This window comes from Lolium perenne, chromosome 7, assembly GCF_019359855.2.
Source record: "Lolium perenne isolate Kyuss_39 chromosome 7, Kyuss_2.0, whole genome shotgun sequence".
Lineage (NCBI taxonomy): Eukaryota > Viridiplantae > Streptophyta > Magnoliopsida > Poales > Poaceae > Lolium > Lolium perenne.
Window position 1 is genome coordinate 114298728 of NC_067250.2, and position 71295 is coordinate 114370022.

At 43.0% G+C, this 71295-nt stretch overlaps 3 protein-coding genes, 2 long non-coding RNA genes and 1 other non-coding gene across 12 annotated transcripts; 3 read left to right on the plus strand and 3 right to left on the minus strand.

Moving 5' to 3' along the window:
• Nucleotides 1-1370: 1370 nt before the first annotated feature.
• Nucleotides 1371-17392, minus strand: LOC127323885 (mediator of RNA polymerase II transcription subunit 15a). Its single transcript, XM_051351985.2, has 10 exons — nt 17062-17392; nt 16263-16374; nt 15162-15270; nt 6951-8177; nt 5493-5563; nt 3483-4925; nt 2470-2811; nt 2084-2278; nt 1917-2005; nt 1371-1820 (listed from the first exon to the last, which is right to left on the minus strand). Exons 1-10 carry the CDS (start codon nt 17211-17213, stop codon nt 1619-1621), a joined length of 3942 nt encoding a protein of 1313 aa, XP_051207945.1. The 5' UTR covers nt 17214-17392; the 3' UTR covers nt 1371-1618.
• Nucleotides 17393-32383: 14991 nt separating this feature from the next.
• Nucleotides 32384-36296, minus strand: LOC127323826 (uncharacterized). 3 transcript variants are annotated; one of them, XR_011749077.1, is made up of 4 exons: nt 36244-36296; nt 35937-36111; nt 33624-34799; nt 32384-32799 (listed from the first exon to the last, which is right to left on the minus strand). It is a non-coding gene; the product is annotated as an uncharacterized lncRNA (long non-coding RNA). The 3 variants fall into 3 exon arrangements; XR_007865986.2 differs by having other exon boundaries at nt 36227-36296; XR_007865985.2 differs by having other exon boundaries at nt 35930-36111; nt 36227-36296.
• Nucleotides 36297-39912: 3616 nt separating this feature from the next.
• LOC139833675 (uncharacterized) lies at nt 39913-42484 on the plus strand. Its single transcript, XM_071824015.1, has one exon. The coding sequence runs from the start codon at nt 39913-39915 to the stop codon at nt 42343-42345; it is 2433 nt and encodes an 810-aa protein (XP_071680116.1). The 3' UTR covers nt 42346-42484.
• Nucleotides 42485-42881: 397 nt separating this feature from the next.
• Nucleotides 42882-52258, plus strand: LOC127323955 (uncharacterized). 2 transcript variants are annotated; one of them, XM_051352071.2, is made up of 11 exons: nt 42882-43036; nt 43149-43500; nt 43909-44067; nt 44573-44620; nt 44750-44812; nt 44975-45067; nt 45163-45306; nt 51151-51258; nt 51792-51843; nt 51924-51963; nt 52048-52258. In XM_051352071.2, exons 2-10 carry the CDS (start codon nt 43162-43164, stop codon nt 51959-51961), a joined length of 1044 nt encoding a protein of 347 aa, XP_051208031.1. In that variant the 5' UTR covers nt 42882-43036; nt 43149-43161; the 3' UTR covers nt 51962-51963; nt 52048-52258. The 2 variants fall into 2 exon arrangements, with proteins under 2 accessions (XP_051208031.1, XP_051208030.1); XM_051352070.2 differs by lacking the exons at nt 51151-51258; nt 51792-51843; nt 51924-51963; nt 52048-52258 and adding an exon at nt 50822-51141.
• Nucleotides 52259-52752: 494 nt separating this feature from the next.
• TRNAL-AAG (transfer RNA leucine (anticodon AAG)) lies at nt 52753-52833 on the minus strand. Its single transcript has one exon. It is a non-coding gene; the product is annotated as a tRNA-Leu (tRNA).
• A 10519-nt stretch (nt 52834-63352) lies between these two features.
• On the plus strand, nt 63353-68193 carry LOC127323936 (uncharacterized). Of its 4 annotated transcripts, none has more exons than XR_007866032.2 (7): nt 63353-63969; nt 64054-64109; nt 64190-64255; nt 64500-64558; nt 65236-65312; nt 66628-67388; nt 67500-68193. It is a non-coding gene; the product is annotated as an uncharacterized lncRNA (long non-coding RNA). The 4 variants fall into 4 exon arrangements; XR_007866031.2 differs by having other exon boundaries at nt 63357-63960; nt 67500-67514; XR_007866033.2 differs by lacking the exons at nt 66628-67388; nt 67500-68193 and adding an exon at nt 66074-66458 and having other exon boundaries at nt 63404-63960.
• The last annotated feature ends 3102 nt before the right edge of the window (nt 68194-71295 follow it).

Below are 71295 nucleotides of genomic sequence, written 5' to 3' on the forward strand. Positions count from 1 at the left end.
CCGTGTGCCGGATGGGGAGTGGCAGTCGGAACCGTGCGCCGGAGGGTGGGTATGCCAATGGTGAGTGGCTCGGCGCCGAGGACGGGACGTACGTGAGAGAGCTGGCTGAGGACATGTGCTTGTGGCATGAGTGACCCAGGCGGCGTGTGTGGCCGCATGCGGCATGAGTGACTCATGCGGTGGTATCGGGAGAATGTGAAATTGGGAAAAGTTGAGTGATGAAGAAAGCAGGACAGTCCGACTTTTCTCAAATTTTTTTCCTAGCCACGGAAATACCGTCACACTATTCCAATACCAACAAGCATCCACGTGTGATTTTCTATGGTTATCATTACAAGAAACTTATTTCATTGTCGTCTTAATGACTAAGATAATAATATTTTCCATTCATGATTTCATGGGATGGTAAAAGATTTGTTTATCCAATTTACACCGTGAGTACCATATGTTCACATTTTTATATTTTTATGAAAAAAAAACTTCATGCTAACTTGATATATTTTTTTGCAGGATGACTACAAGTTGATAAAGAAGTTTTTGATACACATACTAATAAGTACATAATAAGGGTGAAGACAACATTCGTAATGTTGTGCGAGCATATTTTAGTCATACTTTAGTCACGTCAAGGGAGGATGGCTTTAAAAAATAATATAAGAAATAATATATCGGTCATTGCATTTTATAATCTAAATCATGTGATGTGATCGTAATATAATTTTAATAATTTGTACTTAAATATTTTCGCGCATTATCTACACGTGTAATATTTGTGACACTACGCATAAAGTAGGAAGCCATATAATATTGTGACATTGGACATACGGAGACGTTTTAATAATTTGTACTTAAATATTTTCGTGCATTATCTACACGTGTAATATTTGTGACACTACGCATAAAGTAGGGAGCCGGACTTTTGGCTCTCGGGTGCAGGCGCACCCTATATACTCCAAAAAATGTAGTAATTTCAAATAAAGTCAAAAAATATCGAATCCTTTTGGGAATCAAAGATAATCAAGTATTGTACTCAGTTTGGCCAAGAAATGTTTCACATTGACTTCAGGCAAAAAAAAACAAATCTATGACGAATATAGTGTGAATAGTACTTTAATATAGGACCTTCAAATCTGTTTTTTTCATCCAGGAAACAAGAGAAGTTATTCCATGGTGAATCTTTCGTATACGAGTACAATACATGATCATCTTTGATTTCCAAAAAGATTTGAATTTTTTTGACCTTTTTCTGAATTACTAAATTATTTTTTAATATAGGATGCGCTTGCTCCCAGGTTCACCCATGCAATTTCGGAGATGGAAGACACTATTTAGTAGCCAGCCAAACAACCAGTTAGACCTTCTAAGAGCCCTTTCAGAAACTGCTCATGCTCATTATGATAAACAATAATATTTACTCACAACCACTTACAATATGCATGGTATTGCACAAAAATGCCCTAACATATCAAGCTAACAGTGAGCACTTCCACAAATATAATCACAGATACAGCACAAGTAGCCACTGTACCGTTGCTCGACCTTTAAATTAATGTGTGTATATGTAGAAAATATAACCAATGGCAACTGCACTTGGCGGTCATGCAACATAAGACACGGCTTATGCACCTACACAACTCTCCCAGCAGCCATAGCTCGAACTGAAACTTCCTCCACCAGTTTTCTGAGCATACTCCTCAATGACTTTCCGGGCACAAGCGTCCCAGGTCCTCGCAATTTCTTGTAGTGACATGGGCTCAGCTAGACCCCGCAGCAATGTCCCAAACTTCGACTTGGCTTTGCTAGACAGGTCATCGGAGTTTCTGATGCAGGTCCATTGCCGCACAGTTAGTTCAATCTTCAGCTAAAGAACAGGGATAGAAATGACACATGAATTAATCAACAGTGAGGCTACTGACCTTTGTTCATCGGGGAATTTGTCAAGGAGCACCGGGGAGCATTTAGGGTAGCCCGCAGGAACAAGCAACCTCAATGGCATAATTGGACTCTGGAACATTCCAAAATAGAGGAAATGAGCAGATGATAGAGGTCCTCAACACAATCGAGCGTGGATTCAAAAGCTCACCATCTGGGCAGATGCAAACATGGACTTCAAGCTCGGACTAACAGCAACAGCGGTATATGTGCATTTGATAACTGTCCCTTCCGCCCATTCAGATGTAGCAGCGGATGAGTCAGCATCGTCCTCACATACACGGAGTTCTGTATCTATGAGCTGTTGGTTTATCTCCTGGATCTCCTCCATGAGAGCATAATTTACCTGCACAAAGATGAACCAGATGCCAGATAAAATGCAAGGTAGGCTAACAACTACAAACATCTCCCATCAAATTACTCCATTTCCCTTCTCTCGCAAGACTTATAATATATAGATGACCATTGCTTTCAGTATAACTACTGGATAATGCCATGTTCTCGTAGCTTATCAACAGAAAATCTTAAACAACATACCTCAATTTTTTGCCACTTCACACGCGAGGTTGCAGTTGATTGTAGATCTGGGGTGTCAACACCAAATATTTGCTTGAAGCTATCATTCACACTTCCAGCTGATGACACATTAAGAGGCATGGCACTTGTATCACGCTTCATTTTCTTCGATGCACCACTTCCATCATTTGTTATAAAATTCCTGGCTTGTAACCGGCACTTCGTCATAGCAACTAAATCTTCACCAACAGCAGCTCTCGAACCATTACCGGGTGCTGACCCAGCAATCCTGTCGATCATGCTGACAACAGACCGTATGTCGCTAACCGCAGCATTAAGAGATGGGCGCTGTGTTGTTCGCAACTGCATGTAACACAATGTTGAATTAAAATAGGCAAAATATAATAACTCGAAGACTATTATTTCATATCATCAACAGAATTAATTTCACAATTAAATGGATTGAATTAAATGGAGCAAATGACTTCGTACATACTACACAACAGCAGAGACTACTGGACAACAAAACTGAATTAGGTACAGTAATAATGAAGGGCGGTAACAACCAGGTCAATTCTATTATTACATGTTAAATGTGCTTTCAAATATTAAGGTGGTGGCATGTTGAACGTGTGTAAGCACTATCACTATTATCTGAAAAAACTGTTGATTGAAGTGGGGCATTATATTTTCATGTTATACCAGACTATTATTTCAGATTTCCACGGTAAGAACGAAAATTATTAAGCACCATTCTTATGATTTGCATGACTAATTAATTGACGTTTAAGATAAAAAAAAATATAAACTTAGCAACGTAGAAACATAAAGATTTTGCCAGAAAAATGCATGATATATCTACCTCCTATTAGCCAAATCCCCATTCTTGGCCCTCATATTTTTTAAGCCAGTATGCTTAAGAACAGTATGCACATGTTTGAAAATAATGAAGTTTTACAATGCATTCGGAACAGTACTAATTAAGCACAACAAAACCAAAGAAGACAGTAAATGTAAGTTGGCAAGATACTAACTGCTTTAAGTAAGCGATCTAGAGGCCTTTCTGCTGCACTTGATTTAATTGGAGCTTGAGTCGGCATGTTAGCCAGACTTCCATCTGCACTTGTAAATTCTGCTAGCAAAGGCGATGCTGATATCCCTGGTGTGTTCACGGCAATTGTTTGTGTATGTGGCGCTAGGGATGTTTGCTGATGTCCAGCCTGCCCAATATTAGTAAGTGAAGATATACCGGAGAGTGGTTTGTCTGAATCCACCGGTATAGGAGACGGGGCAACAGATGGGGATGGCGATGGAACGAATGGTGAGTTAGCTGAATGCAATGGTGTCCCAGTCTTAACCTGAGATTGCAACGAATTGTGATGATCAACCTGAGGAGAATGGTGCGAAATTTGTGGGGATGATGCTTGGAGGCTTTGTGGTGACGAAATAGGGAAAGCACCCTGTTTCAACTGCTGATGATAATAGTTACTGCGTTGGCCGAGGTGTTGTTGATACATTCCAGGTTTCATTGCAGTTCCTTGTCTAACCTTTAACTCGTTTACATCATTTCCAGCATGAAGCTGTGGAATCTGCATCTGTACTGGATGCTGTTTCTGTAACTGTTGCTGTACTGGGAGCTGCTGTTGAAGCATTTGCTTTTGATGGTATTGTTGAAACATCTGACGCTTCATTTGCTGATTCTGCATCATTTGATGATCCTGCTGTTGCTGCTTCATCTGCTGTAATGAACTTGCATTTGCTTGCATGGAATTAGCATTAGGTTGCATCGTACTCATTGAGTTGTGAGATAACATGCTACTAGTCTGCAGTTGTGTATTCATTGTACCCTGCATCTGCCCAGTGCTTCCCTGTTGTAATGTGCCACTCATCGAACCATGCTGCAAAGAACTAAAATTGCTTCCTTGAGCAGCCTCCAAGTTAGAGCCAGCCAGCTGCTGCTGCTGCTGTACGTTTGCACCATTTTGCTGTGTTGGGACACTGAAGTTTGTTGCTGGAGGCGCAGGTACATGCTGGATACCGGCTGCACTAGAGGACTGTAATCCGGTGCTCATACTTGACAAGCTTGCTTGAGGATTAGTATGACTATCATGCTGCTGCAAACTTTGGGAAGGCTGTTGTTGCTGCGAAATGTTAGAATTAGGAGCTTGTCCTGCAGGTGACTGGAACTGTTGCTGTACTTGTGGCTGCAGAGGCTTCCTTCTTTGCGAATTCAAGATATTAATAATCTGTTTCTCATATTGAGGAACTTTGTCACTCAGACCCGGTTGGACACCATTCTTGCTCACATTCAGCACTTGTAATATACGCTCCAACATTACTTTAAAGCTCTTCATTCTATCATATTGTTCAGATGGCTTTAGAGGTGGTATGGTGTTGTCAACTTGCTGCAGCTTCTGAGAGATCTTATTGAACAACTCACTGAGTTCTGCAGCGTATTTGTCCTTCAAGTTCTTAATCTGTCGACGACAAAGATCACATACACATAAATTTCTTGCAGAAGCTATATAGAGGTGAAAATAGAACTAATAGACCAGGGTTTCATTAAGTCACTGCCAAGATAATTTAAGTAGCTATGAGAAGCACACAAATCTAAAACAAAAGAAACTATGATGCCTATTAAATAAACCATCAGGTTAATAAAGAATTAAAGATTGCTTACTGCCTTGCGGTTTTACTATATCCAATAGTCATACTATATGGCTGTCTAGGGCGTAGCTAGGTAGAGCTATGGTAGTGCACATGCACCCGGGACCGAGATCTTTTCTCTTGCAATCAGCCCATGAAATTCTGGTTCCAATTCCAGAAAGGGAGTTTGTTGGAAACAGATCAAAAGAAGAGATAACAGGCAACAGGACATGCAAAAATAAGAGGCCCCAGCATCCAACATGGCATGCTATTTCATCTTCTAAGAATCTAGATCAGGGAAATCTCAACCTCTTTCTTCTGGGGTCCCTTTCTATGGATTTTAGTAAGTTCCAAGAAAATGGGGTGCCAAAAGGGATGATATCAATATCATGCCTTACCATTTGATAAGTTTCCTCTTGCCAATCACCTGCACCTGCATGGCCTGTTTGAGCAGTCGAGTCAGCAGATGCTGCATAAAAAACACAAGGTTGTCAGAGAGTACCATGATATGGTGAATAAGCCAACAAATAACTAGCTGCAAGTACATCATAGGCAGGAACGCAGGGGTAAGTCAAGAACTTGTGCACCAGCTGTTAAGAAAGTACGGAGGCAGCAACGAACCAGATCTCAAATTGCAACATTTATGCATAGTAGCGCTTTTCAGCAAAAGCGTTCACAAATCAGAGAACCAAATATGGTCATAGAAGATCAATAGGGCCACCTTAGTCAATTAGAATAGCATTTTCGAGCAAAATTTCCCACAAATAACAAAATCCAACATGATAAACAGAAACGGAAGAAGCTCAATAGTCAGCTTAGTGAACATGGTAACAAATTTACTTGATCACTACACAGTTATGCATCAACATATAATTCCATTTTGAGGCTGGCCTCCGATCAACTGTACATATAGTTGCATCTGAATTATGAATATAAGGTTATCATCTCCAAAAGGCTGTCAATTTTTTTGGAGGTAGTTTGCACAAATATTAATTCCATAAATCGTTGAAGAATCGTACTTAGGGCGAAGTGTCAAACCCAATGCAATGATATCAAACATGCCACCTAGACAAAATACTATTGTGAACGCCTTTTTAATGAGGAGAATGAGATATCGTATCTTAATCCAGATACAGCTATCACAAAACCCAAGATAAGTATGTTTTTCTCTCATAAAAACATTAAATGGCAGTTCAAGGCCAGTGTCCCAGTGGAACATGCAATCTTCTTGAATCATTACTCCCTTGTAGGATCTCTGCGGAATTTGCTAGCTGAGACAGGGCAGCCGCCCAGGCTTGCTGGGCTATGGCTCCGCCACTGATTTTGCCATGTCCCTTAGATACTCGCCATCCCAATGGGTCATATATTTATTAAGATCATGTGAGTATAAGTGGAAGATGAGTACAAGACTTAATGATCAATGTGTAGGATTCTGTGAAGAGACGATATTTAGGAAAGAGACAGTTTCATCACATTAACTCCGTGCATCCAATGTGGGTGCTTAAGAGAAGGTGGCACTTTTGAGCACTAGAAAGGCCAAGATACAAGACACTGTAAAAGTCAAAATACATATTTAATGGATATGATGCAGCCTAAGATGCATGCACTTGCGGTGCCCTTAGTATCCAAAGTTCAGGTTGTGGTCTAATAAGAATCTGTACTAGTCAGATGTAACCGTTAGCACTATTCCTGATGGACAACACACTATTTTCCCCTAGACTTTTCTAGGAAAGCAAGGCCAGATACATCAGCTAGTTTAAACTGCACGATCAACCTAAGAACAAGGAGAAAAAGAAGAGGGTGTAACAATAAGGGCATATGGTGCGTCTAGAAGGAAAGTATATGCGAAAACTTACTACTAGATGAAACTTCTTGAAGGCCCCTTTGTGCCTGAATAAATTGCTTTGGCTGATCCATGTTATTTTGTTGCAAGAGCATGCCACCTGACGTTTGAAGTCTTTGCTGCATTGAGATCCCCAATTGTTGTGGCAGTTGGTTAGGCTGAGACTGGAACTGCGCCATAAGATGCTGCTGTGACTGTTGAAGTTGGTTGTGTTGAGACTGAGGTTGCATCAAACCCATTGATGGCTGCTGAGCATGCTGTTGCTGCTGTGGTTGCTGAGCCTTTGTTTGTAGCATATGCATCCGCTGCATATTTGAAACATTATTCACAGTTCCAAGAAGCTGCTGCTGTTGATTCTGTTGCTGCTGCTGTAGACTTGACATGTTTGTCTGAGAGCCCAATTGTTGTGGCTGATGCAAAGGCATAGACTGCTGGTTCAACATCTGTTGTGTTTGCTGCACATTCAAAAGATTATTTGACTGAACTGGTAGCCTCTGCTGCTGCTGCTGCTGCTGCATCTCCACAGCCGCATTCTGTTGACCAATTAGCTGATTTTGTTGTAAATTTGACTGCTGTCCTATCAACTGCTGTTGCTGCTGTTGTAATGGAATATTGGGCTGCTGACTCTGAATAGAAGACTGCTGATGCATGGAGGGTTGTCCTTGTTGCTGCTGCCTCCCAACAGATTGCTGAGGTTGCTGGAGTAATGATTGCACAGATTGTACGGAATTCAGTTGATTCTGTTGAATACCACTTTGCGTAGCTGACTGCATGGCCATTGGCTGCGTCTGAGGAACGGTGGACTGGTGAAGGCCAGACGGCATTTGCATGATGGGCTGCTGTGATGATTGCTGTGTTGGCTGCAACAAAGATTGCTGCTGCTGAATATGTGGTTGCATAAGTGAATTCTGCTGCAACTTCTGCTTCATTAACATTTGCTGCTGCTGCTGATACATTAATTGCTGTGATTGTTGTTGCTGCCTTCCGGCCATTTGCCTTTGCGCAGCATAAATATCTTGAGAACTGCCTTGCATCAAGCCATTATTCATTGTGTTCTGCGGCATGACAGACACATTCTGCATCGTTGATGTTTGGTTAACACCTGGCATGTTCTGTCCGATACTAGTGAGTGAAGAAGCTTGTACAGATGAAGAAGTATTTGGCTGTCGGCCCTGTTGCTGAGACATCAAGGGAATTGCTGATGTCTGTGTTTGATTACTGCCTTGTGGAAGCCCAGGAGCTGTTTGAGAAAAGATATACCACGTGTGTTAAATATCTTGTGAGCAAATACTTCCAACGAAACTGTAACAGGCACACAAAACACTAAAAGCAGCATCTTACAGATCAAACTGAGACAGTAACTTTCGGTATTTTCAATGAGAAAGAGAACATCTACTGGAGCAGTTAAGGGGCTGGCCAAACTGATCCTTTTAGAGACCATGCAAACGAACTTTTGCATATATCTTTTCATTAAGAGAGAAGCAACGTATGGTAGAATCATTACATGAGGGTAACACTTGAGCATTAATTCTTTGTGCATAAATGTTATAATGGATGGTGAATTTAGCAACAACAAAACACATCCTTAGAAAAATCACAATGAGGATGCAGTGTGATGAGGCAAATGCAACTAACTTAATTAAAGACTACATGTTAGCGCTTCAAGATATGCGCCTTGCCGGCCCGATGGGTATTTTGGGTCGACCCAAATTTTAATAATGTTTGGTTGGAAGTAAAGCAATACAATTTTTTGTGTACCGAGTCAAGCAATTCTGGACGTTGTGCATGCGTCATACATACATGATGTTAGAAATGACAATACGACCCCTGTAAGCAACTCTAGGTGTTACGTGAGTTCAGCTGGCCAGCTAGAATCGATCAAAGGTGTGTGTGCGTATTCGCTAGTCTTGCCGGCAGAGCAGTCGTGCGATTGACGCATTCGTTGCAAGATCAACCTAAATGAACACATGTGAACAACCATCTGATGCGGCTAGTACTCAGCTCGTACACAGTCAGGCGACAAGCTGAACAGAGAAGGATTGTGAGCGCCTGAGCTAGAGGCAGTTCCGCGCCACGAAAGAGATCAGCAGAGCGAGAGCTAAGAAGCAACTGCTGTGAGATGAGATTTCGAGGTGGGTCGGCCCTGCAGACCCAACGGGTTACTTAGGGCCGGCTTCGCTGACCCAAATCTCGTTCAAGGCCGACCCACGCGACCCATCGGCCCCAAAATTTTGGGTCAGGTCAGCGACGCAGCGGGTTGACCCGGCCCATTCCCATCCTGAGCCCTCGGGCCTGATTTAGTTGTCCGTGGACCTATGTGGAATGACATGCCTTCATAGCAGATACACCACATGAACAGGGAGAAAAGATACTGCAGACATTGATATAATTCTTGTTCATTCAAAATCATAACAGACCTCATATAGAAGTTGCAGAACCTAAAGGGAACAAACCCAAAATATAGCAACTAATTCGAAGGGAAAAGGAAATGGGCTGCCTGATCCCTATTTAACACTTACTGCCAAATATAATACAGCAACGTTGTTGGGTATTGTCCACGGCACATTGTTGTGTTAAACAGTACCTATGCACTACTGCTGACACATGCATAGTTATTAAAACAGAAAAACTGCCAGTCTGATCGGAGGCAGTCCGGATCTTAAAAAGTAGAATCAAACCCTATTCCAATCTGGTGTGCCATTCGTCCAATCAACCTGCTATGAACCGGTTAAAACGCCGGTTGAACCAGCAGTCAGTTGGACCAACCGGGGTGTCCTAAAGACCACAGGTCACCGAACCAGTGGTTGGGATCACTAAACCCTAAACCAATCATTTACTGTGTCTAGTAATATAAAAAGAACCAGAGTGGCAGATCCAACAGATCCTGGCAACGAATTCAGAGGTTCAGATTTACGTTAAAACAGTGTTCCCCAATCACACGTCTAATCATCGTCATCAAACTGCTGAAGACACTTTTCCCCAAACCACCTTACACCACACCATGCCCAACACCCACCCACCCACCCAACCCCTGGCAATCTTCCCTGCTGGACACAATTTGGGCACCGCCGCCGGCGCACTGCAAGTCCTGCCCGACAAGGTTTCGGCTCCCTCAGCACCCAGCTCAACCACAGAACATCGGCACCTCCTCTCACCCCTAATCACGGTCGCAATTGTCGCTGTCCTCCCACGCCTCCATCCTCGCTCATCGTCCTCTCTCACCATCTGCCGGAGCAGAAGCCATGGCGATCAGGCGCAGCTCAGCCGTGTGGTCCAGCGCCAAGCACTCCACCTCCAGCATGCTCTGCCCCTCTGCTTCCGCTTGTCAGCGATGGCGTCATCATCAAACAGATCACGGCGGCAGACAGCAGCTGGTGCAGAACTAGATGAGGGAGACAGTGGCGCTGCTCGCCCACAAGAGCAGAGAAGCGGCAGCGCTGAGGAGGGGCATCCACGCCCGGAACGCATCTCTGGAACATTTCGGATACAGAGAAAACTCCTATCGAGCGCTTGCTGCAAGCCCACAACCCAGGAGGACCACCACAGTCCAGGCGCTGACAGCCATGCCATTGAATCAGCCACCGCCTACGGGTGTCACGACATGCATCTCTGCTAGAATTGACGAAGCATCAAGATTTATTTTTGAGGTGCGGTTCGTCGAAGCATCAAACGACTCACATGCCCCATATGCAGTCTCTTTTCACGTTAATTGTTTTATAGCTGTAGAGTATGCAACCTTCTATAATCCAACCTTCTCTTTACTGATCGTGTAGCAACTAGAAAGAAGTCTATTTATCCTAGAGCCTTCTTCGAATCAGACAATTGGAGTGTTGTCATGTGCACGATGTAATTTCTAGCTAGGTGTTGCCTGGTCATGCAGGGAAGAAGGACACTGAGCATTTAACTCCTCTTATGATGCAAATTTTAGGTGCATGAACATCTTTTCCTTATTTTAGCAATGAATAACATTTTTATTGTAGGATCATATATGTTAGTATGTTACACTTACACTGGTGGTTAATGGAGAAAATTTCCATCATTTTCTCTCACTAATACGAAAGCTTAAATATTAGCCAATGTATGGCTGAACCAAATCCGAACTGCTCCTCCTTCTGTCAGAGTGAGTTGTGCATGTAGAGTAGTATGATTCTTTCTCAATTATTCCCAAATCTATCCATGTAAGGGAATCCCCTCCCTGGCGCTTGACCGCGCCCGCGGTCAACTTTTCCGCGCGAGGCGTGGGTGCGGCTCGCTCCCGCTAATCCCTCCGAGCTAACCCCGTTTTCCTTTTTTGTCACGAGGTGAGTTGCATGATGGTTGTTTTTCACGCAAGTGCGCTGCACCGGAACGTGGGCTGGTCGCACACGTAATTTCTTTTCTTCACGCAATGTTGAGGATAGCCCATCCCATCCTTTGTCACGATTGGCTGTAGGATTTGCTCCAGACGTTACTTTTTTTATCCAAAATAGGAAGCGAGCAATAATTGCATTGATGGACAGAGATTAGTACCATAGTTTTAAAAACCGGACCGGACCGGCGGTCCAACCGGAAAAAACCGGAACCAGTCCCTCTGTCAGTTTTTTAAGCGCACTGGACCGCATACGCTGGTGGGCCCGAATAAACCGGCTAAACCGCGGTCAAACCGCCGAGTTCATGCACTAAACCGGGAATCTGGTTTGACTGGTTCAATTGGCTGAGTGCTGTAAAAATTTAATAGCACGCAACATGACTCGAACCCAGCACCTCACGTCCAAATACAGAGGGGAGTGATGCCGCTAACCAGCTGGGCTGGAATTACTTGATGTTATAATTAGAGATATACTTCTTTTCTATACGATCGATAAGACATCAATCAAAGTTCAACATTACGGTATATGTATGGGCTTTCTGCCGGCTTGCATTGCATGCAAACTTCATATATGTATGTAGGCAGTGTGGGAAAGTTGGAAAAATGCATATAATTTGCGGTTGTAGCTTTTAGTTGGACACCTGGTAGGATATTAGTCTTGGACACGGCAAAAGTTAACAAGTTGTTGGTCAGCAGCTGACTAATCTTTTATATTATTATGTGGATTATTATGCCAAATTGCAAGTCTAAATTGTTTTAAACAAATAATTATTTAATTAATGCATCATTTGTAAGTAAAAGTATAATACTTTCTATTAAAAAACCAGACATTGAACCGGTGAACCAGTTGTCCAACCGGTGAAAACCTGAACCGACGACCTCACCGGTTCGATCACCGGTCCGGTTTTTAAAACTATGATTAGTACATTCCCCCTAATCCTGCCTTTTCCATTTCCGTTTGGCTCAATTCTCCTTTTGCTTTTATAGTTTAAGTCATAGTTTACTTTAGTTGCAACTGGATTCTACTGCTCCCTTCCCTTTAATCAATTCCCTTTTTATTCTTATTTGCTACGCTAAGTTATGATTCTTTGAACAAAGTTTTATAATTTCCTTTTTTTGGGGCTGGTGGTTTTTTATTGGGGAAATAATGGGTGGGGGAATCACTTGCAACTTAAATGAACTACCACTTGCAACTTAAATTAAGTACCATCTTTTATCAAGATTTCTCATGTTCTTGAGAAAATAATGGGCAGACGATCGACAACTTCTGAGCTAAAAAAAATTGCAAAATATTCTAAATGAAATTAGCTTTTCGGGTTGATTATTTTTATAGTTTACCGTTGATAAATAACGGGAAGAGGGGTTGATAAATTTTAAGCTTAAAAAGTCGCTAAAATAATCTAAATGAAATTATCTTTTTTGGGTCGATAACTTTTCACATTTACCGTTGATAAATAATGTGCATAGGGGTTGATAAATTTGAGACCTAAAATTTTCCCAAAAATATTCTAAAGAAAATTAGTTTTCCGGGTCGATAACTTTTCATATTTACCGTAGACAAATAATTACTAGATAAATTGTTTTAATTGTGAGCTAAAAATTATCGGTTGATAAATTGTGAGCTAAAAATGTCCCCAAAATATTCTAGATAAAATTATTTTTCGCCCGATAACTTTTCACATTTACCGTTGATAAATAACGGATGAATGGGCTGATAAATTGTGAGGTAAAATATTCTAATTGAAATTAACTTTTCGGGTTGATAAGTCTTCACATTTACCGTTGATAAATAGCTAGCAGAAGTGTTGATAAGTTGTGAGCTGAAAAAATCGCCAAAATATTTTAATTGAAATTAGCTTTTCGGGTCGATCAGTTTTCGCATTTACGGTTGATAAATAACAAGTAGAGGTGTTGATAAATTGTGAGCTAAAAAATTTACAAAATATTTTAATAAAATTAGCTTTTTGGGGTCACTTTTTGGCATTTACCGTTGATAAAATAGCGGGAGAGAGTTAATAACTTGTAAGCTGAAAAAAATGATAAATAATTTAAATAAAATTTACCTTTCTAGATCGGTAGTTTTTCATATTAACCCTTAATAAAATACGGGTAAAGGATTGATAACTTATGAGCTAAAAAATCGTCAAAATATTTTAAACAAAATTAACATTTTGGGTTGGTAATTTTTCATATTTTCCATTGATAAATCACGTTTTTGAGGATTGATGACGTTTAGCCTGATTTTTTTATCAAAATATATTAACATAGATGCTAGTTTTAAAGATCTCGTCGAGATAGCTTCATTGACAAAAACACATTTTAAATAACACTTGTCGTTCGAGAGTTTTTTTAATTTTTAGCACAAAAAAAGTTCATATTTTTTTACGTGCATTAAATTTATCGGAAGCACTGGTGCTTTGTTTTCAGCTTACCACAAGTTCACTTGGTGATTCCAGAAAACAAGATACGCCTTTTTACGTTTACCATGTATACTCTATGGTACAAAATATCTGCGAGTCTATTTCTACCACGAAGCGGTAATGGCCCAGGTGGTAAGCACTCCCTCGGTCCAGCCCCGTCCGTGTGAGGTCGGCGGTTCGAATCGCGGGAGGCTCAAAATTAATTTTTGCCAGCACGCGATGGTTGAGAGGGAAATAGTGAGACCAAAATGGAATAGCGGGCCGTACGAAAAGAGGAAGTCATCGGTCGGAAATTGACCGCTCATTTGGTTGGGCGCGGTTGACCACCCAATAGGGTTGCCCCCATGTAAGTATGCTGCTGCAGCCTTCAGGGAACATGACCTTTTTGCAAATAACAGGCATGGCATTGTTCACACATGGGATATGCAATCATTGCCTTCTATAGAAGCATTAGGTCGATCAATTCTCATACTGCCAAGGTCAGTAAAGAGAACCTCTCCCCCGAGTGTCTTTTTTTTTTGGCTTTGCCATCCTTTCCATGCTCCAATTTGTAGGATTGGAAATCTTTGTCTGGTCCATGTCAGGTATGTTCAATTCTTTTTTTGAGAGAGTATGTTCCAATTCTAAAGATAGACTATGTAGTTGGACAGGTAAACAGAACAGGTATGCTTAACTCATTTGAGAAAGACATACGATGAAAATGTGGTTTTGACTATGCTTGTAGTACTATTGGGATTCATGACATGGTGTAAAAGATCACAAAAACTAAATACACTTTGTTGCAAAATAAAGTATGTAAAAGTATTTTCCTTAAAATGGTATGAAATATGAAGCTGTAGTTGTCCTTGATGAATTATTAGCGGAATTGCTCTTTGGGTACAAGGAAAGTGACAGATTGTTACTGCACTATAAAGGCCTACCAATATAGGAAGTTCTCCTCAATCAGAAGGCAAAAAATGTATCCAGATTCTGATGTTGTGGTTGATCTTTTCATGAGTCAAGCAATCAGAAAGTTATGCTTTAAAACCTCAAGTCTGTCGTGCAAATTTGGGTCTTTAACCTTGCAGCTTGTCACAAAAGTTCGGTCGATTTTGTTTAGTGTTGTTCTTTGTGCTACTGTATGCACCAAAATTGCCCATGATTTTAGCTTGTTTTGGGTGATGCTAGATTTGTGGTATGCACTAATGCAGTGGATGGATCTTTTTGATGGAACTGCTGCTATTCCATCTCAGAAGAAAGAACACATTGGTTATTTATGTATATCTATATGATGGTAGGTTCAATTACATGCAATTATATGTAACGTGCATATGTGTCTGTTCACTCATTTCAGTCTGTCTATAGTCCATATTAAAATATCCAAAACATCTTATAATTCAGAACGGAGGGAGTAGTAATTATAACCAAAAGCAAAGATGATAAAAACGTGCAACACTCAGTTTACTGTATCTGGTACCTTGGCCAGGGTTGTTTTGATTTGGAATCACTTGAGCATTTCCAGGACCCTGTTGTGTCTTCGTCTCCATAGAGAGCATTTTCAGAGAAATCTTCCGCAAATAATCAGACTGAATATAATACAAAAGAAAAATATGTAAATCTTTTATAGCAAATGTACTAGCAATGGCTTGCAACAAAAAGTTCTTGTGGGATTAGCAGTTAGCAAGGTTGAGACAGTGCTTCAACTGCTAACATTTGAATTATATAATCATATGAACACTCATCTAGACAACAAAGCACACTGCCTCAATAAGCGATATGAGAAGAGTGACAAACAAAAATTCTAAATGGAAAGAGTGACACGGTATGCTGTGACCAAATAGCTAAATTTGAAGAAGAAAGTGCTGGAATAGATACAAGTAAGATGAAGCTTGTTCAAACACATAGGGAAGGAAGGAATAATGCCTTTGCTTGATTATTGGTCAGAGATAAATGACTGTATAGAACCATGTATCACCTGGACTTGAGTAATAATATCCTTTTAACAGAAGAGAGTTTTTTCCTATATAGAAGTTCTGAATGAATGGACACATGGCATACATACATTAACTGGTAGAGTAACTGACTGAAGCAACTCAAGATGCGACACCACTAGATTCGACATGTCACCGATAATAACATAGATCATGATCACCGTTTCGGTCTATACTTTTGTTACCATAGCCAAAAAAAAATATTATTTATTAACTAACTGTTTGTAAGTATAATTAGGGGAAAATGCTAAGATAACTGAGCTGTGCTCCAAATGGTCAAGTGTGGGTGTCAACACACCATGGCTCCAGTTCAGGTCCCGGCACAACAGTAAAGATTGCATTTGTTCCCAAGCATGATTGAAAAATGAGGATATGTTCCTAACAGGTAAGGAAAACTTTGGCAACCGTAGAGCCAAAAAGTCACCCAAAGTCTAAAAAAAGGGGAACTGCTAAAGGTACTAAAACATGACATAAAAATCGCTTGGAGACAGTTCTGTTCTACAACTGACCCATAAACCCTGCTTGCCACCCATAATTAAATATTTGAACTCGGCTCTGAGAAATAGTAAAGGTAGGTATAATTGTACCTGGTTGGTCGCTGCAGTATAGATCTTCTCTTCGAATCGTACAGCGATCTTTTGAAGTTCGTTCAGTCCCTCTGGTACTGACACTGGCAGGTGCTTCTTCAGAGTTTCCATTCTACGCATATAATGCAAAATGTGAATAAATTGGCCAACGCATTGCTTTCAACAGTTGCATGCAATACAATATGTAGCATTTGAGAAGTACACATGGAAGAAACGAGTAGGCAGAGCAGCCAGTCGAGGTAGATCTCTGATTCTCAATTCACATTAATTTGGCTTAGTCATGACTTGTGATGGTGCCAGAAATATCCCTTGGGGAAGCACACAGGAACACTAGTTCCAGAACAGAATTGCAACTCCCGGCACATCAGTAATTTCCCTTACGTAATGAAACGGTTGTGATATCTGTTATCTACTGAATTGGTGTATACTACGGCAAATTTGCACATCTTCGTCACTGAACTTGTTTTCAATTGTTAAGGTACAATTCTAGTTAGAAAGAAGTAATTAGGCTGGATTCAAAGCAGCTGTAGGAGAAGTTGGTTACTGAATCCCCCAGTAGGGAATTTTGACCTAAGAAATATATGCGCAGACAAGCGAATATTTTGCTGGCGCTACTACGGTTATGGCTAGATCAAGGCTATATCAGACGGATCGATGGTAAAATTGGCCCGAAAGCAGAGCAAATTCTTGACTTTTTCTTGTATGCGGGAAACGGGAAAGAAAAGGGGGAAACAAGGATCGAATTAATAATATGATGGGAGGGAGGGGAAAGCAAATCAAACAAATTAAGAGGCCTTACATCTTATTGACGATCCTGCTGCGCGCCTCGGGCTGGAGCTGGGTGCGCCAGTCGCCTCCGGCGGGGGCGTTCGGGTCAACGCCGGCGGCGGCCGCCGCGGCGGCGGCGGGGTCGGAGCCCTGGGTGGGGCGCCAATTGGCGTTGGCGTCCATGGTCCCTGGTCCGGATCGGCGATTCGTGTGTGCTGTCGACAGGATGGAGTGGGAGGGGGAGGCGCCCGCGGCCGCCTCCGCCGGCCTTTGTATATACGGAGGGAGACCAGACGACGGCGACGGGGACGAGGACGAGGAGAGAGGCGTGCCCGAGTGGTGGTGTCGTGTGGTTTGCTTGACCACCGCGGTCCTCCTTAAGTAAAGTTGTGATGGCCCGTTCAATTAAATGGAGTAAATCTACCGACATAAAGAAAACGAAAATATGAATCGAATAGCGCGTTCCCGTATATTATAGTACTATAACTAATAAAGGAATACGATTAATGGGTTCGTAATATAAGATGCATTTTAGTCACTCTCATTAAAAAATATTGTAACGGATAAGTTAAACCAGGTAAAGTTTGACCAAAATGTAAAGGTCAAGAGAGCCATTAACCCCGCATATACTCGGTTCTAAGGGCTAGGTTTCCAGCTTACCACATACACGTGTATCGGTGGGATGACATCTCAACTCCTCTTTTAGCCGCACACGTGTCATCGCCAATCTCCTCACCCATGTATCGTGCTTCCTTCTCGTGTCACACGCTCGTTGCCATGTACCCCGTCATCCCCCTACGGGGTCGATCACATGTTCGGGGAGTCCCAATTTGTGCCTCTCGATGCTCCCGCATTGATACCTTCGATCTAAATTACGGATTGTAATACTGTAGTTTTTTTCTATAGACGTAGGTTTATCGATTCCACGGAAATTTGCTTTTGGTGTAGGATCATTTGGACAAGATTCCTAGTTTCCGCTTAACTTTTGCTTTACATGACCAATGATTTTCTTGTGTTATTTGTATATCAGTGGTTTGGAGATATGTTAGGTTTCATCTGTAGTTGTGCATCAGTAAATGGATTCAAAGTTAAAATGAAGCTCATATGTGTCAATATATCAAACTAAATATGTAGCATATAATACGGGCGGTGTGTCCTAAAAACACCATAATAGAAATTGCCCTTCTCTACAAACTAAACTCAACCTAATAGAAATAAATGCACTATCGTTGATCAAACGGATCTAGGGGTGTAAACGGATCGGATCGGATCGGATTTTGCTCATACCATATCCGTTACCATATATTTTTTTTGGATCCAGATCGGAGCGGATATTGATCGGTTTCGGATTCGAATGCGGATATATTGAACCGCGGATTCGAATCGGAAACAGGGCGAACTCGGTACGACAACAAACATAGTCGGATATATGCTTTCATCGGTAGATAGTTATAGTTATTGCAAATCTTGAGAGGGATTTAAAATTTTAGTCTTGTGTAGTTAAAAAAAAGAACACAATTTACATTAGAACTTAAGAATTGATAGAATTTAGAGCTAAACATGCTCACCAAACGAATTTGGAAACTCAATAAGTACTAACCTTGTGACTTGGCCTTGGTTTTTTACTCAAAAATCGGATTATCCGGTTTAAATCCTTCGGATTATCCTAATTAAATATCGTATAATCCATATTCGCATGCTATTTGCTATATCATATCTTATACTGCATGCAGAAAACCACTTCGGAATTGGATATCCTTATCCACCGGATTCTTTAAAATCGGAAATGGGCAGCTTAAAACGGATTCAAGGCCGATTTTGGCATGGAAATTATCCTATCCATTTACGGCCCTAAATGGACCATACACCAAGAAATAGAGCCATAGTATTTTTCCAACCTATTTTGTGGTTTGAGAGGTATTTGTTTAGAATGATTTGATCATAAAGATCACAACCAAAGCTATGCAAATAAAACCACCTACTAAATTTATTTAGTTAAGCACTAAAAGCTTGCAACACAATATTTAAAGTTGTGATGACACAGCATACCACTGCATGGTGTAGTACGCACATCGTTGACATAACACAAGTGAAATACCGTTCCACTCATATTACATCCCTCAGAGTGGTACAACAGAAACATATGCGAGTCCAAGGTACGTCTATAGAAGGATACATGAACTGTTTACAGAAAATTAACACAGCCTCCTACTTTATAGTGAGGTAAAACTTCAAATAAAGCTCTAGAAGACTCGTAGTCTAACTTATTGCTAACTCAAGCTTAAGAGCTACTTGGCTTGCTATAGAACTCTAGCTACTTAGGTGCTAAGATTAGGAAAATGTTCACTTCTATTACTAGTCTAAGTTTTCACTCTAGTTGCTGCAGAAGTTGACTTCATTAACTTCTTTGCTTGGATTCTTCATCTTGTTGCAGTTGACTCATTTGTCTTCGAATTAATATGATTAGAGGGAGGGGGAAGTGATGCGCCCAATTTGCATCACTATTTTGTATCATAATTTGCTGTTATTCATTGATATATTTCATATTTGGATACAATACTTATGTTATTTCATCTATTTTGCATGTTTCATCATTATTGGAGGATCAAGCACCGGAGCCAGGATTCTGCTAGAAAAAGCACCGTCAGAACGCAATATTTCGGAAGATCGACTGTGGAAGGAAATTATACCAAAAATCCTATTTTTCAAGATGACGAAGGAAGCCAGAAGGAAGAGCCAGCTGGACCCAAGGTGGGCCCAGACCATAGGGCGGCGCGGCCCATGGCCTGGCCGCGCCACCATGTGGTGTGGGGGCCCCACAGCCCCTTTCGCCTCCTTTTCTTCGCGAAACCCTTCGTCCAGAAAACCTAAGCCACAGAGGGTACCTCACGAAGAGTTACAGCCGCCTCTGCGGGGCGGAGAACACCAGAGAGAAAAGAGCTCTCCGGCGGGCAGGAATCCGCCGGGGAAATTCCCTCCCGGAGGGGGAAATCGACGCCATCGTCACCATCATCGAGCTGGACATCATCTCCATCACCATCATCATCATCTCCACCATCATCACCGCCGTCTCCACCGCAGCACCTCGTCACCGCTGTGGCAATTTGGGTTTGATCTTGATTGTTTGATAGGGGAAACTCTCCCGGTATCGATTTCTACTTGTTGTTGATGCTATTGAGTGAAACCATTGAACCAAGTTTATGTTCAGATTGTTATTCATCATCATATCACCTCTGATCATGTTCCATATGATGTCTTGTGAGTAGTTCGTTTAGTTCTTGAGGACATGGGTGAAGTCTAAATGTTAGTAGTGAACTATGGTTGAGTAATATTCAATGGTATGATATTTAAGTTGTGGTGTTATTCTTCTAGTGGTGTCATGTGAACGTCGACTACATGATACTTCACCATTTATGGGCCTAGGGGAATGCATCTTGTATTCGTTTGCCAATTGCGGGGTTGCCGGAGTGACAGAAACCTAAACCCCCGTTGGTATATCGATGCAGGAGGGATCGCAGGACCTCAGAGTTTAAGGTTGTGGTTAGATTTATCTTAATTAATTTCTTGTAGTTGCGGATGCTTGCAAGGGGTATAATCACAAGTATGTATTAGTCCTAGGAAGGGCGGTACATTAGCATAGGTTCACCCACACAACACTTATCATAACAATGAAGATTATTTAGCCGTATGTAGCGAAAGCACTAGACTAAAATCCCGTGTGTCCTCGAGAACGTTTGGTCATTATAAGTAAACAAACCGGCTTGTCCTTTGTGCTAAAAAGGATTGAGCCACTCGCTGCAATTGTTACTCTCGCACTTTACTTACTCGTACTTTATTCAACTGTTACATCAAAACCCCCTGAATACTTGTCTGTGAGCATTTACAGGGAATCCTTCATCGAAACTGCTTGTCAACACCTTCTGCTCCTCGTTGGGATCGACATTATTACTTATCGAAAATACTACGATACACCCCCTATACTTGTGGGTCATCAAGACTATTTTCTGGCGCCGTTGCCGGGGAGTGAAGCGCTATTGGTATTGCTATGGATGAAGTGAGGAAGAAACTATTCTCTTTATCGCTGTCTGGTAAGGCGGCGCATTGGTATAAATTACTGGATAATGGGGATTCTCTTGAATGGAATGATATTGTGTCCCGGTTTTATTCTAAGTTCTATCCTCCAAGTGAAATTCACAAGGATCGGAATCGCATATATAATTTTTGGCCTCATGATGGAGAGAGTATTGCCCAAGCTTGGGGGAGATTGAAGTCTTTAATGCTCAAATGCCCCATTCATGAGCTTCCTGGTAATGTTATTATTGATAATTTCTATGCAAGACTTTCTTTTCAAGACAAGACCTTGCTGGATACTTCTTGTTCTGGATCACTTACACGTAACAAAGAAGAGTTTAAGAGGGACCTTGTTGATCGGATCCAAGAAAATACTGAAGGTTGGGAGAACGACAAGGATAGAGAATCAGGTATAATTTATGATTATAAATGCATTGAAGCTTTTATGGATACTGATAAATTTCGTAATATGAGTGCTATATATGGTCTTGATTCTCAAGTTGCTGCAAATCTTTATAAAGCTTTTGTCTCTCATTATGAATTGCCAAAGAAGAATTTTGATAAGTATCATGAACCGTATAAAGATAAAATTGATTCATCTATTAATAAATGCGTTGTAGTTGAAACTGCTGATCATGTTATTCCTGAAGCTTATATTGAAAAAACTCCTTTCCCTGCTAAAATGAAGGAGTACTCTGTTATAAATAGTGCGGTTCATAAAAGTGAAAAGAAACCTGTAGAACCTGAAGAACAAATAAAAGTTGAACCATTGTTGCAATAGTTAAAGATCTTGTGACTGAAAATGTGGAGGATGGTCATATTATTTTCTGTGAAGATGCTTCTAATATTGTTTCACATCCTAATAAACCCAAACAAGTTAGTGTTCATATGCTATCTGTTAGAATTGGTGATCATTGCTATTATGGATTATGTGATATTGGTGCAAGTGTTAGTGCTATTCCTTATGAGCTTTACACGGAGATTATGCACGAAATTGATTCTTGTGAACTTGAAGATATTGATGTGGTTATTCAGCTGGCTAATAGAGAAACTATTTCTCCAATTGGTATTGTTCGAGATGTGGAAGTTTTATGTGGTAAGATTAAATATCCTGCTGACTTTTTGGTACTTGGTTCCGCTGCTAGTGATTATTGTCCTATCATTTTTGGTAGACCTTTTCTAAATACTTGTGGAGCTATTATAGATTGCAAGAAAGAGAAAATTTTGACTAAATTTGCTGGTGAATCTTATGAGTTTAACTTCTCTAAATTTACCAAAACCCCTTATAAAGCTGATTTGCCTAGTGATGATTTTAAAATGGAGCAGTGTGCATCTATTGTTCTTGTTCCTAATAATCCTTTGCAGCAACATTTGGAGGATAGCGAGAGTGAAGTTTTTAGGAAAGAAAGAGATGAGCTTGAGGAAATTTTTCTTCGCCAACCTATTCTTAAGCATGATTTACCGGTGGAAGATCTGGGTACAACACCGCCACCAAAGGAAGATCCTATCTTTGATTTAAAGCCTTTGCCTAATAATCTTAAATATGCTCATATTGATGATAAGAAAATATATCCTGTTATTATTAGTTCTAAGCTTACAGAGTTTGAAGAAGAAAGGTTATTGGAAATATTGAAGAAACACCGAGGAGCTATTGGCTACACTCTTGATGATTTGAAGGGGATTTCTCCTTCTATTTGCCAACACGCCATTAATATGGAAGATGATGCGAAGCCTGTTGTTGAACCTCAGCGTCGTCTAATTCCGAAGATGAAGGAAGTGGTAAGGAATGAGGTATTAAGACTTCTTGAAGCTGGTATTATATATCCTATTGCTGATAGTAGATGGGTTAGTCCTGTGCATTGCGTTCCCAAGAAAGGAGGAATGACTGTTGTGCCTAATGATAATGATGAGCTCATCCCTCAAAGAGTAGTCGTAGGGTATAGAATGTGCATTGATTTTCGAAAAGTTAATAAAGTTACTAAGAAAGATCATTACCCTTTACCATTTATTGATCAAATGCTAGAAAGATTGTCTAAAAATACTCATTTTTGCTTTCTTGATGGTTATTCGGTTTTCACAAATTGTTAAAACTAAAGATCAAGAGAAAACCACTTTTACTTGTCCCTATGGAACTTATGCTTATAGACGCATGCCTTTTGGTTTATGTAATGCTCCTGCTACTTTTCAAAGATGCATGTCTGCTATTTTTCATGGTTTTTGCGAGAGTATTGTAGAGGTATTCATGGATGATTTTTCCGTCTATGGGAATTCTTTTGATAGTTGCTTGCGAAACCTTGATAAATTTTTGCAGAGATGTGAAGAAACTAACCTTGTTCTTAATTGGGAGAAATGCCACTTTATGGTTAATGAAGGAATTGTATTGGGACATAAAATTTCTGAGAGAGGTATTGAAGTTGATAGAGCTAAAGTTGAAGCAATTGAGAAGATGCCCTATCCGAGGGATGTTAAAGGTATTCGTAGTGTTCTTGGTCATGCTGGGTTTTATAGGAGATTTATTAAAGATTTCTCCAAGATTTCAAAGCCTCTTACTAATCTTCTTCAAAAAGATGTACCTTTTGTTTTTTATGACGATTGTAAGGAAGCTTTTGAAACTCTTAAGAAAGCCTTAACAACTGCTCCTATAGTTGAACCTCCTGATTGGAACTTACCATTTGAAATTATGTGTGATGCTAGTGATTTTGCTGTAGGCGCTATTCTTGGACAGCGGGTAAACAAAAAACTGAATGTTATTCATTATGCTAGTAAAACTCTTGATGCTGCTCGAAGAAATTATGCTACTACTGAAAAGGAATTATTAGCTGTAGTCTTTGCTTGTGATAAATTTAGATCTTATATTGTTGATTCAAAAGTTACGATTCATACTGATCATGCTGCAATTAGATACCTTATGACAAAGAAAGATGCTAAGCCGAGGCTTATTAGATGGGTACTGATACGTCTCCAACGTATCGATAATTTCTTATGTTCCATGCCACATTATTGATGTTATCTACATGTTTTATGCACACTTTATGTCATATTCGTGCATTTTCTGGAACTAACCTATTAACAAGATGCCGAAGTGCCGATTCTTTGTCAAGCTGTTTTTGGTTTCAGAAATCCTAGTAACGAAATATTCTCGAATTGGACGAAATCAACGCCTGTGGTCCTATTTTGCCACGAAGCTTCCGGAAGACCGAAGAGGAGACGAAGTGGGGCCACGAGGCGGCCAGGACTACAGGGCGGCGCGGCCTAGGTCTTGGCCGCGCGGCCTGTCATCTGGGCCTCGTGTGGCCCCCGACCTGCCCTTCCGCCTACTTAAAGCCTCCGTCGCGAAACCCCCGCATCGAGAGCCACGATACGGAAAACCTTCCGGAGACGCCGCCAACGCCGATCCCATCTCGGGATCCAGGAGATCACCTCCGGCACCCGCCGGAGAGGGGATTCATCTCCCGGAGGACTCTACGCCGCCATGGTCGCCTCCGGAGTGATGTGTGAGTAGTCTACCCCTGGACTATGGGTCCATAGCAGTAGCTAGATGGTTGTCTTCTCCCCATTGTGCTTCATTGTCGGATCTTGTGAGCTGCCTAACATGATCAAGATCATCTATCTGTAATTCTATATGTTGCGTTTGTTGGGATCCGATGAATAGAGAATACTTGTTATGTTGATTATCAAAGTTATATCTATGTGTTGTTTATGATCTTGCATGCTCTCCGTTACTAGTAGATGCTCTGGCCAAGTAGATGCTTGTAACTCCAAGAGGGAGTATTTATGCTCGATAGTGGGTTCATGCCTGCATTGACACCGGGACGTGTGATGAAAGTTCTAAGGTTGTGTTGTGCTGTTGCCACTAGGGATAAAACATTGATGCTATGTCTAAGGATGTAGTTGTTGATTACATTACGCACCATACTTAATGCAATTGTCTGTTGCTTTGCAACTTAATACTGGAGGGGGTTCGGATGATAACCTGAAGGTGGACTTTTTAGGCATAGATGCATGCTGGATGGCGGTCTATGTACTTTGTCGTAATGCCCAATTAAATCTCACTATACTCATCATGATATGTATGTGCATGGTCATGCCCTCTTTATTTGTCAATTGCCCAACTGTAATTTGTTCACCCAACATGCTGTTTATCTTATGGGAGAGACACCTCTAGTGAACTGTGGACCCCGGTCCAATTCTCTATACTGAAATACAATCTACTGCAATACTGTTCTACTGTTTTCTGCAAACAATCATCTTCCACACAATACGGTTAATCCTTTGTTACAGCAAGCCGGCGAGATTGACAACCTCACTGTTTCGTTGGGGCAAAGTACTTTGGTTGTGTTGTGCAGGTTCCACGTTGGCGCCGGAATCCCTGGTGTTGCGCCGCACTACATCCCGCCGCCATCAACCTTCAACGTGCTTCTTGGCTCCTACTGGTTCGATAACCTTGATTTCATACTGAGGGAAACTTGCCGCTGTACGCATCACACCTTCCTCTTGGGGTTCCCAACGGACGCGTGTTATACGCGTATCAGGTACTTCTTTTGCAAGAATTTGATTTACATATTGTAGATAGGAAAGGTGCTGATAATCCTGTTGCTGATAATTTGTCTAGATTGGAAAATATTGCTTATGATCATGTTCCTGTTAATGATAGTTTTCCAAATGAACAATTGGCTGTAATAAAGGTGAGCTCGCGAGACAGTCCTTGGTATGCTGATTATGCTAACTTTATTGTTTCCAAGTACTTGCCTCCAACTTTTTCAGCTCAGCAAAGGAGGAAATTCTTTTATGACTTGAGGCATTATTTCTGGGATGACCCACACTTATATAAAAAAGGAGTGGATGGTATTATGCGAAGATGTGTTCCCGAATATGAACAACAAGAGATATTGAGTAAATGTCATGGTAGTGCTTATGGAGGACATCACGCCGGAGAAAGAACCGCGCAAAAGGTTCTACAATCAGGTTTTTATTGGCCAACTCTCTTCAAGGATGCGAGAAAGTTTATTTTATCTTGTGATGAATGCCAAATGGTTGGTAATATCTCCAGACGTAATGAAATGCCTATGAATTATACTCTTGTTATTGAACCGTTTGATTGTTGGGGATTTGACTTCATGGGACCTTTTCCGTCTTCAGAAGGTAACACTCATATACTTGTTGCTGTTGATTATGTTACTAAATGGGTGGAAGCCATACCTACAAAAAGTGCTGATGGTGAGACCTCTTTAAGAATGCTTCTAGACATTATTTTTCCTAGATTTGGAGTGCCTAGATATATTATGACTGATGGAGGTTCTCATTTTATTCATGGAGGTTTTAGAAAAACTCTTGCTAGGTATGGTATTAATCATAGAATTGCTTCCGCTTATCATCCTCAAACTAGTGGTCAAGTAGAATTATCAAATAGAGAGATTAAATCTATTTTGGGAAAGACCGTTAATAAAACTAGAAAGAATTGGGCTAGTAAATTGAAGGATGCACTATGGGCTTATAGAACTGCTTATAAAAATCCCATGGGAATGTCACCTTATAAATGGTTTATGGGAAAGCTTGTCATTTACCTTTAGAACTAGAGCACAAAGCTTATTGGGTACATTAGAGAACTAAATAAAGATCCTAAACTAGCTGGTGATAAGAGGTTGTTGCAATTAAGTTCTCTAGATGAATGGAGAAGTGAAGCTTATGAAAATGCTAAACTCTTTAAAGAGAAAGTTAAAAAATGGCATGATAGGAGGATTATCAAAAGAGAGTTTAATGTTGGGGATAAAGTCCTATTGTATCGGTCTCGTCTCAGACTCTTTGCAGGGAAATTAGTCTCGAAATGGGAAGGACCATATGTTGTCGAGGAGGTGTATCGTTCAGGAGCAATCAAAATTAGCTCTCTCCAAGGCAATGCCACGCAAGTGGTGAATGGACAAAGACTCAAGCATTATATCTCAGGTGATTCTTATAATGTTGATGTTGATATTATTCAAGTGGAAACACCGGAGGCTTTCATTAAAGGACAAATTGACAGTCCGCCAGAACTCGACTTTGAATAGGTAACAGTACTGGTAATGAAAAGTTCGCAATTTACTTTCCGAACAATATTTTTGCTGTTTTTGGAAAATATGAAAAATTACGAGTTCGAAACGGAGTGGAAAGGACGCACGAGGGCGTGCCACCATAGGCCGGCGCGGCTCGACTCCGGGCCCGCGCCGACCTATGGTTTGGCCGCCTCGTCGCCCCTTTCCGACTCTAGTTCGATCTCGGTACTTTCCTTTTGTCGTGAAAATTTTTGCTATATAATCCCCGGACCGGAGGCCCGTATATCGTTTTCTCGACGTGTTTTGTTTCGAGCTGTTTCTCGCCAGATTTGCTTCGGATCTAGAGCCATCATGTCTTCGTCGGAAACTCCGAAGGACAGCTCCTGCAAGGATGTTGGCAACTTGTACATGGAGGAGCCGAGGATGCACCCCAAGGAGTTGCCGTCGTTGAAGGAGAACTACAGATCAAGGATGTCCAGGGTCCTAAAGGAGAAGGAAGTTTGGAAGACAGGATGGAGAAGCTAGAACAAGAGGTTTTCAAATACAAGAAGACTACCGAGCGTGAGGTGGATATCTTCCACAGGATTGTGTCCGAACTCATTGCCGAACATGAGAAGGAAACCGCAAAGCTTTGGGGCGACATCCTCTCACTTCACGACACCACCAACAAGCTCCAAGCACAACTCTATGACGTTCGTAATCAGAATCGTGAGTATGAAAACAGGTTTAAATACATAAGCCGTGCTGCTAGTTTCAGGATTCCCGAGACCAAGATGTCGTTTCTTGATGGAGAGCCTCTTCCTTGGAAGTTTGATGACGGGAGTTCATCACCACCATCGCCGCAGGAGTAATTCATCATCGGTATTGGCATCCCCTTGGTTTGTTCCAAGCTTGGGGGAGTGCCGCGGTATCACATCATCACTATCTTTTACTTTTTATTGTCAAGTAGTGTCATATCATGAGTAGGGAAGTTATCATATAAGATGGGTTGCAGTTTGGAAGTATCTCTCCTTTAGTTGGTTGTCTATGTATCCCTTGGTGTGAGTTATCGTTATGGAATATTAATGAGAAGTCTTATCATTTACATTTTGCACATCTTATTTTAGTTTGCAATCTCTATTATATGATTTATCTTGTCATTAGTATTGGTATCACTTTGGGAGTATTGAATAAATCTATTTGGTTTTAGCAAACTTAGCATTGGTCAATAGCAACAACACTTTGAGGTTTAAGTAGAAAAGAGAAATACATGTAGTTGTTTCATTGTCTTTCTTTCTTGTTAGCTCATAGCTTATTATTCTGAAGTTAAAATTGTTTGTGCTTACAAGGAAGATGCATGATTGTTTCTATCACATGTATATTTGTTTGTTTCCCTCAACTCTTATGCTTGCTAATTAACCTTGCTAGCCAAAAACCTGTACTGAGAGGGAATACTTCTCGTGCATCCAAACCTTAGCCCAAACCTATGTCATTTGTGTCCACCATACCTACCTACTACATGGTATTTTCCGCCATTCCAAGTAAATACTTCATGTGCTACCTTTAAACAATTCAAAACTTAGTATCTCTTATTTGTGTCAATGTTTTATAGCTCATGAGGAAGTATGTGGTGTTTTATCTTTCAATCTTGTTGGGCAACTTTCACCAATGGACTAGTGGCTTCATCCGCTTATCCAATAATTTTGCAAAAAGAGCTGGCAATGGGATTCCCAGTCCCAAATTAATTAAACTAAATAGACACTCCTCCATGGTATGTGATTGATGGACAGCACCCGAAGGATTCGGTTAGCCATGGCTTGTGTAAGCAAAGGTTGGGGGGAGTGTCATCATCATAATAAAACTAAAATAAAAAGGCACTCCTTCATGGTATGAGATTGTTGGCAGGCACCCGAGGATTCGGTTAGCCATGGTTTGTGAAAGAAAGGTTGGAAGGAGTGCCACGTAAAATGAAAATAATATGGAAGCCGCTCTTTGAAGGTTTGTCTGGCAAGGGGGTTAGAGTACCCGCTACCAGTCGTTGACAACAACAAACACCTCTCAAAATGTTACTTTTATTCTCTTTATATGATTTCAAAACTGAAAAAGCTCTAGCACATGATTTAATCCCTGCTTCCCTCTCGCGAAGGGCACATCTTTTACTTTATGTTGAGTCAGTAAACCTATTTCCCTCCATCTCAAGCAAGCATTTGAGTAGTTGTGATCAAACCATTATATTGTGATTTGCTTCATCATGTCTTTTATTCTTCTTTGTTTAGTACAAGTTTTATCTGAATGAATATTACTTTGCAAGTTATCAATGATTACGAGGAGACTATTATGATTGAGTATGCAAGTTGTGCCATATAAACTTTAACATGAGAGCGCTGCTCAATGAGATAAATATAATCTGTTAAATGTTCTCTGACCAAGAACGAAGTTTGCCATCACCAACTATGATTTCTTATGCACCTTTATTTGTGATTACCTTATACCTGTTTCAAGATTGAGTTATATGAGGAAGTTGTTTACTATAATGTCTTGTGTGAATGAATATGATGCTTCTTGTCCGTATTTTATTTATCGACTCTTCACTCCATAAACATGTGGTCCTGTTTACCGAGTTCAGTTTCGCTTGGGGACAAGCGAAGTCTAAGCTTGGGGGGAGTTGATACGCCCAATTTGCATCACTATTTTGTATCATAATTTGCTGTTATTCATTGATATATTTCATATTTGGATACAATACTTATGTTATTTCATCTATTTTGCATGTTTCATCATTATTGGAGGATCAAGCACCGGAGCCAGGATTCTGCTGGAAAAAGCACCGTCAGAACGCAATATTTCGGAAGATCAACTGTGGAAGGAAATTATACCAAAAATCCTATTTTTCAAGATGACGAAGGAAGCCAGAAGGAGGAGCCAGCTGGACCCAAGGTGGGCCCAGACCATAGGGCGGCGCGGCCCATGGCCTGGCCGCGCCACCATGTGGTGTGGGGGCCCCACAGCCCCTTTCGCCTCCTTTTCTTCGCGAAACCCTTCGTCCCGAAAACCTAAGCCACAGAGGGTACCTCACGAAGAGTTACAGCCGCCTCTGCGGGGCGGAGAACACCAGAGAGAAAAGAGCTCTCCGGCGGGCAGGAATCCGCCGGAAATTCCTCCCGGGAGGGGGAAATCGACGCCATCGTCACCGTCATCGAGCTGGACATCATCTCCATCACCATCATCATCATCTCCACCATCATCACCGCCGTCTCCACCGCAGCACCTCGTCACCGCTGTGGCAATTTGGGTTTGATCTTGATTGTTTGATAGGGGAAACTCTCCCGGTATCGATTTCTACTTGTTGTTGATGCTATTGAGTGAAACCATTGAACCAAGTTTATGTTCAGATTGTTATTCATCATCATATCACCTCTGATCATGTTCCATATGATGTCTTGTGAGTAGTTCGTTTAGTTCTTGAGGACATGGGTGAAGTCTAAATGTTAGTAGTGAACTATGGTTGAGTAATATTCAATGGTATGATATTTAAGTTGTGGTGTTATTCTTCTAGTGGTGTCATGTGAACGTCGACTACATGACACTTCACCCCCGTTGGTATATCGATGCAGGAGGGATCGCAGGACCTCAGAGTTTAAGGCTGTGGTTAGATTTATCTTAATTACTTTCTTGTAGTTGCGGATGCTTGCAAGGGGTATAATCACAAGTATGTATTAGTCCTAGGAAGGGCGGTACATTAGCATAGGTTCACCCACACAACACTTATCATAACAATGAAGATTATTTAGCCGTATGTAGCGAAAGCACTAGACTAAAATTCCGTGTGTCCTCGAGAACGTTTGGTCATTATAAGTAAACAAACCGGCTTGTCCTTTGTGCTAAAAAGGATTGAGCCACTCGCTGCAATTGTTACTCTCGCACTTTACTTACTCGTACTTTATTCAACTGTTACATCAAAACCCCCTGAATACTTGTCTGTGAGCATTTACAGGGAATCCTTCATCGAAACTGCTTGTCAACACCTTCTGCTCCTCGTTGGGATCGACATTCTTACTTATCGAAAATACTACGATACACCCCCTATACTTGTGGGTCATCAGGAAGCAAATCAATCAATTAGGAGCCCTTACATCTTATTGACGATCTTGCTGCGTGCCTCGGGCTGGAGCTGGGCGCTAGTCACCTCCGGCGGGGGCGTTCGGGTCAACACCGACGGCAGCAGCCGCAGCGGCGGCGGGGTCGAAGCCCTGGGTGGGGCGCCAATTGGCGTTGGCGTCCATGGTCCGTGGTCCAGATCGGCGATTCGTGTATGATGTCGAGAGGATGGAGTGGGAGGGGAGGTCGCCCGCGCCCGCCTCCGCGGGTCTTTGTATATACGTAGACCAGACGACGGCGTCGAGGACGAGGAGAGAGGCGTGCCCGAGTGGTGGTCTCGTGTGGTTTGCTTGACCACCGCGGTCTCCTTAAGTAAAGTTGTGATGGCCCGTTCAATTAAATGGAGTAAATCTACCTACATAAAGAAAACGAAAATATGAATCGAATAGCGCATTCCGGTATAGTACTAGTAAAGGAATACGATTAATGGGTTCGTAATATAAGACGCATTTTAGTCACTCTCTTTAAAAAAACATTGTAACGGATAAGTTAAACCAGGTAAAGTTTGACCAAAATGTAAAGGTACCAAGAGAGCCATCAAACCCGCATATACTCGGTTCTAATGGCTCGGTTTCCAGTTTACCACATACACGTGTATCCGTGGGATGACATTTTAACTCCTCTTTTAGCCGCGCACGTGTCATCGCCAATCTCCTCGCCCCTATGTTGTTCTTCCTCCTCGTGCCACACACTCGTTTCCATGGACCCCTCGGGGAGTCCCAATCTGTGCCTCTCGGTGCTCCCCCATTGATACTTTCAATCTGAATTACGGGTTGTAATATTGTAGTTTTTTTTCTATAGACATAGGTTTATCGAATCCACGGAAATTTGCTTTCGGTGTAGGATCACTTGGACAAGATTCCTAGTTTTCGCTTAACTTTTACTTTACACTAGCAAGGATAGGCGCGGCGGCACGCCGCGCCTAACCTGGAGTGAATGAATGAAGGATGCTTCAAATTTTGTTAGAATACGGTAGTTTGCTGCGACACCCAGCCTAACCTGGAGTGAAAGAATAAAGGATGCTTTAAATTATGTTACGTTACAGTTGTGATGTGGAGGACAGTTGTGATGTGGAGGACTGGTAGTAACAAATGGTAAGCAATGTGCTAAAATTACTTAGAAGTGAGTGGACTATTGTTCTGTATAATGGGAATTATTTTCAGAAATAGCGGGTACAATAGGGACTTGAGTACTTGACTTCGGATTCTACTAAGTTCGATAAGTAAAAGCAGCAACCATAACTGCCTTGTTTCCTTTGAATAGTTCTTTAGCGCAAGTTGTCATCGTCCTTATTGCCGGATGATAGAACAATGACTTCTTGGATCTTGACATGAAGGCTGGGGCTGGTGTGGCTCGTGCTCTGCTGGAGGAGGGCCCTGGCTCATCGTGGGTGCCAACAGCGGAGAAGATATTATCTCTATGGCACACTGAAGTGAGCTATCCGAGCAGTGCTCTCCATGAAATGTCATTCAAATATTCTTTTGAAACTAATAACCATGCTTCTAGTTTTCCATTGATTCGTTCTTGTGGGCCTATCATCATATTTCATAGAAAGAAATCATCAAATTACTACAAAGAAAAAGAAGTAGTGCGAAGATATGAGCAAGGAAGAGATTTGTAAAAGTATACATTCTTATTAAATCATGTCTATTTCAAAACACACCTAGGTCTATCCTGCAACCATGTCCTTTTATCATAGGCTTGCCGTTGCAAACATAGCTCTAGAATACATCAAATAAACCATACAATACAGCTTATGGGCTAAGAATATTGTAGCTCTGCATAATCAGCAAACCTTAGAAGGAATGACTGACAAAAATCCAAATTGAGCACTCAAATCAGAAAAGGGTTCTCTAGAATTTATACAACACATTCATTCAGTTAGTTGTTTCTATATCTCTGCAAATCATGTGTTCTAAACCTGCAGAAATACACAACATAAGTTTCCCACGGTAGCCTTTCACTGAATAGGTTCCTATGCATTTAGAGGATTTTTTTATAGCAAAGGAGATCATGTACTAACTGAAATAGCATATATAATATAATAGGAAATTTGTGACACTCAAAGAGCTCTCCTTGGATAAACACGTGACACTGGGACTGTTGCTAATTTATTACTATGTAGCACTCAAAGAGGACTACTACTAATTTGTTTCGCTAAACATTCGAACACATAGCAGCACGATAGAATAAGATGATATCATATGGAAGCTAGCACAATTCAATCGGCTAATTTTACTTTCAGTGAACTATAAAATAAGTTGGCATCTACGTTACTTGATGTCAAACGTGAAAGGTAACCTGAAAGAAAGCATCCATTTGATGTAGAATACAGTTGATGAGAAAAAGAACATACTGTGCGCACAGATTGCTTCCATTTGCAGAGTGTTTCTCCTCTTCATGCTTCCTGGAATGAAGGTAAATGCATGTATTCGGCGTTTGAAGCAAGTCACTGAAGTACGTACTTGACTTGAATGTTTTCCCAACACATGAGTGGATGTCATAGATATATGAACTACTCTGAGAACACGTTGTCTAGAAAACACATGGAAATACCATTGTAACCTGTTTATCAAGGAAGAACATAAAAATCAGTGATCTATACATCAAAGGAACCCACAAATCTATTTATGAACCCTGTAGTAAAATTTAGCATAATCCATATTCTCTGTAAGTAATTCAGGTCATATACAATACAAACTGGAAGATAATGAGAAAGGAAGATACATGTTCAAGCTTCTCAAATTACTCAGATATTCAGATGTTATGAGAACGGATCCTAGAAAAAAGAAATATTTCCATGCGCATTGTTAAGTGAGTGGCTACACTGAAAAAGCAAGCTGAGAAATGACCAAACCTAACAGCACCTTAAAGCAATTCAGAAGTTTAAATGTTCCTTAGCAATTGTATTCAAGGATACGAATCCATAGTGCAGCTAGAAGGGCAAAGAATTAAAGGGATGCAATTAACATGTAGGGAAAAAATGTAGTCAACTACAATGTTTCTGAATTTCTCTCTATTTTGCTTTGGTTGACCGTTGGACCCTCAAAATGAAGCTTCATTAAATATTTTTTAAGAGAAGGCCGGGATGACACACCTCTAAGGAGAACTTGATTATTGTGCAATATAAAACCTTTATCTATATGATAATCTTGTTCATGCCAACTGAATCATCGAAACAAAGATTATATAATATGGAAAAACTTCTACAGGGCAGAAACAATCCTTATAATAGATAATTATCCTGACATATAAAATATAGCTGCTAAATAATATGAGTACTCTGGTAAAGAAGTGATATTTAAAATTCGAGCAAACACTGGATGAGTCCGTCATTGCGCTCAATATACTACTGTTTCGACGCATCAATGCCCAACGAAGAGTAGCAGAGGAAGTACAAATTTAGACAACCAGCAATCAGACCTGAAAAAATGCCCTTACAGAACCAGAAAAGATAACATCCCAAACGGCAGAGAGAGAAACGGCAGAGAGAGAATAAAAGCAGCAGCCACCAGCAGCTCAGTTCGACAACCTGAAAACAGAACACATACAGTCAAGACTGAAGAGGATTGGCCGAGGCAGCAGACCAATTCACTATAAATTATATAAATAACAGGAAAATCCAGGTAATTTTAACCACGCACTTACAAATTTTATTTCAAGAATAAATCTATATATAATATTTGTTGGAGCCATCTGGTTCAGTTGGGAAGGAGAGCGAGAGAGAACAAAATAGAACACACAAAGATGCATTTGATTCTCTTCAGAACTTTGGAAAATATTTTGCAGGCTAACAGAAAAGACCAGGTGGCTTTTCAAGAAGCATGCCCGTAGCAGTTAAGAAAAATAGCAGGAAGGACAGGCTAAGCATTATTGCTAGATACCAAACTGTCGATTCCGTTATGCAGTTCTTCTCTTCCAGTGATCTGTTCATTACAGAATCCATTGGATGGCATTCTAATTTTTACCACTGGACAGCTAAATTGTCAAAATCTCTAGAGGTGCAGGTAGACTGAATCCACAAAAATCAATGCTCAAGAAGCATCCGGAAGGTACAAAAGTACAGGCTAACTTAATCCACAAAATCATTCTGATGGTTGGCATCTTTGGGCAGGAACATGAACATATAAAAAAAGAGTCCATATTTTCTAGCGTACTGAACTTGTGTAATATCATCTTGTCTTGTCATAAAGAGAAAGATCCACCTAGCGTATGTAAGTTTGGAAGATAGAATAAAAATAATTATTTCACCATATCAAAGTCTATCATCAGAAAAAGGATATTGTCATCATTTGAAACAATTTATTCAATATTTTCTTTTCAGCTTGGCTAGGAAAATATGTCTCTTTAGTTCAATTCCTTCAAGTTGAGAGTTGTGAGAGGATGATCAGGTTTCACAGTATGAACATATGAAAGTGCTACAGAAGAGGGAAGAATTAAACGTGGCATCTAGTTAACTGTACATCAATACATTACTATTAGGATCTATAATTGCTCACAGCCAACAGCAATAAAGAGGAGCACAGATACGGAATACAGGGACAGTTCTACAAATCAGAAAAAACCCAGAACCAGCCCAGTTGAGGGGATGGATACCTAGCCTGGCCCAGGCATCAGAGCGACCAAGGCCATCCTCGAAGTGATGGAGTTTGAGCAACTTACCACTTACCAGGGTACTTGAGAATAGCTAGGTGTGGACCAACCGGTGGCCAACATTCTTGAGCTGCGCGTTCCACAGAGGTCTTGAGGCCAGACCACAAGAGTGATCACAGCGACGGCGCTGTAGAACGCATGCGAGAGCGAGAGGAGCGGAGGGAAGACCAGCTGGTGCTGGACTGCTTGTTCTGGCATGGATAAACAAGATGGTCAGCACTGCCCGAGGTACGTCGGCGGCTCGTCGCCGAGAATGACCGCAGTTCATGGCCTGTCCAATCGGCCCCGGAAGGTTCAATTTCGGACCTGAAATTAAACGGCACCTTGGACGGAATCGGGGACCTCAAGAGTAGCGAGCACATCAGCGTGCTCCGCCGCCACGTCCGGGACCAGGGGGAGCTGCGGGCGGCTGGGCGCCGAGGGGATCAGCTTCACGCCTCCCGCGCCCGCGCCTGGAGACCACCCATCTACTCGCGCGGATCTTATTGCGGGTGACGATCTCGTTCGTATTCGTCTCCTTGCCGTGTTGACTTTCCTGACAACGTCCGGTGGCGATGGAATCCGAATTTAGATCGATGAATTACTGTTGAGAGGAAGAAATAAGTAGATATAGATACCAACCCGTAGGTTCCCTCACCGATTTGATCAAGATCGTGGAAGCAGTCGACGCCGCGATGCACGCGTGGGGGCGTCGCGGGCCGCGGCGGCGCCTGCAACCACCATTATGGGCACATCCACCAAAGACGTCCACCACCACGAAATCGACAATCACCACGGGATCCTCCACAAGCGGTGCCTCCACCGCCATGAAACCGGCCACCGCCACGGGCTCCTCCGCCGGCGGCCGTGTGGCGGAGTAGGCGGCGGCCCGAAACTCCCCACGATGCGCTGCTGCTGCTCATCGAGCAGTCTGGCAAAGCCTCCCGCAACGGGTCTCATCGCGCTCGTCGACAGCGGCTGGCAGAGCCTCCCGCAACACGGCGCGCCTCCTCGCGCCCATCGGACGCGCGCGCCCCGGCGGGACCCCTTGGGACGCGCTTGTTGGCGGCAGCCCGGCGGAGCCTCCCGCGGCGCGCTCAACCAACCACGATGCCCCTCCTCTCTATTGCTGCTCCGAGGACCTAACTGCTGGGCAGAGGGAATTGGGTGGAGGTACAGCGCCTGGGACTCTACGGGAGTTTTCTAGAGGGTCAAAGCGGTGCTGCAGGAACAAAACGAACAGTGGCCAAATATGCTACGCTCACCCAAGTATAAAACTAATAGCATCACCATGTGAACCACCCAACCGTAACAAACCAGATAAAAATTGCAAGACACCTCAAAAGTTGTACCTCAAATAATCTTTACTATTAAATTGCAATAGGTGACTGCCTGGTGTCACAAACGGGCCAAAGTTTTTTCTCTAAGTCCGACGTCTTATGGAAATTCTAGGCCCAATATCTCTGAATATGGATCTATTATGTCGCACCTTACCTAATAAATCTTTACTATTAAATCTCGATCGGACCATACGTACATCCGGGAGTACCACTGAAAAAACCAGCGGCCTACACCCGATCGGAAAGTGTTTATATTGGAGACGGCAAAGCCAAAATCAATCGTGTTCTAACCCAAACACGGAGGCCTTAACCGGAAGAAAAAAAAAGGAACAAGTGTATTTGTATCGGAGACGGCAACAGGCAGTCAACCATGCTCCGGCCGGACGGAGCTGATTAGCATGGTGGTGTTATTATGATTCACCTACAATATATATAGTACTAGATGATCTCAAGTTGATGCCAAAGAATTAACAACGAGTTACTAGGATTGCACTGTTATATTTTTTTACGTTCTTTGAACCAATTGAAACTGCAGTATGTCTATCCACCGGAAAACTGATCCATTCGATAGGGTTTATATACACGTACTGAGATCCAATGTTGGGACCGTCTTCAGTTAAATTAGTAGCCTTTCTCGCTCGGCTGTATGGATCAAGTGTATCAAACTCATCAGTGTGTTGTTGCTTTGGCGCATGGGGAATTGGCAAAGGCTCTGGCACAATATTCAGGCACAATATCTGCATCAGAGGTGTTACCACTATCAGATCGTTGCAAGGAATTTGCCGCGGTGAAGACTCTAACAGGTGAGCCAAGAACCCATCGACATAGGCAAGAATTGCGCTGAATTCTTCAGATGATTCCGTCTGCTGGACCCCTGCCCATCGACATGGCAAAGAAAAATTCTTGTGCAAAATTTAAGAAAATTTTGAATTCACTCTTGTTACATATACCAAAATAAATAAATTAGAAACTCGTGGCAACGCACGAGCATTTAGCTAGTAACAGACCAGATGAAAACACGTGTCAACAGGACAGGAGCACAAAAACTAAACCCAAAATTATGAGAAAAAAGATGTTTGTTACACTTTAATATAGTAGTTATGACCAACGATTTTCTTGTGTTATTTGTATATCGGTAGTTTGGAGATATGTCAGGTTTCATCTGCAGTTGTGCATCAGTAAATATTATTCAAAGTTAAAATGAAGCTCAGATGTGTCAATATATCGAACTAAATATGCAGCATATAATATTTTTCCAACCTATTTTGTTGTTTGAGAGGTATTTGTTTAGAATGATTTGATCATAAAGATCACAAGCAAACCTATGCAAATAAAACCACCTACTAAATTTATTTAGTTAAACACTAAAAGCTTGCAACACAATATTCAAAGGCAACACCAGCAATCAAGCACTATATCTAAATAAGTAGGGCACAAATAGAAGCTAAGGTGCTAAATTGAGAATTACATGGTTTTCATTCCATGCCTAACCTTAATAATTCCTTTCGGTAATCTATCATTTACGTGTATATGCCAAATAAAATGATATCATCGATGTCATTTCATTTTATTTCTCTATCAAATAATATGAAATAATAGTTGCCAAATGGGCTCTCAAAGAGCAAAGCCGAGGGCAGTGCATTTTGGCTCCTAGAAAGCACAAGCTACGGTGCGAGAAATTATTTGTCAAAATATTATTTCTAATACTATAGCTATACTTTTATTAAGATTAACAGAAGCAATTTTTTTTGGAGATGCCTGATTATGTACATTATAATTGTGAAAATATTAATACTTACCTATTTGTACCTACACCCTTTAGAGTTTTAACAATGTGCGCCGTTGACTTGATTCAGATCCACATTGTCAACTTTATGTGTAGCGTAGAGGCAGTGGCGGACGCAGCGGGGGGGCCGGGGAGGCCGTGGCCCACCCAGAAATTCAGCCCGTCCAGATTATACCCCATGGAATAAAAGGCCGATTAGCCTCGACCAGGTCCGGAGTCGTGGATACTGGCGTCGTCGCGTCGAGGTCACCCGCATCGCACTCGCACCCTGCGATTCCCCACGCCCCGAGCGGCTGAGCCCCCAACCGCCGTCGCCCGCCGGCCTCGCCCGCCATCGGCCGTCGCCCGCCCGCGGCCCGCCTCGCCCGCCCTCAGCCTCTACTCTGTTTCTCTCGCCCGCCGTCCGCCGTCGCCCGCCCCGCCGGCCTCGCCCGCCCTCAACCAGTCAACCTCCATCCGTCCGCCGTCGCCCGCCGTCGCCCGCCATCGCCCGCCATCCAGCGCCGGCCTCGCCTCGCCGGCTCGCCCCAACCTCAACGCGGACGGAGGAGCAGTTCCGGGCAGAGAGTCTGTCTGGTTGTCCGCCCCTGTCCCCTGAGGCCCTGAATCCCTGATGGCCTGATCTTCCCAAGACCCAAGAGGCCACGACCAGAACCAGAACTCCAGAAGTGAGCCCCTGATACTGCATTTCTACCATTCACCATCAAGTTTACTGTTTGCATATGAGATATGACTCTCTGTTTATATGAATAAACTGTTATTTTCATGTGTGTATGTATCATTGTATCAAATTATCATTTATCAATGTATGTTTGTTAAATCTTATATGATGAAGAACACATAAAATTGTTAAATTAGTAATGTTTGAATGTTTCAATTGTGTAGAAATGAAGAGAAATAGCCAAATTGCGCTACTTTTTCAGAAACAAGCATCAAAGAAGATTGCATCTCCGGTCCAATCTGATATTGTTCACGATGAAGAAGTCGAATCCGATGTTGAGAGTGAGATTGACATTGAAGATACAACACCACAACAACCAAATGCAAGGTCACATGATGCTCACTTTTGTCCACATGATCCGGGGGAAAGGATTCCTATTTCAAGTTATGATGTTAATATTCAAGATGATGTTCGGAGAGGATATATCCTAAAAGGTCCGTGCCAACCATATGAGCATGATTTCACAACAACAAAAAAGAAGGGCAAAAATTGGCACTTTAGTTGTGTTTGGTTTCATCACTACAATTGGCTAGAATATAGTATCGAAAAGGATGCGGCATTTTGCTTTGTGTGTTTCTTGTTCAAAGAGAGAGCCAATGAAGGTCCCGGAGGAGATGCCTTTGTTAAAGATGGTTTTAGAAATTGGAAAAAACCTGAATCATTTAAGAAGCATGTGGGTGGTGTTACTAGCATTCAATACCAAGCTCAAGAGAAGTACAACTTATTTGTTGCACCCAACACCAAAATTGATAATGTTCTTATGAAGGTGGCTAAGAAGGATGTACTTCTTTACAAGACTAGGCTAACTTACTCTCTTAGATGCTTGAGATTTCTTTTGAAACAAGGATTGGCATTCCTTGGACATGATGAGAGTGAAGAATCAACCAACCGGGGAAATTTTCTTGAACTTCTAAAGTGGCTTGCGGAAGGTAATGAGGAAGTCAATAAGATTGTTTTGAAGAATGCTCCCGGAAATTGCATCTTGAATAGTCCAAGGATACAACATGACATTATTGAATGTTGTGCGACAGAAACTACTAGACTAATCATTGAAGATCTTGATGGTGACCACTATGCAATTCTAGCCGACGAGTCTAGTGATATGTCTCACAAAGAACAACTTGCTCTTTGTTTGCGTTATGTGGATAAATTGGGAAGAATATGTGAGAGGTTCCTTGGAGTAGTTCATGTTTCCGATACTACTTCATTGTCTCTCAAGGTTGCAATTATATCTTTGCTAAAAGATCATCATTTGTCTCCCACTCAAATTCGTGGACAAGGATATGATGGGGCTAGCAACATGAAGGGTGAGATTAAGGGGTTAAAAACATTGATCATGAAAGAGTCGCCTTCTTCTTATTACATACATTGCTTTGCACATCAACTTCAATTGGTTCTTATTGCAGTGGCAAAGGATAATGAAGCATGTGTGTGGTTCTTTGATCATGTTTCTTATTTGTTCAATATCATTGGAGTTTCTTGCAAACGTCATGACATGCTTCGAGATGTTAGAGCTCAACAAGTTTTACAAGCACTTGAGATGGGTGAAATTGAAAGTGGAAGTGGACTCAATCAAGAGATGGGTTTATCTAGACCCGGTGATACTCGATGGGGCTCTCATTACAAGACCATTCTACACATTGTTGATATGTACCCGGTGATACTTGAGGTGCTTGTAAGGATTGGAAAAGATCCTTCACAAAAGAGTGAGTGGACAAGAATAAGAGGAGTTGCCGCGGCCTTTGAATCATTTGACTTTGTTTTCAATCTCAACTTGATGCTTGTTATTCTTGGCTACACAAATGACTTGTCTATATCTTTGCAAAAGAAGGATCAAGATATTCTCAATGCAATGGTGCTTGTTGGATTGGCAAAGGAGAAAATGAAGGATATGAGGTCATCACTTGGATGGGAAAGATTTCTTGCAAAGGTGACATTCTTTTGCAACACTCATGGCATTGAAGTTCCTTCCCCGGAATCTAATTATGTGGCTCATGGAAGATCACAACGGTATTATGAAAAGCAAACAAATGATGATCGTTATAGAAGAGAAGTGTATCTTGGCGTTGTTGACCAAGTTATTCAAGAGCTTGACAATCGGTTTGATGAGGTTAACATGGAGTTGCTTATTTGTATGACGGCTTTGAATCCCGTGAATTCATTTGCTTCTTATGATGCACAAAAGGTAATGAGACTTGCTCAATTCTACCCCAATGACATATCAAGCATGGATTTGTTAAGACTTGAACCCCAACTTGAGATCTTTATTGATGACATGAGAAAAGATGATAGATTCAAATGTGTCAATCATCTTGGTGAGCTCTCTATTAAGCTTGTTGAAACAAAAAAGCATGTTGTTTATGATTTAGTTTACATGCTTCTCAAATTGATATTGCTTCTACCGGTGGCGACGGCGAATGTTGAAAGAGTATTTTCCGCAATGAGTCTAGTAAAAAACAAGTTGAGAAATAGTATGGGTGATGACCTCTTGAACCATTGCTTAGTGACATTTATCGAGCGAGGGGTGTTCATTCATGTAAGTGATGATACCATTGTTGAAACTTTCATGGCAATGCGAAACCGTAGATTGAAGAAATGATGTAAGTTTCTAATTATGCTATATTCTACAATGTAATACCCTTGTAATGTTTTGAACTATTTGTATTGTAATCGTGCACATTTGATATATGTATTGAACTCCAATGCAATGAATTTGTCTTGTATATTGTTCATTACTTCATTATGCAAAGGTTTTTCACAATTTGGGGGGTGCGCAAAATTTTTTTTTTGAGGTGTGCCCCCCCTCCAATTCTTTCCTGCGTCCGCCACTGCGTAGAGGTATTGAGACATTGCATATCTGCATGACACATCATTGACTATATCAAAACCTTTTCAGAATTCTCTGAAACTTTTATGTATAATTTTGGATTTTTAAAACATAGGTGTCTTGAGCTTCGGCCTTCTCCATGTTCAAAATTACATCGCTATTAAAATAGCTAGTAATTTCGGCAGTTTTCCTAGGACGAAGATGAAAAGGAGATGATGGGCCAACTGCTGAGCAGCAAACACCAAAAGTAGCCCATGTACAAACAGAGAGACTGATAGGTGGCCCACGCAAAACTGGTAAGAAGATACTCAGCAGTTGAGTAATTCAAATGGATTAGATGGGAAATAAAGCCCAAATCGCCGTATCAATCCTCTCCATCCTCAGCGCCGCCGCCGCTGCCTCCTCTCCCACCTTCGCCGGCGCCGGCGCCGACTGGCGGCGGCCTCCTTCTCGGCGAAGTGAAGTAATCCCTCGCGAACCCCTCGCCTGTTTGCTTCTTACTTCTCTTCCGGTCGGCCGAGCTGTTGTTGGTAAGCAGAAGCAGCCCCATTCCCTGATTGATTTCACATTGGCAGGTGGCGGCTGTCGATGAGGAGTTGCTGCTCTCCTTCTTCTCTCTGTGGGATTTCTAGAGCGGCGTGGAGGCACGCGTTGGCCGGCACTCTGAGTCTGAGCGGCAGCCACCACCACCAGCGCAGCCTGCGATACCTCCCCGTTAGGCCTCCCACGCCGCCCATTGCCCTTAGCCTTGCTGAGCGCTTATTCTCTTCTTCCTCCTCCTCCAAGCGCACCACCAAGAGATCCGCCGCAAAGAAGGGCGCCCCGATGGACTCTGCCAGCGGCGAACCGTTCTATGTCGTCCGCAAGGGCGACGTCATCGGCATCTACAAGAACCTCGCCGACTGCCAAGCGCAAGTCAGCAATTCGGTAAACATCTTTTTTTCTGCTTCGTTTTACCATTTTCTTTGACCTTTCAACTTGTGGTACGTTAAGCATTCAGACTATTTTATGTGCATTCAACGTTTCCCTTGAAAAACCCTAACACCTGCTAACTAGTGAAAAAAATTCCACCGAATGCAGCATCATCAGCAGACACATGATAACGGTACCTCTCTAAATGGTCTTCCTGGAATAAGAAAATATAGACAATGCAGCGCATTATAGTTTAATCTCACAGTTGTGTGGGCTGCATCTCACATGATTGCTAAAAAACCACTAGGTTTTCAGTTGCTGCAAAATTCATCTGTCCGTGTTACCAAATAGGCAATTGCACAATAAAATAACTTCTTATTGCCATGTCAATAGACATTACTTATGTGAAACATATCTTGGTAGGTCTGTGATCCTTCTGTGACTGTGTACAAAGGATATTCCTTGCGTAAAGATACAGAGGAGTATCTTGCTGCGCGTGGGTTAAAGAATGCTATGTATTCCATTAATGCAGCAGACGCAAAAGATGAATTGTTTGATGATCTGGTTCCCTGCCCTTTCCAGGTAAATTTTTTCTGCATAGTTATAATTTTCAGTTGTTTTACCTGATATGATGTTCGTTACATATGCCAATGTTGTATAGACTTTTGATCCCTTTTTGGCTTACCTATGGAAGCTATCTTGATGCTCTGTGTTCTAGTTTATTTTGCAATCACTTTGCAATATGTGATGGTACTGATGTTACCACTTTTAGTTAGACTTGCGTTTTATGTACTCGCTGCCCCCAATTTCTGTAGACATGGTATTATTTGTAATAGAAGGCAATCATCACTAAAATACAAATTTATAATTGTGATATAGTATATACTCCGTATGCCCTTATCTTGATTGGTATCTGCCCATAATTCCCAGGGCATTTTTTTTTGCTCGAACACAGTTCCAAGGCTATTTACCTTGACAGTTGAGATGATCTTCTATGTTATATCCTCAAAGGGTGGTTGCATTACTACTTGTGCATTTGCCCATAGACTTTCTTGTAGATTGTTCATTGTGCCACTTTTGGTTTCAGCAACCGGATGGAAATGCAACCTCTACTCTGAAAAGGCTACAAGAGACGGTGAGTAGCGATCTGTTCCCCTCTCCAAGCTAAGCATGAATGTATGCTGTGTTGATAAAGTGTTCTGTACTGTACCTTTAATGTGTTTGCCACATCTCATGGACTTGCACCGATGATTATTTGCTGAAGGAAACCGGACCGTCGAAGAAGCATCCCAAAGTTGCTGAACAGGAACCATTACCTGACAGCCATGTGAGTATGAATGCGATGTTCTAACCGCCAACAATGCATGTTCCTCCTGTCTTACTTGGTTTTGAATTGCAGTTAGATTTATAATTAACATGCATATTTGCAATTTATCTTCACTATGAGGAAATGTTGACCTTTTCTCACCTCTGGACCTGGTCTTTACAGCTGTCCTGTATTCTTGAATTTGATGGTGCTTGTAAAGGAAATCCTGGGAAATCAGGTGCCGGTGTAGTAGTAAGGCGGCCTGATGGATCTCTGGTATGTATGACAACTAGTACTGTGCTGGTTTGTTTTCTTAGTCTTCACTTGCCACGACCAGCTGATGATGGCTATTTCTAATCTTTCAACTGAAGATTGCTCATCTACGTGAGGGTTTGGGTGTTGTAACAAATAATGCTGCTGAGTATCGTGCATTGCTCTTGGGCCTGAGATATGCTGCTAAGAAGGGATTCAAGTATATTCGTGCCCAAGGAGATTCTAAGCTTGTCTGTTACCAGGTTTGTGGTTATACCTTTCCTACTTTGCACTTGCATCCTTTTGTGTTCTTCCATTGAACGATCAATAGGTAACTGCTTGTTGTGTATTTCATTCTGACTCTTCACAGTGCAGTTCATTCCGACTCTTTAGAATGCACTAAAACATTAAATATGTGGACAAATGAAAAAATTAGAATATTCTGTGCTTCTTTTCTCCTTAAATTATATCCGACCATCCATGGTCCTCAGTTTATCCTCACGAAAGGAACTTTTTATCCAATGATACATCATCTATTAACACGTTTACAGGTTTTTGATTAAGGCATAATTGGATTAGAACCTTGATTGTCAATGGCATACAAAATCCGGTGAAAACTAATTAGTGCTCTTTGAAGAGTTCCTCTAGTGTAGAAGAGGAAGAGTGGCTAACGTTTGGGGCAGCAGCTATGTTCTGTCTTGGGGTTAGGGTTTCTTACAGACCAGCCTGAGCTTATATACCATTCCAGGTCACTTGGGCTAATGGGCCACATGGACCAGAATAGGTAGCCAGACTGGTAGATAGGATGCAGCCCATATACTGTCCAACACTCCCCCTCAAGATGGGTGATAGATATCTATCATCCCCATCTTGTCACAAGCTCGATCAAACTCCTTGGTTGCCAAACCTTTTGCTAGACAATCAACGATCTGCTGCCCTGTGCTCACATAGTTGATCTTGATAATTCCAGCATCTAGGTTCCCTTTAATGAAGAATATATCAATCTCAATGTGCTTTGTCCTATCACGCTGGACTGGATTGTTTGTCATGCTGGACTGGATTGTTTGCTATGCATATTGCTGACTTGTTATCACACCACACGTTCAAGTGTCTACCTTTTAAGATCTTCAACTCACTCACAAGGTTTCTTACCCACTATAGCATCTCACTTAATCCTGGAAACATGGCTGACATGGCTCTGTAAAGTTGATCTTGATACTACAGGTTGTTTTTTTTGTTTCTCCATGCTACCAAGTTCCCCCCAACAAATACACAATAACCACAAATTGACCTTTAAACAGCTTGCCTAGTTGGCATCACTATAACCATCAACTGTTAGATGTCCATTTGCTTTAAACCATAATCCATTTTCTGGAGTTCCTTTTAAATATCTTAGGATTCGATGAGCAACGTCCATGTGTCCACTTCTTAGCTCATGCATATATCTGCTCACTACACCAACTGCATATGCAATATCTGGTCTTGTGTGTGTGACACAAGTATAACAATCTCCCTACCACTTTCTGATATCCCTCCTTGTCTATAAGTTCGTCACATTGAGCTGATACCGTTTGATTTTGATCCATGGGTGTTGGAGATGCACCACATTTCATCATCCCCATATCATTAAGAAGGTCCAAGATATACTTGCCTTGTGATAAAACTATTCCCTTCTTGGACCTTGCCACCTCTATTCCAACAAAGATTCTAAGTTGCTCCAGATCTTTGACTTCAAAGACTTGGCTTAAACAATTATTTATCCTTGTTATTTCTGCTACATCATCTCCTGTGATTATAATATCATCCACGTAGACTGCTAGAATCGTTATTTTCTGATTTGAATGTCCATAGAATACAATGTGGTCTCCACTACACTGTCCATATCCCATCTCGTACACACCTCTTCTAAATCGATCAAACCAAGCTTGTAGGAGATTGGTTTAATCCATAGAGTGACTTCTTTAGCCTGCACACTTTACCTTCTGGTTCAGCTGATGCTAGGCTCGGGGGAATCTCCTTGTAAACTTCTTGTAGATCACCATGTAAGATCGCATTTTTCACATCCAGCTGGTGTAATGGTCATCTAAAGTTTGTTGCACATGAGATCAGGACCTGTACTGTATTCATCTTTGCCACATCTTTGCCACAGATGCAAATGTTTCATCATAGTCAGTTTCCATACGTTTGACTGTAGGATACAATCTCGCTTTGTACCTCTATCTTTCCTTCGAGGCTCTGTTTTACAATATAGACCCATTCACAGCTGACTACATTGTTCTTCTGCATGGTGCTCCACCAGTTCTTCTATCCTCGGTCTCTGTGAGTACATACAAAGATCTTGCTCTTCATTTAGCTTTGGCCAACTTCTAGCATGTGGCAATTCTGGTACAACAAGTGGTATAGACCCTACAATCAAAGGTTGTTGAGGTTGTTGTTGCTCCACCTGGGGAGAGCTATTGTTGCTTGCACTGCTGCCACACTCTCCCCCTCTTGACCAACAATATTCAGTGGCTGATCAAGCCCTTCAAATATAGCACCCAAATCTGTTTTTTCACCATAAAAGGGGTTAGATTTCTAGAAAGTAACATCAAGACTTACAAATCTGTTGCTGCTCAAAGGGACTCCAATATCCTCATTGTCCAGCAGGATAGCCAATGAATATGCACTTAATAGCTCTAGGGTCAAGTTTTGTCACCGAACGCCTGTGATCACGAACAAAGCAAGTGAGGAACCACAAACTTGTTCTCTCCTAGTAATAGTTCACAAGGAAATTTCATATCTAGTATTCTTGAGGGCATGCGATTGATAAGAAACGTAGCAGTCATCACCGCCTCACTCCAGAGGAAATATGGAGCATTCTTGGTATACATCAATGATTGAGCCACTTCTAAAATGTGGTGGTGCATTTGAGGGGAGGGTTGCGTTGATGCATCTTCCTCATTTGACTACAGTGGAAGAGGCAATTTCAGCCATGGCGCAGGAAGGAACTAGGCTGAAACAAATGGAGAAAGTGAAGGTAGTACCTAAACCAGCTTACTACATGTCAAATAGGCAGGAGACACATGATTGCCACGATTGTGGAATAAAAGGGCATCTAAGTCATAACTGTCTTGCTCCAAGACGTGGCTGTGGAAGGGGTATGACCGAGGAAATTTCAAGGGAGTTAGAGGCAGGAATGCAAGGTATTCCAACCATCAAGTGAGTGCTAGAGCAACATGTCAGCCATGGAGATGCAAGTTTTGGGAACTTTGTCCACTTTGTCTATTCAGATGAAGGTAAGACTGAAAGTGCCTTTAGCTATGCATATATTAAATTCAGAATGGATACTAGACTCTGGAGCCTTCAAACATGTTGCTGGTAGCATTGGAGAGTTAGAATCATATAAGCCAGCCTCTCCAATGAATCAAAAAACAATTCAGACCAGCCCAGCTAATCAAAGGAACTAGAGTTGTTCAGTGCACGAGAAATATTAAGGTATCATCAGTCCTACACGTACCTGCATTTCCTGTGAATTTACTCTCTTCAAGTGCACTGGTTGATCAAATAGACTGTCGTGTAATCATTGATAGATATGTATTCTTTATACACGAGAGGTTGAATGGAAGGAAGATTGGAACCGGACCAGACGTAAAGGCCTTTGTTACATGGACCGTGATGAATCATGCAAACTAGGAGGTTCAGCACTAGCTGCAGCACTGCTGGAGAAGGAGAAAATTGCTATGATGCATCATTGTATAATGGGACATGTTGCTTTTTGATAAAAGTACTAAAGTCTTTCCAGATGTAATGGGCGAAGTTGATAAGAATAATCTTAAGTGTGAAGCATGTGAGAGTATGCTAAACATACTAGAAACACCTATGTGAGTAAGGGGCTCAGAAGTATATCCCCATTTATGCTTGTGCATTCTGATCTGTGGACATGTCCTATTTCCTCTATCAGTGGGATGAAGTATTTTGTGGCATTCATTGACTGTTATTCTCGAATGACTTGGGTGTACCTTATGAAGCATAAGGATGACGTGCTTTCTTGCTTCCAGAATTTCCATGCATATGTTAAATCCCAGTTCAAAGTGCAGGTCCAAATGCTCAGATCAGATAATGGGATAGAATATATTAACAAAAAGTTTGGTGGGTTCAGAATGAGGCAGCACCAAGGGGGCAAGCTGATCCAGATCTGCCCATGCACGCTACAACTCTCCCACATATGTCTGTCACTGATTTCTCACCTTGAGTCAAATCGTGTATTGTGTGTCTTCAATTTGAGACAACTCTCGTTGTCTTCAGGCTCAAGAACCTTTCCTAATATGTACCTTTCCATCGATTTTGTCCTTAGAATCAGCATCCCCCTCCTAGACCAACTTAGATAACTTCCAACCTCATCGAGCTTGATCTCATTTGGCATGAGCTCAAGCTTACATTGCATCTCCCCATGTGGGGCTCCATGCCTGCCCTTCCACAGAGGTACCAGAAGATGCCTCATCTGCTATCTTTGCAGCCACCAAGTTGGCCAGCTTGTCAAGCACCTTGGCCATGGCTAGATCATCCTCCATCTCCAATAACAACAACACAATTTCACCACAAGCACCACTGCCTTCAACCTCCTTTGGATCTGTTGCCACGAGATCCCACGTCACCCCACGCTTGCCCCTGAGAGAAAGCCAAAACAGGAGCACCATCATCGTCACCCTATTTGCCGCCGGCGCCGCCACCACCGCCGCCGGTGGCTCTGGTACCATGTAGAAGAGGAAGAGTGGCTAACCTTTGGTGCAGCAGCCAGCAGCTGCTATGTTTTGTCTTCGGGTTTCTTAGAGACCAGCCTCAGCTTATATACCATCCCAGGTCACTTGGGCTAATGTGCCACATGAGCCAGAATAGGTAGCCAGACTCCTAGATAGGATGCAGCCACGGGCGGACCCCCCCTGTTGCCCGGGCATGCGCCCGGGCTTCGCTTCCGCTCGTGCACTGCGTGAGACGAATTCCAACGTAGAAAGAATGACTTCTTGACGGTTGTGCCCGGGCTTCCTTGATTTCTTCCATGTGTGCCTCTCCAGCGTTGTGGCCGAAGGCCGCACTAACTCTGATCCACGAGCTGTGCCAACTAGCCTTGACCTGAAAGCTATTTATGCAAAAATATTCTATACCTAAACATCGGTGGCCCAATCTAGGCTGGCAGTCTCACAACAATTACCAAGAGCTACTAGATAACAAGAGGAAAGCCCGATACAAAGACCAAGCCATGGCATGCTGCTTTGCTCCTCGTTTTTCTTTAAATAATAAAAATATTATCATTGCTAGCTTGGTAGCTACTACTAGCTTTGTTAGTCAGATAAAAGATCATGTACCTTTGGTAGCATGTATAATTTTATTTTTCTCCAAACCCTCATTTATCAATTTGATGACATGATTGATATTTAAACTCTAGTTTCCCTAAAAAAATCTTAGCTAGTCAATAAAAGAAACTCTTCTGTACTTTTTTTTGGAAATGGAGGCTACTTAAGTTGGTTCGTCCAACTATTTTTTTTCTGGCTCTGCCTCCCGCTCCCGCAATAATCATAGAGCTACAGACTGGTGGTCTATGAAAAACTCTGCAAACATACATATGCTAAGTCGGTTGCCCCAACTATGGTCCCTTTCTTGAAAAACATGACAAATTTTTATTTTCACCCGGATAAGTCCGTAAGTACCTTTTGTAAAAACCTTTTTCATATACGCAACATTACTCAGCTTCCCCCAATTCCACAAATCCCCTCGCTCAAAAACGTTTGCCCATAATGCTAGAGACTACGACGGCAGACCAGCAGGTCGCAGGCGCTAGCCATGGGCGAGAGATATCCGAGAGGTGGATTGGATGTGAATCCTTCGTTCGCTTATGGTCCCAAGCCTAGCCACATGCAGCGGCTGCAAGCGTTGGCAAGATGGGTAGGTGGCAGCTCTGGCTTAGGCAGGCATCGCCTCGCCGAGAAAAAAATAGCTTCCTTGCAGTGCGCCCAGGCTTTGACAATTTCCTGGGTCCGCCACTGGATGCAGCCCATATACTGTCCAACATCTAGCAACTGGCTGCTCTATCAATTTTGAACTCTAAGTAACACATTCAACTTCTGAAACAGGTTCAAGATATCTGGCGTGTTAAGCATGATAATATGGCTGACTTGTGCAAGCAAGTCAAGGAACTGAAGAGAAGTTTTCTTCAGTTCCAGCTCAACCATGTTTTGAGGGTATGTATCACGTCGTTTCATTACCTTTTGATCTTGTACAGATTCACCTTGCACTAGCCAGCTTCAGGTTCTGTTGTATGAATGCTTCATACCATTTTGCATACTTCTCCTCGTGGTACAAAAGTCCGCAGTGGTGCGTAACAACTATTTTGAGATGCAGCAACAACAAGACCCTTGTTTGGGCAATTCATCATTAATCTCTGCATTCTCTCAAGTCAATACTAACTGCTACTTCACATATTTATTGCTTATGTCTAATATAGTTGTAAACATTTAGACTGATATCTCCCTGCATTTGTAATATGAGTACCTTCATTTAAGTTCTCCAGAGTCAGTAACTTACATTTTCCTGGAGTTTTTGTCCGAATATCAGCCATTTGAATACCATTTCAGTTAGTGTTTGTTATGTCAGTATGGGCAAGCTTGACTTGGGTTGCTTCTATTGCATAATGATTTGGTTTCCCACTATCTCGGAACAGCTATCTGCTGAAACTTTGGGTCCCTTCACTCGTATTTGCTTTTTTGCAATGTAGGAATTTAATGCCGATGCTGATGCCCAAGCTAACTTTGCTGTTGAGCTTCCTGGTATGGAACCGTTCTCAGAATCTCTCTTGCGAACTGCTAATAGTATCTATGTGCAACACCTGATATCTTGTTTTCTACAGTTGGTGAAATTCAAGAGCAGTCAAACTTCCCATGCTAGTGGTTGTGCTTCATAGCAGACTGTGTATGGCTCCACTTATTTCAGCGACTGAAGCTATGTAACATTTGCTTGTTTCACGTTGACAGAAACAAGAGTGACCGAGGCGGATTTGGGATGTTTGGATAAAAAGTCCAAGCCGAGGAAACGTGTGTAGATTTTTGGATGGTGCGGAGCTAGCTTGAGTAACATAGCACTAGTGTCTACCAGCTTATGATATTACGTGGACTCGATACTATAGTAGCGAAATGAATTGATGCTGCCCCCGCTAAGGGAAATATGACACTGCTGCAATTTGTCTGTCTTACTGTACCACTATAAAAGACCTTTAATGTTGTTTAGGGTTGTTACTGCGCGTTAGGCTTGCACAAGCGGGATCCTGCTTGTCCCAAAAACACAATAATTAGTACAAATTGTACTATGGACTTCAATTCAACATCTAGCTCAACTGCTCTATTAGGAAATGAGTCTGCCCCCAAACCCTGCAGCTTGCATCCCTACTGCGCATCCACAGCCTTTCTCAGTAAAACAGGGGTAGTGTTCCTCGGCTCAATTGATCATGGAATGGAACCATGGACTGGAACCATGGACCACAGGATCAGTACACGAGTTAAGGGCAAGTGCAAAGAGAGGTCTTGCCCAAAGTTTCATGATGGCAACATACATGCAACCAATCACTAGATTTCATTGGCAAAAGCTGATTGATGTGTTTAGACTTAAGAGATGCAAAAAAAAGCTGATTGATGCGTTTAGACTTTAGAGATTAGAGATGCAAAAAACAAAAAAAAATGAAGTGTTGACAGTGGGATTTGAACCCACGCCCTTTCGGACCAGAACCTTAATCTGGCGCCTTAGACCAACTCGGCCATATCAACTTGTTGTTTCATTTCACATTTTTAGTTAACTAAAACGTCCAGCTAATAAGTGTTTGTACTCCTTTTTGTGAAGCATACGTAAGCAACAATTCTAAAGGGCTTGAAGGAAAACAAATATTCTGTTAGTAAGTTTCAAATGATATTATACTATGTCATTGCTCGACTCTTATCACTGCACGTAATTGTTTTCATGAATAAATGATAAGCTTTATGCCCCATGCATGAAAAACATGTGAAGTGCATATTATTGTACTCCCTCCGTTCCATAAATTTGAACTAAAACTACGACAATTATTATTAAACGGAAAAGCACATGTTAGGCAATGGGATTTGCTTTTTAGGACACATAAATGGTTCTTTGGAAACGGACATTTTTGCAAATAAGTGTAGAAGCTCGATCATGTACATGTGTGATATATTCACATTTTCAAGTATCTTTTGGTGTTCGAGTTTATCTGGCCGGTGCAGGTGTACCTGTGTGAGACTTGGTAAAATGCTTTTATAAACAAAGATGATAAAGTTTGTTTTGTTAAAGCAAAAAAATCACGATCCAAAACCTTTGTCAATCAGTGTAGAAAAATTACCGCATTACAAAACGAAATAGTGAAGTACGTGAAGAACTATAAAACCATAAAGGAATGGAAAAAGTAGAAGTGGATTTTTTCCCAAAAAAGTTAAGAACAAATGGTTGACAAAGCCTGGAACCAATGTCAACCGCTCTAAAAAGGCATTCCGCACCGCAAGGCTGGACCAAATTAAATATCTTTGCTTATGAATAGACTAGGACATTTGCCCGTGCGTTGCACCGGGTTAATTGTTAAACATATTGAACTGCTCTATATCTAGAAGGTCATAGTACATAATAGGAATTAGTACAAATTACTTCATTGGCGATAGCATTCTGGTAAAAAACGGTATATGATGATGCACATACATAAAAATTCCAAAACCGGTTATCTAAAAATTATGGATATCCATATACAGAGATGGAAGTAAACATAGCTGAATTTTTTTATGATGTAAACCTATATAATTTGGCGATTATTTGCACGAAACTCTAGCTGTCATTTTTTACAAATTAGTTCCTAGCAATCATACATGGAAGCTACTATTTGAAATAAAACGAAGAACATGTGTGATATGCCTATCACACTTGCGAGTAAACTAAGTAACTAACTACAATTAATAAATGTAAATTGCTTCAAATTAGTGGGAAGACAAATAAAAGAAGAGGATATCTGGATATGCACCTCAGTCTAGCTGAAATTTTCTCCCTCTCAAGGGCCAACTACGAATTTGTGCGTCACCTTAATGTCAATATGAACAGATTGAGTAGATTGAATCCGCATCAGCCAGTCACAATCCGCCTGTGATCTAGTGCTGGTATTTCGGTATTTTGTTTCTCAAATTGAGATGATTGCCTGACCATGTTGGCAAGCTCTTCTACGATCATATGAACAGAACTTAAGCAATGTAATAGTATTAATATTAACCATAGAAATTAACTATTACGCAAAAAAATGTCATAAAAATTAACTAAATACTGAACATTTGTTTGACGCATTAATCATGTCATCATGGAAGACAAGAACTGCAACAAGTAACCCTGAATAACGGAGAGTGGAGGATGAAAACTGAAACTGCTTGGAGGATCTCTCATCCATCTTCCATGCCTTCTTTTATCTATAGTTTCTCTTTTCCCCCCAAATAGTGCAGCCGACGGGAGCGGCGATGACAAGCGAGAATGCACTGCTGCATGCTGGCCCTTGCATTCGAGGCTGCGTGGTGCTCCCTGGCATTTGCTTCGACCGCAGGCGGCCGCACAACCATTGAAATCTACAGGTGAGCAAGAGCCAAAAACGCACATACTATAGTGTGATCGGTCGGTTCCCTGCGATGTGCTGAACTCTTGCCTAGCTAACTGATGGATTTCTAACTTAGGGTCATGGCCGAATACTTTCTTGCAAGGACATGCACTGATGCACAAGTAGATGCAACGAGTACTTTCTTGCGAGGATATACTCCAGAGTCCAGATGAAGTGTCTGGTTGGGCCCGTTGCCGGTGTCGTCGCTTCCGGCTGATGCGGAGACGGTCCGAGGAGGCGGACAAACGACTGTGTACATGATGTCAATTGGGAGTTTGGCGCATGTACTGCCGGTAACCTCCTCGTAGGTCGCATGCGTGTTGCGACGATGACGACAACCGGAGGAAGACCTCAAGACTGATGAGTCACGTCCGGTGCTCAGCTCCCAGTTTCCCAGCTTGATCAGTTTCAAGACCTCGATTGCTGCCTCCCCGGCCGCCTTGACGCCGGAAACCTTGAGCTCCGGCGAGTCCTCGTCTTGTGCGTCCGCGGACACCTTCCTCTCAGTCAGCGCCTAGCGAAGCGTGTCCTCCGACAATGCTGCCCCGGCTATGGAGGAGAGGTGCCGGCAAGTCCTCGGCCTGTGCGTCCACGGCCACCTGCCTCTCGATCAGCGCCTGGCGGAGCGTGTCCTCCGAGAGTGCTGCGCCGGCTATGGAGGAGAGGTGCGGCAGCTTGGAACAGGTGATTCGTACGGGAGCTAGCAATCGTCGCCTTTACCGATCGAGAGTCCGTGCACCTGATCTGAGATTGGTTTCTCCCAGCGCTCATGTATGTATAGTAGCAAAGTCCTGAGTCTAGCGGGGCTCGTCGAGGCTAACCTGCCAGGTGATCTTAGTCCGTAGCGGAGTCTAGCTGCCAGCGAAACAAAACCTAACCCGATTCGTACGGGAGCTAGCAATCGTCGCCTTTACCGATCGAGAGTCCGTGCACCTGATCTGAGATTGGTTTCTCCCAGCGCTCATGTATGTATAGTAGCAAAGTCCTGAGTCTAGCGGGGCTCGTCGAGGCTAACCTGCCAGGTGATCTTAGTCCGTAGCGGAGTCTAGCTGCCAGCGAAACAAAACCTAACCCGATGAATACTGCATCGATCGGGAAAGGAGACATCATAACTCGTATGATAGCAGGACTTTAGGGTGACGGACGAAACGAATCGACAGACGGATGAAACAACAAACACGATGGACCAAACCACGGAAACGTTTCTCCCTTTATTATTAGGTATAGATATAGAAGGGCACACTAAAAACCATGAGTGGGCTGCTTGATGTACCAAGGAGGGCAAGAGGAGATGTGCACGCCCCTAGCTGCTCTTCCACCTCATCTCCACGTCCTCAACCCTTCCTAGCATTTTGTCACAGCACCCCTTCTTACATATTGGATTCACAAAGCTCGCCTTCAAACTGATGTCCAAAGTTGCTAGCACCACTCTGAGTGTTGATTCTTCACACTAGAGCAGAAATGCGTATAGGCGATTGAAGTTAGTAGCGTGCCTATATAATGGCACACCACTGGTATCTAGTGGGCAAGCCACCAGTGTAATCGAGCAGAAGTTAGTAATGGCATGGTTTGATAAGACACTCTACCAATATAAGTATATTACTAGTTGTGTGCACCCTAGCACAACACCCCACCAATGTGCGGGACTCAGCAGTGTGCCCTCCTCCAGACTTGGGAAGCCTCCACTCTCTCCCATCCCTCTCTGTTGCGACTAGCGCTGCCGGAGATTGCCCCTCATCGCCGCCCCTCTCGCCGCCCAAAGGTGTGCAACTGTCCTCCTCCTCCCTTCCTTCTCCCCTTGGCTACCTACCCCACGTCTGCTTGTCGCCACCATGTTCGCGCTGCACCAAGGTCCATGTATCCATCGCAGTCAGCTTGGACTCGCTTGGCGGTAGCGAAATCCTTCTATCGCCTTTCACCGGCGATGGCCCAATTTATTTAGATGAATTACAAATGGCTTGATAGAAATTATAATTAACTAGGTTACAAATGGTTAGGTGAATTGTTCATATAATAGGTTAGATGATTGTTCACATTGTTTAGATTAATTGGTTACAATGGCAAACGAATATTTTATCTCTCGAATGTGAATGTGTAGTCTAATGAGAGTAGTTCCATGCATATTATTCAGTGTGTCTTGAAAGTCATTTCAAATACTATATAATCTTGATAAATATGCTTTCTTCTCGCAGATGCTTTTTGGTGAGATGGGAAGAGACCTACGGGAATGGTTCCAGCAAGGTTGAGCCCAAGATCATACCCTAGTCAGAATACATACCAACATATAAATGTTTTCCCATCTTTTCTCGAAATAGGCTTTCACCCCGCTATATTAATATAGCAACCAACCGATACAACAATCACGCTGGGGCTGCAGCACAACCAAGCCCGAAAGGAAACACGAGAGAAAAGAAAGAGAAAACAAAGCCGACACCGGCAGCTTGACAAGAACAAGAGTGACTCGCAACCGCTGCGCCCTCCGGGGAATGCCACCACACTCCTAGCACGCCGAAGCGCCGCGTATCAAGCAACACCTTCAACAAGGAAAGTGACGATGACGCCACTGCTGCCTGGACTGGTCCTAGGGTTTCCCCCGATACGCGGAAGGGATTGGGAAGGAGGGACTACTGACGCCCTTCAGGAAGGCAAGGCGACACCCGCAGGCGTCACCGCGTCAGTGTCGGGCCTGCCGACAAGATTTCTCCCGTCCCCCAACCCACAAACCCGGACGATTCGACGTTCTTCACCAGACTTGCTGCCCACCAACACACGCCACCGCGATCATGAAGCCATCCTCGCTGTCTCGCAGTGGTCGCCACAGAAGGGCCTAGACGTAGAGATGAGAGACAGCTGTGTCGGGGGTAGCAGCACCTCAGCCGAGCGGGAGGGAACTACCTCCACCGCCTTCGCGGTAGCCGACTGGACATGGCAGTGAGGTCAAACCCGCCCGGCCGGGCCCAAACAGGCCCACAAAGACCTCACTACCATGTTGCAGCAGGCCTGCCGGAGTACCGCCGCCACCCAGCCACTGCCGTCGCATCTACTCCACCTCCAGGGAGCACTACCGGCGCGCCATGCGCAGCCCGCCCGCCTAGCCCCTCTGGGCCCTGAACTGGGCCTAGATCTGGGCCGAGCAGGCCCTGCCATGGCCGTCCACCTATGCAGCTCCGCTACCAATGGTCGCGCCGCCGCTCCTCCACCCTCGACGCACGGGTTCCACCCCGCCGCGCCGGACCGCTGCCGCCGAAGTGCACCGCCGCCCGCCAGGATCCCCACGCCCCCAGCGCCGCGACGGGTAGAGATGACCCCGCCACCACCGGCACCGCCTGTGCAAGGCCCGGCGGCTCCCGCCGACGGCGACGGCCAGGGGGAGCGCGAGGGGAGGAGGAGCGCCAGCCGGGGACGGGGCGCGGCCGCCGCGGGGGGGGGGGGGGGGGGGTCGCGGGAGAGGGGAGGTTTTTTTTTTCGAGGGAGGCAAACTGTTGCATGATATGTACATTAATAAGATTTTTAATTCGTTGCATGGTGCACATGACTTTGTAGGGGAACACATGCTTGGAGGATGCTGCTATGGATGACCTTGTTGGCCATGGCAACACTGGAGGTAGCAAAGATGGTGAGTACATTTGTGGTGATAACAACGTCTTTGTCTACAATGAAGATGGTGATGGTAACTTTGCTTCCGAAGGAGGATCTCACTAGTGTCCTTGCACTTCAACTACTTCTTGGCACTCTTATGGTATTTTGGATCTTTTGTGGTTCGACTGTCTTTGACAAACTTAGGCTAAGTGATGGATGGGAAATAGTAAAGTTATGTATGTAGGTGATGGTCCTGATCTTGAACGTGTATGTCTTTGAAATTCATGTATTTTGTTGTTACATTGCACTGCCATGTCCAATGTATTGGAAACTAGAGTGATGGTGGCATGTATGCGTGCCACTGTTATTACTTGCTTTTGGGCAAGTCTGTGTTATGTCAGTCATCAACCTTTAGTGTTTACATTGTTATTTGTAGACTCGTTCTGGAATATGATGTGGAGTTCATTAGCTGGCTTGAACGTGTATTCACTGAATGAATTTCCTGGTGTGTATTCACTGAATGATTTTCCTGGCAGTACTGTGAGCAGTGTATTGTCATGCAACCTACAATCCCTTGCGGTGCAAGAACTTATCCTGTGGGCTTGATCTGATATGATTTTGTTTTCCTGGAGGATTTTCCCTGTGGGTTAGCTGACGCAGAAAGCAAATTGCTAAACCTGACCGACTAACAAATTCTTGTGAGCCACCGTCAGGAACACCCATCAGGAAAAAAATTCCTGCAAGCCAACCGTCAGGCATTTTTAATTTCCCTGTCAAAATAATCCTCGCGGAATTATCCTTTCGGTCAGCCAACATGAACTATTATCCTGATGGTTCAGGCTACTTTCCTGTAGGTTTCTGGTAGTGACTTTTTGCTTAATAGGATGTCATGCCAAATCTGCATGTTTACGTGTGCAAGAAGCATTGAAATGGAATTGTCATTCAATGTCTATTTGTCAGAGGGGTTTAAAAGTTCACCGGTAAACAACTTGTAACCAGTTGCGATTTTCTTTTGGTGCTTTCTTTCATTGTAAGAGTGCAATTCAAGGATTGAACTTAAGAGAATGTGCTATTTGAGGCTTAGAGCATCCCCACTCGTTGGCGCTCCCCACGCCTAAATCCGGCGAAATTTTCGTCCGGATTGGAGGAAGATTTGGCGTGGGGAGCGCTGAAGTTCCAGCCGTCCCCCCGGCAGGAAAACCCCAACCTCGACCATTTGACATATTTCAAACAAATTTAACATAAAATTTAACAAGTTCGGCGACCAAGAGTACGAAAATTGCTGAAACAAATTCGGCGATAATCAGTACAATGTTTAACAAGTGCTGAAACAAATGAAGCACACAATTTCACAATTTTTCAAACAAATTAAGACAGACTAGTTGGCGTCGGCGTTGGCGTTGCCTCGGAGCCTCCATATGTGCTCCACCAAATCATCTTGCAGCAGCTGATGCATTGTAGAGTCTCGAATCTCCTGGCGCATAGCAATGAAGGCGGCCCATGATGGAGGCACCTGGTGATTAGGCTGTGCAAGAGGACCCTCTCTCTCATATGGTGCTTCTTGCTCAGCCAGAGGAACCGGATGCTTTCGCTCATTTTCAATAATCATATTGTGTAGGCACACACATCAGTTCATCACCTCCCACATCTGATCTTTGGACCAAGTCATAGCGGGGAACCGGACGACAGCAAATCTCTGCTGGAGGACACCAAATGCACGCTCGACGTCTTTTCGGCAAGCTTCTTGTTTCTTGACAAACTCGCAAAGTTTGGGGGTGCTAGGGTTGGAGATAGTCTTCACAAATGTTGCCCACTTTGGATAGATACCGTCTGCAAGGTAGTATCCTTTGTTGTAGTGCCGACCATTGATCACATAGTCCACCGGGGGAGCATGACCCTCAACAAGCTTGGAAAAGAGCGGGGAGCAGTTTAAGACGTTGATGTCATTGTTGGATCCAGGCATAGCAAAGAAAGAGTGCCAAATCCAGAGATCATGGGTAGCCACTGCTTCAAGTATCACAGTGCAGCCTTTTTTGTGACCCTTGTACATTCCCTGCCACGCAAACAGACAGTTCTTCCATTGCCAATGCATGCAGTCAATGCTTCCAAGCATCCCTGGAAAACCCCTAGCTTCATTTGTTGCAAGGATCCTCTGAGTGTCTTCGACAGTGGGTGATCTCAAGTAATAGTTCCCGAACACTGCTATGACGGCTCTGCAGAACCGGTAGAAACAATCAAAGGCGGTGGACTCCGCCATCCGAAGATAGTCATCTGCACCATCACCGGGAGCTCCATACGCCAGCATCCTCATAGCCACTGTGCACTTCTGCAGTGACGAAAATCCAACCAAACCAGTGCAATCCGCCTTGCATCTGAAGTAGGGATCAAAGTCTCGGATGGCATACACAGTTTGCAGAAATAGCTTTCTGCTCATCCTGAAACGACGCCGGAAAACACTCTCACCGTGCAATGGATTGTCGGCGAAGTAGTAGGCGTACAACATGCAGTAGCCCTCCATTCGTTGTCTCGGCTTGCACTTCCGGCGACCTGGTGCCGACCCACCACGTCGACCAGTTGCCAGTCCGGCGTACATGCTTGCCAAGCAACCGAGGATCATCATGTGCTCGTCGTCTTGGGCGGCTGCTGCCATCTCTTCTTGCATAAGCTCGACGAACATCTGCTCCTCCTCTTCGTCCGAGTCCATGGCCGGCGAGGCAAATGGACGAACACCTGACGGGCGTGGTCGAGGCAACCCGAGCCGCGAGCGACGAGGAGCAGGCCAAAGTCGGAAAACAGGCCGGCGGAAGAGCAGCCAGATAGGCCGTCGTCCAAAGACGGCGGAATATAGGCAGGTGGGGAAGGAGGGGCGGCGGAATCTGGGCAACAAGCCGGCAAGGTGGTGCCGGCGGCGAGAGAGATACGAGGGGTGGGGGAGATTTTGAGCGACGTGGTGGTGGGGTTCGTGCATCGAGTCACCGACAGATCGGGCCCTTCCCCGCTTTTCACTCGTCCGGAGTCCCCGATAGGTCCCCGGGGGGCCGGGGATGGCGTGGGCTCGCCGGATGGATGAAGAGCCAAATCCGGACGAAAACGAGGAACCGGGGGTGCGACTGGGCCAAATTTCGCCGTCCGGATGGGAAAAACGTCGCTCGGGGACCTCGTCGGGGGACGAGTGGAGATGCTCTTATGGCACACATATGACATTGAATTGGAGAAAGGGCCGAGAAGGACCTACATAGGAGAAGAATGGAGCAAGTTCATTACAAAGAACCATCTCATCGGTGGAAGAACTTGTATTCTCTTCCGTGAAAAGGACCAGTGCCCAAGATAAGTATTATCAATGTAGGCTTCCCTAGCCAGTCGGACCTAGCATTCGGGTTTGCAGTTTTCTCCTAAAGACTCAAGTTTAGAGGAACTCTAGCAGATCCTGTAAATCGTCCAGAATGGTAAAATAATCGCCATTTTACAGTTTTTGTTCGGTTTCGGCAGTCGATCAGATCCCGTAAACACGTTGGGCCTGTAAAAAGATTTTAGGGGGTCGGTAAAAATCTCCTCCCAACCTGTATATGCCCAGTTTTCGTGGCTAAACCGAGTGCGGCCTATACTCCTCGCATTTTGGCGGGACGGAAATTTCAGCTCGCGACCAACTGCTTCCGCCGGAGTCCGGCCAAATTCTGACTGGCTATGGGGTGCCCAGACCTGACTGGGCGAGCGCGGCACGGGGAAAGTGCGTGGGGCGGCCGTGGTGCGTGGCTGCCGGCTCGGGGTAGTGCGTGCGAGCGCGGGGAGGTCATGGCGCAGGATGGGGCGGGCGGCCGTGGCGCGGGGCCGACGATGGCCAAAGCGGCGGCTGATGGCGCTGGCGAGCCCGGGGCGGCGGCGGGGCGAGTGGAGGCGCGGTCGTGCCATGTAGGTGGAGGCTCGGTCAGGCCAGAAAGAAGAGGAGAAAATAGGGAGAAACAAAGAAAAAAAAGGAAAAAATAGTGACGGGCGGGTCCCTTTTTGGAATATTTCCAAATATGATGTTTTACATTTCGTTTTACGGGATCTAGTCTGCGCTTAGTCGATTTGGGACTGTATTCGCGTTTTCAGTGCCATGTACTACAGATTTAGTAGTTTGCAATTTAAGTGCTAGAGATGCTCTTATGAAGATGAGTATGGACACTTATTTGACATCCTGCCTCCCACCAACAAGTACATCAGGATGCCACTTGTCGCTCCTTTGACAAAGATAAACATTATCAAACACACGATGGTGTGTTTTCCATTTTCAATTTTTGTCCATCGGTAACTGTGTGGTGGTGTCTCAGATCAGGGGATCTTTTTTGTACGCATCCAAAAGTTACCTCGCAAGGTAGTCTCCAGTATTCCGGGGGAAGACATGGATGGACTACTCCTTGAAGCGGGGATCATCAACACCCTACATTCAAGAAGGAAACGGACGGCCGCATATTATTCAACAAGGCGAGTTTTTTTTAATAATACGATTTTTAATTAATTCCAAAAATAATACGCGTTTCAAAACATTTTCGAATCTGTGACCTGGTCGGACACGCGGCAGCCAATCTGCTTTCGGCATGCCGATCAGCCTCTGGTCCGCCGAGTGTAGGTATCGGGGGACCCCCGACAGCCGACCGCTCCTGTGGCCTGGCTTTGGCCACGCATCAGCCGATGGGTGCGTTGTCTGCCGACGAGGTGTGGCAGAATATCTCACGCGCCCGGCCCTCCTTTCTCTTCCTTCTCCTCTCTCTTTCCTTTCTCTCTCCCAGCTCGAGAAACACGTAGGAGCTCTCGCCGGCCGGTCTCATTTTTGCTCTGATTCAAACCATTTTTCCACAAAACTTCACCAAATTGCTGCTAGAAGCTAGGGAAACCCCGATCTATAGATGGGTTAGGGTTTGGAGGCGATTTGGTGGTGTTGTTTTGCAGCAATGGTGATGAAATGGTGGAGCTTGGTGGTGGTGTTGCTGGTGGTGTTCGGGTGATTCGGGTTGTTTCACGGAGATGTTCCTCATGCTTCAAGGGTAAACCCTAATCCTTGCTCATTGAGAACAAGCAAGTGCGAGTGCACTTGCCCTATCTCACAGCCTCCCACGATAGCACCTTTGGATTTCCTTCCCTTCTTTCTTAGATTTCTTTTGCCCCAAATTGCTTGCTCACTTATTGGTTCGGACGCAAAAAAAAACGCTGTCTTATTGGTTTGGTCGATCGCTACAGCTGGCCTGTAACATGCATCATTTGACTTTATACACTGCACGTGGGACCGATACATGGCATGGCCCACTTGTCATTGTCGTTGTGTGTCCTATTTCCGGTAGCTGTTCTTGGCATCGGGCGCGCTGCGCGCTCCTAGTGGAGCAGCCTGGCAATGTCCTTTTGCTCGGTTCCTTGTGCTGACACGAGTGTAGCCTTCTCTTGGCTTCTACATGTAGGCCCGGTTAGATCCTAGCCCCGCCTGTCTGTGTCATTTTGCCTTGGAAAAAAGGTCACTATATCTACTTTGTTGCGCGTCTGCACAATCTTATAGGCTTTTCTCTGCCCCTCTTCTGTCCTAGACCCACCCGATTGTCCTCTCTTTTTACCTTCGTCTTCCTCGAGCTGAGCCGCTCAGATACTGCAGCCGCGTCGCTGCGCCGTCTCCTGTCCGCCGTTGTTTCGTGAGCCATGGAAGGATTGGGTTGAGGTGCTGCAGGTTTCTTTTTGGGGATTTCAGCTCTTTTTTTTTACCGTGTTCATCTTCTTTTCTTCTGTACTGATTCTGTGTATCCTTGACTAGAGCTTGTTCGTCATCTGGATTGATGGTCCCTGCTTCATTCGCCCGTCGTTCTTGAGGTATGCGTCTTACTTTTCTTTGGTCGGCGCCTCCTGCAAATACTCCCGATGGCTCATCCTTCCCGATTTTCCCCATCCAGATTGGTTCCGTCCGTCTATTTGTCCGTCCACCACATGGCTTCGACGCTCTCGCTATTTCTGCCGAGGTATGTCTTCTACACATCCTTCTACTGTTGATTTTCCTGGTTGTCCACATGGTCTGATTCAAGGGTGCTTGTTGCAGTTCATGTATTTGTTGAAATGCCTGTGAGGTGATGATCCTGTTGTAGACGCTTAGGTTGTGTTTGTGTTCGTTTGCCGTGCACTTAATTTTTAATGGATGCACCATCTTCTGTCTCCCGTTCATCTTCAGTTCAGAATCAGAATAACACATTCCTTTGTTTCTTGAAGGGATTGGCACGTGAGGACTTGGGATATCAATGCAAGGAAGGCAGCTCGAAGTGACCATGGTACACCTCTCTTCCCGTCCCTGAACCTGGTATCCATATTGGTTACCTTATTATTTTGTAGGTTCGTATGCACTTAATTAATTTACCCTCTGAAAGGATATTTAGCTTTAACAAAAGTATAATTACATATTCCACACACAAAAAAACCATGAGAATCGAGCTATGCATGCAGGCATTTTGTATAGGCTTGTTTGCATCTTTAGATGTTGATAGGCGAGTCGGTAGCTTACATCAGCCATACATATATTTATACTCTTTTCAGGGTTGCTGCCTGCTAAAACATAGGATTATCCAAATTATTTTTACCCATCTGTCGTGGTACTTTTGTGGATTTTTTATCTGGTTAGGGGTCATATTAATATTATCATATAAGTTGAGTACTTCCCTCATGTTTCCTTCAACAATGCGCTGCTGGAGTCCTCAGTTTAGAGATTTCTTGGTTTAGGGCTTTATGCCTTTATGCATGCCTCACTGTTTAGTTCGCCGGCGTGGACAGCTGCAGCCTCTGGAGTTTGAAGCTAAACCTGTGAAAATTGAAAGAATGTTTCTTGGTTAATATAATTATTTGGTTTCGATTTTAACATAGTATTTTTTGTATTAGATAATTATTTAGGTACAGCCATGATGTCTCCTTTCTCATAGTTTATCTGATTTTTCTACTGGATTCTTATTTGCAGGGACTCATAACAAACATGTTGTGATGCTATATGTACGCAAAATATTTTTCGGGTTTAATATGATGTAAAGGTGGCAGGTATATTTCCATCCCAATGTGTGTCATTCAGAAATTTCTCTCTATACAGATCTTGGGTGTCGAACATCTTTGGTATCGAACTTAATGTGTTTCATATCCCAGTCTTAGTGCTTCCTTTGATTGATGGATTCAGGTTCTGCTTGTTCTTGTATGCTAATAATTCTCTTTCTGGTATACACATGAGCTCTTTTACTGACCATAAGTTCGATTAAACCATTGATTCAATTTATACTTTGATTGTTTCTTTCCATTTTGTTATGCATATGTGTAGTGATTGAAACATTTAGATCCATTGTGATTACAATTGATTTTAGGCTTGATGATGCAATGCAATTACATGTTGGAATTAGAAAATTGGTCTGGTGAAATTATTTGCATCTCCGCTCTATAGAATCTAGAACCATTACTTGCAGCCAGGAAATAAACTATTTGATCATGTGTTAGTCTGAAGGTTTTAACTCTACCACAGCTCTCCTGAAAATGTGTGTTGCTATTTTATTTTGTCTCTGCCATGTTAATCTACTGCAACTGTGCTAAAAAAAATCAGTAGAAAAGTTCTTTCATATTTCTGGACTGTTCAATTTATGATGGTCGCCTCTTCTGGGTGTGCTTTATTTTAGAAACATTTAACATAAGATATTACTTGTCAAATATGGCATAGCTTGCACCATACTGCAATGTATTCAAATCTATCGAGTAAAACTTGCAATTTGAGATGATCACCTCGTGCATTCATTTTGCAATCGTTGAAAATGGTGTAGGTTTTCAGTTAAAATGTTCTTTACTAGAGCTGTCTGCTAATATGAGCAGACTGACAAGTATGATGTGGTATCCTGTGAAGACTGCACAAACTGTTGCTTTCTAGCTCCCATGGTGCCTGGGATAGGTGCTAAATTCGGGTGATACCGGTCTTGCGGATGAGAATGAAGAAGCCATTCAGGCATTTTCAAGTGTTTCCTTTCAACACTTTAATAGTGTTTTTTGGAATATTTTTAATAGCATGTCCAGTGGTGATAAAGATGGTTGCATTTGCTTCAACATTTTTGCAATATTTCCAGTTGGAAAGATAGCAAGTAAACACCATTAACTGACTGGGCTTCTCTACATTTGAAGTCAATAAAATCAGTTATGCATGCTCTCTTTTGATTCTTAAGGCCCATGGTATGGTTAATTTCTGCTGAAATCAGTAACCATAAAAGATCACATGCCTTTTTTTTCTTCCTTGTTGGTGAAAGTTTTTTACTGTTAGGGTCTCCACGGGTTTGTTAGCCTTTTGTTTGGGAGACTTACCAGTCTTTGTCCGCTCCTTCTGCAGCTCTACCGCGGCGCGGCTGCTAAGGTGACTGCTAGCTAGGTCTTAGCTGGTGGTAGCATCTCGGGTGGTGTTGGTGGTTGGTGCCTCTGGGTGGAACATGGAAGGGCAGGTTGTTCTCCGAATGATGTCGTTGTTCACCGAGTATTGGAGGCCAAGGAATTTGCAGCTTTGTGTAGATATGCTGTTCTACAGGTTGCTAGACATATTAGACATACATATACATGCTAAGACCTACAGCCAGGGTGGTCAACTATCTGTTTTTAAGGAGGATGCCCGACTAGCATGTCCACAACCTTGACATGTTGCTATTTCATATTTGCTGATCTTTTATTTATATATCTTTAGATATGGATGTGCTTTACCAGTGTCAGCTTTTGTAAATAATTAGTATATCAGAAAGAGGCACTGCCAGGTTGGTGATTGGATGGGATTGGAATGCAGAAGACCAGCGAGGAGGCGCCCCATGGGGCGCCCCAACCACTAGTTAGTGTTAATTGTGTATGCTTATGGGAGCGCGCCAATTAAACGCCTTCAGTACGACCACTCACTGCTCACCTGCCTGGTGGATCGATGGAGGCTCGAGACACACACGTTCCACTTTTGTTGGGGAGAGATGGCTCCTACTCTCCAGGACGTGTCGTTCTTACTGGGATTACCGTTGGAGGGGCACCCCATAGGGCCGCTGGAGGAGCCCGCAGATTGGGAACAACAGATGGCCCTTCATTTCCAGGGCCTTCGTGACAATCAACCGGCCTTTTCATGTGAGGACCACTGCCCAAAGTGTGACTGGTTACTCGGTTTTGAGGCATACATATATTTTCTGATGATGCTTATTCTTCATGTACTAACATCTTTTTGTTTCATCAATGTAGTTTGGGCAATTCGACGAACCGACGACAGAGCCACTGATACGTCTCAAACGTATCTATAATTTTTGATGCTCCATGCTTGTTTTACATTAATTTCTATATGTTTTGTTTACACTTCGTGGCATTTTATGTATTTTCCGACACTAACCTATTGACAAGATGCCACAGTGCCAGTTCCCTGTTTTCTGCTGTTTTTATTTCAGAAAAGTTATATAGGAAATATTCTCAGAATTGGACGAAACAAAAGCCAAAGTTCCAATTTTTCCCAGAGCGAAGACGAAGTCTAGAGAAGATACGAAGGGGGGCCACAGGGTGGCCAGACCTATCCTAGGCGCGGCCTGGCCCTGGCCCATGCCTAGGGGTGGTCTGGGGCCACCAAGCCTCCATCGACCTCGCCCTTCCGCCTATATAAAGCTCCCAACGCAAAAACCCTAAATATACCAGCCTCCGCCCACGAAAAGTTCCGTAGCTCCACCATCGCCGCAGACAAGATCCAGGGATAGAAGTCTCTATTCCGGCACCCTGTCGGGACGGGTAATTTCCCCCAGAGCCATCTCCATCGACTCCACTGCCATCTCCGTCGCCGTTGCTGACTCCCATGATGAGGAGGGAGTAGTTCTCCCCCGGGGCTGAGGGCTCTACCGGTAGCTATGTGGTTTATCTCTCTCTCTCTCTCTCCCATGGTGTGATCTTTATGTGACCATGAGCTTTGTAATCTAGATGACGTTATGATATTCAAGTGGATTTTACTTATGTGATCTCCGGAGACTCCTTGTCCCACATGTGTAAAGGTGACGGTGTGTGCACCGTGTGGGTCTCTTAGGCTATATTTCACAGAATACTTGTTCACTGAATTATGATTTGAGTTGGATGTCTCTATGAAATTGTGGTGTGTTAGTACCTCCTATGAATGCTCAAAGTGACGGAGTGGAGTGTTCATTTGTACTTGGGAATACATCTTTAAGGTTTTCTTTTGCAGCCCTACGCGGTGAATTAGTATTCGTTATCCAACCGGAGAGTAGTTCAGAGTAGCATAGTAAAGTGCTTATATTTATATTCCTTTATGATATCATTGTTGTGAGTGACCACTAGTGAAAGTACGGTCTCTAGGCCTTGTTTCCAAGCACCGAATCACCGTTCATTTACTATTTTACTACATGTTTACTTGCTGTCATATTTATTTCAGATTGTTATTACCATTCATATTCGTCCACATCACTTGCATTTTACTATCTCTTCGCCGAACTAGTGCACCTATACACCTGACAAGTGTATTGGGTGTGTTGGGGACACAAGAGATTTCTTGTATCATAATTGCAGGGTTGCTTGAGAGGGATATCTTTGACCTCTACCTCCCTGAGTTCGATAAACCTTGGGTGTATCACTTAAGGGAAACTTGCTGATGTTCTACAAACCTCTGCACTTGGAGGTCTGATACGTCTCCGACGTATCGATAATTTCTGATGTTCCATGCTTGTTTTATGACAATACCTACATGTTTTGTTCACACTTTATATCATTTTTATGCGTTTTCCGGAACTAACCTATTGACGAGATGCCGAAGTGCCAGTTCCTGTTTTCTGCTGTTTTTGGTTTCAGAAATCCTAGTAAGGAAATATTCTCGGAATTGGACGAAATCAACGCCCAGCATCTTAGAATTGCATGAAGCTTCCAGAACACCCGAGAGCCACCAGAGGAGGGCCCTGTGGGCCCCACACACCAGGCTGGCGCGGCCAGGGGGTGGGCCGCGCCCCCCTACTGTGTCGTCGCCTCGTCAGCCCTCCGACTCCGCCTCTTTACCTATATAAAGGTCCCTGACCTAAAACATCGAGACGAAAAAGCCACGGTACGAGAAACCTTCCAGAGCCGCCGCCATCGCGAAGCCAAGATCTGGGGGACAGGAGTCTCTGTTCCGGCACGCCGTCGGGATGGGGAAGTGCCCCCGGAAGGCTCCTCCATTGACACCACCGCCATCTTCATCGCCGCTGCTGTCTCCCATGAGGAGGGAGTAGTTCTCCATCGAGGCTAAGGGCTGTACCGGTAGCTATGTGGTTAATCTCTCTCCTATGTACTTCAATACAATGATCTCATGAGCTGCCCTACATGATTGAGATTCATATGAGTTTTGTATCACAATTCATCTATGTGCTACTCTAGTGGTGTTATTAAAGTACTCTATTCCTCCTGCACGGTGTAATGGTGACAGTGTGTGCATCGTGTAGTACTTGGCGTAGGTTATGATTATGATCTCTTGTAGATTATGAAGTTAATTATTGCTATGATAGTATTGATGTGATCTATGCCTCCTTCATAGTGTGATGGTGACAGTGTGCATGCTATGTTAGTACTTGGTGTAATTGCAATGATCTATCATGCACTCTAAGGTTATTTAAATATGAATATCGAATATTGTGGAGCTTGTTAACTCCGGCATTGAGGGTTCGTGTAATCCTACACAATTAGTGGTGTTCATCATCCAACAACAGAGTGTAGAGTGGTTTTATTATGTGATCAATGTTGAGAGTGTCCACTAGTGAAAGTATAATCCGTAGGCCTTGTTCCCAAATACTGCTATCGCTGCTTGTTTACTGTTTCTCGCATCCGTATCGCTCGCAATATTCCCACCATCAACTACACGCCAGTTGTAGCATCAAGCTATTTTCTGGTGCCGTTACAACTGCTCATATACATTCATACCACCTGTATTTCACTATCTCTTCGCCGAACTAGTGCACCTATACATCTGACAAGTGTATTAGGTGTGTTGGGGACACAAGAGACTTCTTGCTTTGTGGTTGCAGGGTTGCATGAGAGGGATATCTTTGACCTCTTCCTCCCTGAGTTCGATAAACCTTGGGTGATCCACTTAAGGGAAACTTGCTGCTGTTCTACAAACCTCTGCTCTTGGAGGCCCAACACTGTCTACAAGAATAGAAGCACCCGTAGACATCAAGCACTTTTCTGGCGCCGTTGCCGGGGAGGAAAGGTAAAAGGTACTCACACTCCGGATCTCGGCTACTAAGCTATTTTCCAGCACCGTTGTAAGTACTCGAAGCTATTTCCTTTAGATCCTGCAATTGCATCTTTTTGTTTCTTGTTTTACACTAGTTTGGCATAATAGAAAGCAACATGGAGCTTTTTATTCTATTTCCTGAGTTAAGACATGGATGGTTTGATTCGAAAATTAAAAAACCCATGGAACATATTAGTATGAACACTTTGAACACCATTGTTGCTAATGATATGGAAAATTCTAAGCTTGGGGAAGCTGGCTTTGATGAGCATGATATTTTTAGTCCCCCAAGCATTGAGGAGAAAATTTACTTTGATGATACTTTACCTCCTATTTATGATGATTATAATGATAGTGGTCTTTTGGTGCCGCCTGTTATGGAGGATGAATTTGATTATGATTATAATATGCCTCCTATATTTGATGATGAGAATAATAATGATAGCTACTTTGTTGAATTTTCTCCCACTATTACTAATAAAACTGATTATGCTTATGTGGAGAGTAATTATTTTATGCATGAGACTCATGATAAGAATGTTTCATTTGATAGTTATATGGTTGAGTTTGTTCATGATGCCACTGGACATTATTATGAGAGAGGAAAATATGGTTGTAGAAATTTTCATGTTACTAAAACACCTCTCTATATGCTAATTTTTTTGAAGTTACACTTGTTTTATCTTTCTATGCTTGTTGCATTATGCTTCATGAATTTATTTATTTACAAGATTCCTTTTCATAGGAAGTGGGTTAGACTTAAATGTGTTTTGAATTTGCTTTTTG

Coding starts and splice junctions, on each gene's coding strand:
- LOC127323885 (XM_051351985.2), bottom strand. CDS start 17,213: ATGGACGCCAACGCCAATTGGCGCCCCACCCAGGGCTCCGACCCCGCC. Junction 5,564..6,950: donor TCAAGAAGTTTCATCTAGTA/GTAAGTTTTCGC, acceptor TTTTTTATGCAG/CATCTGCTGACTCGACTGCT. Junction 1,821..1,916: donor AAATTCCCCGATGAACAAAG/GTCAGTAGCCTC, acceptor GACCTGCATCAG/AAACTCCGATGACCTGTCTA.
- LOC139833675 (XM_071824015.1), top strand. CDS start 39,913: ATGAAGAGAAATAGCCAAATTGCGCTACTTTTTCAGAAACAAGCATCA.
- LOC127323955 (XM_051352070.2), top strand. CDS start 43,162: ATGAGGAGTTGCTGCTCTCCTTCTTCTCTCTGTGGGATTTCTAGAGCG. Junction 44,621..44,749: donor TGAAAAGGCTACAAGAGACG/GTGAGTAGCGAT, acceptor TATTTGCTGAAG/GAAACCGGACCGTCGAAGAA. Junction 45,307..50,821: donor CTAAGCTTGTCTGTTACCAG/GTTTGTGGTTAT, acceptor CCATAATGCTAG/AGACTACGACGGCAGACCAG.